The sequence below is a fragment of the Coenobita brevimanus genome, chromosome 68 (genome assembly GCF_032717465.1).
Source record: "Coenobita brevimanus isolate Jiangsu-jjx chromosome 68, ASM3271746v2, whole genome shotgun sequence".
Lineage (NCBI taxonomy): Eukaryota > Metazoa > Arthropoda > Malacostraca > Decapoda > Coenobitidae > Coenobita > Coenobita brevimanus.
The window spans coordinates 27,085,218-27,157,306 of NC_137021.1; the positions used below are offsets into that span (position 1 = coordinate 27,085,218).

A 72,089-nucleotide genomic window follows, 5' to 3' on the forward strand; every position below is an offset into this window, starting at 1 on the left:
AGCAGGAAATACAGACAGAAGGAGACAGTTCCAAAGCTGACCTGTTGCATAAATGAAAGACTGGGAGTAACGGTTAACTCTTGCATTAGAGAGTTGGACAGAAAAAGGATGAGAGTTTGCTGCCAGACGGGTGCTACGCGCCCGTCGTAGAGGTGGAGGAATGCAAGCAGACAGTTCAGAGGAGCAGTGACCATTAAAGTAGCGATAGAAAAGAGATAAAGATGCAACAGTGCGGCAAAGAGACAGAGGTTGAAGGGAGTCAGTAAGAGGAGGAGAGTTAATGAGACGAAAAGCCTTTGACTCCACCCTATTGAGAAGAGCTGTATGTGGGGAGCCTCCCCACACATGAGAGTTGTACTCCACACAGGGGCGGATAAATCCCCTGTATAGAGTCAACAATTGCACAGGGGTAAAGAAAGAGCGGAGTCGGCTTAGCACACCCAATCTCTTGGAAGCAGATTTTACAAGAGATGTGATATGATCTTTCCAAGATAAGTCCCGAGTAAATGAAGCCCCAAGCATGTTCAAGAATGATGCAGGATTAAGCTGAATATTATTAAACATTAGTGGGTATACCTGTGGAAGACTTTGTCGGGTTGATAGGTGTAAGAACTGAGTCTTAGATGCATTAAAGACAACCATATTATTTTTACCCCAGTCAGAGATACGAGCCAAATCAGACATTAGGTGTGCCACAGCCTCATCCCTTGCTTGTTGAAGTAACTGTTGAGATGGGCGTTGCGGGAACCGAATGGAAAGGTGAAGGATGGAGTCATCAGCGTATGAGTGGATAGGGTTAGATGTACAGCTTAGAAGATCATTGATGAATAAAAGGAAGAGAGTTGGTGATAGGACAGAGCCCTGAGGAACACCACTGTTGATAGATCTAGGAGAAGAACGATGGCCGTCTACAACAGCGGCTATAGAACGACCAGAAAGGAAGCTAGCGATGAAGGCACAGACAGAAGGATAGAAACCTTAGGAGGGCAGTTTGGAAATTAAAGATTTATGCCAGACTCGATCGAAAGCCTTTGAGATGTCAAGTGCAATGGCAAAGCTTTCGCCAAAGTCCCGAAAGGAGGATGACCAGGAGTCTGAAAGGTAGGTGAGAAGATCGCCAGTGGAGCGTCCCTGACGGAACCCATACTGACGATCGGAAAGAAGGTTGTGATAGGAAAGATGCCTTAAAATTTTTCTATTAAGAATTGACTCGAAAACTTTTGAAATACAGGACGTTAAAGCAATTGGACGATAGTTGGAGGGTTGGGAGTGGTCACCCTTCTTTGGGACTGGCTGAATGAGAGCAAACTTCCAGCAAGAAGGAAAGGTACAAGTTGACAAAGGTGAAAGAGTTTGCCTAGGCAGGGTGTAAGCACAGAAGCACAGTTCTTCAGAACAACAGGAGGGACCCCATCAGGCCCATATGCATTGTTAGTACTGAGGCCAGTGATGGCAGAAAATACATCAACTGAAGAAATTTTAATGTCAGCCATGAGGAAGTCAGAGGGGGGAAGTGATGGAGGAACAGCACCGGAATCGTCTAAGATAGAATTGGAGGAGAAAGTCTGTGCGAAGAGATCTGCTTTATCAGTAGAAGAAATAGCTACAGAACCATCAGGGTAGAAAAGAGGAGGGAAGGATGATGAGGTAAAGTTGTTAGAACGATTTTTGGCAAGATGCCAGAAGGAGCGGGAAGAATTCGAGTCGGAGAGTTGAGAGTATTTAGTATGGATGAAATTATTTTTAGTAGAGCGAAGAACAGACTTAGCACGATTCCGGGCAGAAACGTAAAGATGATGTGATTCAGGGGTGGGTTGGCTCCGGTACCTTTTGTAGGCCCTCTCCTTGTTACGGACAGCATTAGAACAAGCATGATTAAACCAAGGCTTTCTTGCATTACAGTATATTTAATGAGCATGAATATAAGCCTCAGTAATATGTCAAGTGTAGGGGAGTGGACCAACCAGTTTTTGTGAACCCTTCCTCTTGCAAAGGCTAGTTAATGTCAAGTGACACTACTGGGGAAACTGCAACTCCAAAAGCATGATAGTTCCACTAAAGCAGCTGAAGAAAGTGTCTCCTGAGGTTCAGGAAAAAGTGTAAGATTTTGCTGGGAGAGGGGTGTCTGACTACCGCTTATGGTGTCTGTGGGTGGCTGCTCTCTGTTGGTGTCAAAAGATCCCCAAGGCTTCATCAGAGTAACAGATTTAGCTTTGGAACCTTGCCCATGTTTCATCCAGCACCAATCCTCCAAATGCCCTGGTTTCTTGCAATATTGGCAAAATCTTACACTTTTTCCTGAACCTCAGGAGACACTTTCTTCAGCTGCTTTAGTGGAACTATCATGCTTTTGGAGTTGCAGTTTCCCCAGTAGTGTCACTTGACATTAACTAGCCTTTGCAAGAGGAAGGGTTCACAAAAACTGGTTGGTCCACTCCCCTACACTTGACATATTACTGAGGCTTATATTCATGCTCATTAAATATACTGTAATTTTCTGCTACAACAGCAGCCTCAGGTAGGGTATCTAGATCTTTCTCTCCTGAGTGAGTAGCAGCATCCTTATCTACTGTATGTTGCCAGCAGAGTTCTCCAAGATCATGAGTTCTCTCAGTTTAGAGAAATTGTTACCTTTCTTAGAATCATCCACTGATCAAATAAATCTGTAAGTACTCTAGCATACCCTGTAATATTATTGGCTTATATTTTACTTATAGTACCGGAAATACAATATTATTATTCTTAAATCTATTAATAATATATTGTTATTTATTTAAAACACTTATACTTATGTTGCCAACTGAAAGCTCCTGTAACATTATTGGAACAAAATAGACTCTCTTGGAGACTGCCAACCAGCCGGCTTTTATTGTGGCCTTTTTGTTGTTTTCGTGTTCCTGCCGTATTTACGGACAATTATTACATGGTGTCAGGTGTGGGGTTTCCTCGAATGTCTCCCGAATAAGCTAATTATGACTGTATACCCGAAAGAAGAGGGTTTTCCGTGAAACAGCTGTAACAAGATAGCCAAGGCCTTCGTTGTCGTTGTTTATTGTTAGCAAGTGAAGATGGCCGACCATAATCGCCTGCCGGGTCCTCTTTCTTTGGAAGGTAACTGTGCTGAGAACTGGAGGAGATTTATCCAGGAGTTCGAAATATACCTAATTAGCTCTGAAAAAGAAGGTAAGAAGAATGAAGTTAAGGTTGCATTACTCCTTCACTGTGGTGGTCGTGAGCTGCTGGACATCTACAACACACTTCCTGTGTCTGAAGAGGAAAAGAAAGACTACAAAAAGCTAGTGGCTAGTTTAAATTTGCACTTTGAACCAAAGAAGTATACCACATATGAGAGATATTTGTTTAATACAAGGACACAACAGCCAGGTGAGAGTATTGATAGCTTCGTCACAGACCTAAGAAAGAAGGCCAAGAACTGTAACTATGGTACCCTGCATGACGAATTATTAAGAGACAGAGTTATTTGTGGTATAATTGATGATACTTTAAGGAGCATACTTTTGAGAATTGATGATCCTAGTTTAGAAGAGGCTCTGAACCAGTGCCGAACCCATGAAGTTAGTGAGGAACACCTAAAGGAATTTAATGCAGCTTTCCAGTCCACTGTTAATGTTACAAGTAAAGCCACCAAGGCCAATGCAAGGAATACCAAGAGGAATGGAAGTGAACCCAACCCAATCGATGCACAAAGCTGCAAGTTCTGTGGATTCCAGCACGTATTCAATCGCCGATTCTGCCCTGCTGCTGATGAAGAATGTCACAAGTGCGGGCGACGGGGCCATTTCAAGATTAAATGCACCTCCCAAGGACAGCGCAAGGCCCGAAGTAAGTCCGTAAGGAACGCATTTGTGGAACAGGACTACTCTTCTGGGTCTGATGAGTATCAAGATAAGACAGTGGGTTATCTGTGTGCTGAGAGTAAATCCTCCAATATAAACTACTGTAAGTCTGGTAAGAAACATGATTTAATAGAACTTGAGTTGCCAGATCATCAATGTGAATTTAGGGCTTTGATTGACACTGGTGCTGAGGTTAGTGTGCTTCCAAAGAAGATTTTTGATATGATGAAGCCCAAACCAACACTAGGTAAAACCAAGACTGTTCTTGTGTCTTTTACAGGAGATAAAGTTACTCCAGTTGGTAAAATTTGGATTGAATGTCTACATAATAGTCAAAGGTACAAACTTGTGTTTCATATTGTTGATCTTGATTGTAAGCCTCTGCTAAGTAGGAATGCCTGTGAACTTCTTGGTGTTGTTAAATTTATGAAACAAGTAACGGCAAAGTCAACAGAATCTGCAATACCAGTGTCGATGAAGTCACTGATTTCAGAATATGCTGATGTTTTTCAAGGGTTAGGCTGCATTGATGGTAGAGTTCACCTAGAGGTGGATCCCAGTGTAAGCCCTGTAGTGCATCCTCCAAGGAAAGTACCTGTAGCACTTAGAACTAAACTGAAGGCAGAATTAGATGAAATGGAGAAAAATGGAGTAATTGTAAAACAAAGTACACCAACTGACTGGGTAAATAGTATGGTGATAGTTGAGAAAGGTGACAAACATAGAGTGTGCATAGACCCTAGAGATCTCAATAAAGCTTTAAAGAGACAACATTATCCCCTTCCTACCATTGAAGAAATCTCCACTAGATTGTCTAATGCTAAAGTATTTCAAAGGACATTGCAATTGGAACTTGGAATGTAAGGGGAGCAAATGATGAGGTGAAAGAGAGAGAGATTGTCCAGGTGCTTGAGGATGCGAAAGTGGATGTATGTGGAATAACTGAAACAAAATGGAGAGGAGAAAGTGTGAGAGAATGGGAGTATGGATGGGGTATATGTGCAGGAGTAGGTGAGAATGAGAGGGCAAAGGAAGGAGTATGTATAGTTGTGATGGAAGAGGAGCATAAGACAGTATGGATCAGCTGGATCAAGGATTGTGTGGGTAAAGTTGAAAGTTGGAATACAAATGTGGGCGATTGTGTGTGTGTATGCGCCAACGCAAGATCGTGCTAGAAGAGTGAGAGAAGAGTTCTGGACAAATGTAGAAGTGTGCATGGAAAAGTTTGGAAGGAATGAGAGAGTGTTTTTGATTGGTGATATGAATGGTAAAGTTGGGAATGTGAAGGTGGATGGAATAGTTGGTGAGTGGGGTGTGCCTGCTGAGGTAGATGAGAATGGGAGTGCGTTAGTGGACATTTGTGCTGGGAGGGGGTTGGTGATAGCCAATACCCTCTTCAGGCATAAAATGATCCACAGGTATACATGGCGAGTGATGAGAAGGGTTGGTGGTGAACTGAGTGAAAGGAAGGCAATGATTGATTATGTGTGTGTGGATGATAGGATGCGAAGATGTATATTGGATGCAAGAGTTTATAGAGGTTGGGGGAGTGGACTTTCTGACCACTACTTGGTGGTGGCCAGAATTAGGATTCAAGTAAGATGGAGGAATAGAAGAAGGGAAAGACGAGAGGAAGGAGTAGTTGCAAGGAGAGTGGAAAGGTTACAAGAGGATGAGAAAAAGGCAGAGTATAAGAGAGAAGTGGAGGAACGATTGGGCAAATATGAATTGGAGCAGATGGGGGACGTGGAAGGTGTGTGTAAAATATTTACAGAAGAAATATGTGCAGCATGTGATGTGGTGTGTGGAAGGAAGAGAAGACGGAGGGGGGTGCAAGGAACAGCGTGGTGGACTGAAGAGGTGAAACGAGCTGTGGCACAAAAGAAGAAAGCATACAATGAATGGATGAGAAATAGGGGCGTGGAAGAAGTTGAGAGGCGGAAGAGAGAGTTATATGTAGAAAGAAAGAGAGAGGTGAAAAGATTAGTAAGAAGAGAGTGGATGAGGAATTTGGAAGGAATTTGAGTGTAAAGTGGAGGGACTAAGAAAATGTTCTGGAACGAGGTGAAAAGAGTAAGACAGGGTGGAAGTGAAGTTAGCGGGGGAGTGAAAGATAAAAGTGGTAGATTACTAGTGGAGAAGGGAGAAAAAGTGAGCAGATGGAGAGAACACTTTAAGGAATTGTTGAACGTGGAGGATGGAAGTAATGCGAGTATAAGTGGCTGGGGAATGGCTGGGAGAAGGAGGGAGGTGAGAAGACAGGAAGAAATCAGTAGGATAGAAGTTGTGGAAGCAATGAAGAAAGTTAAATCAGGGAAAGCCCCAGGAATTGATGGAGTGTGTGGTGAAATGCTCAAGCATGGGGGAGAGATAGTAGTAGAATGGATGTGGAACATGTACAGATTGGCCTTGGAGGAAGGTAGAGTCCCGGAGGATTGGAAGTCAGGTATAATTATTCCCTTGTACAAAGGAAAAGGGGAAAAAGAAGTGTGTGGTAATCATAGAGGCATTTGTCTTCTTAGTATAATAGGAAAAGTGTATGGTAGGATACTTATTGTCAGAGTTAGAGAAAGAACAGAGAAATTAGTTGGAGAAGAACAGGGAGGCTTTAGGAAGGGAAGAGGTTGTGTAGATCAGATATTCATTCTCAGATCTTTAGTGGAAAAGTTTCTAGAGAAGGGAAAGAAGTTGTATGCGGCTTTCATGGATTTGGAGAAAGCATATGACAGGGTGGATAGACTAGGATTGTGGAAAGTGTTAAGAATATATGGAGTAGATGGGAAGTTGTTGAATGCTGTGAAGAGTATGTACGATGGTGCGAAGGCTGCAGTGCGTGTGGATGGTGAACTAAGTGAATTTTTCTCTTTGAAAGTTGGGTTGAAACAGGGATGTGTCATGTCTCCATGGTTGTTCAATCTGTACATGGATGGGGTAATAAAAGAGGTACAAGGTAGGGTAGTGGATGTTGGAGTGGCCCTGGTGAGAGAGGATAGTGTTTGGAAACTCCCTGTACTGTTGTTTGCGGATGATACTGTGTTGTTGAGTGAAGACGAAGGGGAGCTGTAAGGCTTGGTGGATGAGTTTGAGAGAGTGTGTAAGAAACGGAATCTAAAGGTGAATGTAGGGAAGAGTAAAGTGATGGTCTTTGAGAGAGGTGAAGTCAGTGAATGTACAGCGAGGTTGGATGGTGAGGAATTGGAAAATGTGAGTACGTTTAAGTACTTGGGTAGTGTGATGAGTAAGGACGGAGGTTTGGAGGGTGAAGTGCTTGAAAGGGTACAGCAGGGAAGAAAGGTTGCTGGTTCTTTGAAAGCAGTGATAAGAAACAGGGAAGTGAGCATGGAAGTGAAAAAGTTACTACATGACAGTATTGTGATACCAACTCTAACGTACGGAAGTGAAGCTTGGACGTTGTTGGAAGGACACAAGTCAAGAGTGAGAGCAGTGGAAATGAGTTATTTAAGAGGAGCCTGTGGAGTCACATGGAGAGACAGGCTGACGAATGAGGATATAAAGGAGCGTTGTGGTGTTGATGTGGATGTGATAGGAAGCGTTATGAGGAACACACTGAGGTGGTTTGGCCATGTGGAGAGGATGGAGGGTGAAAGACTGACGAAGAGAGTGTATGTGAGTGAGGTGGAGGGGGAAAGAGGGAGGGGGAGGCCGAGGATGAGATGGAGACATGGGGTGGAGAGGTATATGAGAGAGGGGGGTGTGAGTTGGGAGCAGGGGAGTGAAATGGCGGGGGACAGGGCGACTTGGAGGCGATTTGTTTGTGGCCACCCCAAACGGGATTGAGACGTCTGGCAATAGATAGATAGATAGATTTTCTGTCCTTGATGCCACCAAAGGATTTTGGCAGTTAGAATTAGATGAAGCGTCATCAAAACTTCTCACTTTCAACACATGCTTTGGTAGGTACAGGTATCTGCGCTTAGGTTTTGGTGTTAGTCCAGCTCCAGAAATCTATCAAAGGAGGATGCACGAGATGTTTGATGATTTAGAAGGTGTAGAGGTTATAATGGATGATATTTTAGTATATGGAAGTGACGAGAAAGAACATGATGAAAGACTGAAGACTATGCTACAGAGATGTAGAGAAAGAAATTTGAAGCTAAACTCAAATAAACTGAAATTAAAGACAGATCAGGTAGAATATAAAGGTCATGTTCTTACCCCTGATGGATTGAAGCCTGATCCTAGAAAGGTGGAGGTTATTACAAAATTTCCACCTCCTCAGGACAAAACTGAACTTCTCAGATTCATGGGTATGGTTAACTATTTAGCCAAGTTCATTCCTAGGTTGTCAGACATAAATGAACCATTAAGAAGATTATTAGAGAAGGATGCTGACTTCCATTGGGGTGATGAACAAGTACAATGTTTTGAGAAATTAAAGAAACTAGTTATTGAGGCTCCTGTTCTGAGATTTTATGATGTACGAAAACCAGTAACTCTAACTGTAGATTCGTCTGGATATGCAATAGGGGCCTGTATCTTGCAAGATGATAAACCAGTTGCTTATGCAGCTACCTCACTCACTATAACACAGCAAAATTATGCTCAAATTGAGAAAGAACTTCTGGCCATTGTATTTGGTGTAGAGAAATTTCACTCTTACATATATGGAAAATCAGATGTTATTGTCGAGTCAGACCACAGGCCATTGGAAACCATTTTTAAGAAGCCTCTCTCCTTAGCTCCTCCAAGGTTACAAAGAATGTTGCTCAGACTTCAGAAATATACTCTTGAGGTAAAGTACAAGAAAGGTAAAGAGATGTATGTAGCAGATGCTCTGAGTAGAGTCAACTGGTCTGAGGAACTTGATAAATCCTTTGATGAAGTTAATGTTAGTGTAGTTTCCATGGACTTGAATGTTGGTACTGGACTGGAAGTTGAGGTATTGAAACAGAAAACCAAGGATGACCCTACTCTGCAGATGCTAAAGGAATACACTCTTGAAGGATGGCCTGATAGTATGAATCAAACCCCAGTAGAAATACATGCTTACTGGAACTTTAGAGAAGAGATTAGTTATTCCAATGGACTGTTAAGTAAGATGGATAGAGTAATTGTACCTAAAGAGCTGAGAAATAAAGTGATGAGGAATCTGCATAAGTCACATCAAGGTATTAAGAAAACTTTAAGATTAGCTAGGGACCTTGTATATTGGCCTGGAATGAATGGAGAAATGAAAGATCTGATTAGTTCTTGTGATACTTGTAATGCCTTCAGTAACCAACAAGTGAAAGAACCATTGATGCCTCACCCAGTACCTGATTTACCTTGGCAAAAGTTAGGTGCTGACCTGTTTGAGCTAAATGGCAAATCATACCTAATCCTTGTTGATTACTACAGCAAGTTTGTGGAAGTTGATGAATTAGAAACAACCTATGCTAGTAGTGTAGTAAAATGCTGTAAGCGTCAGTTTGCGAGGCATGGTATACCTGAAACTATACACAGTGATAATGGACCTCAGTTTACTGCTAAAGAGTTTGAGCAATTCTGTAAATTTTATGGTATCCAACACACATCCTCTTCCCCTAGATATCCTCAAAGTAATGGACTAGCTGAGAGAAGTGTTCAGACTATAAAGAAACTTATGATGAAAGCATTACGGGATGGTGGTGATCTATATCAGAGTTTACTAGATTATAGAAATACTCCCATAGTTGGAGATGTCAGTCCTGCTCAGTTGTTGTTTGGCCGCAGAACCCGTACCACTCTCCCCACAGCTCCTGGATTGCTGAAACCAGAAACTCAAGACCATGTAATCATTAAGAGAATGTTAAGAGAATGCCAAGATAAACAGAAACTCTACTATGATCAGAATGCCAAACCTTTAATTGATCTGAAACAGGGGGATGTGGTTTGGATTAATGATGGCCAAAGTAAGGAATCTAAAAAGGGGATTGTGGTGGCTCCCACGTCTTACTTGGTGAAGGACAACTTTGGTCAGATATACAGAAGGAATAGAAGGCATCTGATTAGAACTAAAGAGTCCCCTCCCCTATGTAAGAGTCATGAATTAGATAATGAAGTTAGTATTAGGCCTTCTACCCCTCAGAATTATAATGTATCGTTACCCAAGTCTAGAGTCCCTACACAGTCACATACTGTACCTGTAAGAACCCCTGGTTATCCTGAAATCCATGATTTGCCAGCAGATGAAAATGTGACTATAACTAGGTCTGGAAGAGTTGTTCGTCCACCAAGTAAACTTGAGTTATAATATTAATATGTTTAGTAATTTCACAAGCATCTTTTATTTATAAGGATATCTTTCCAATTTTACCATATTGAAGTTTTCTTTTACCGGTAGTATAAAAAGGAAGATGTAATATTATTGGCTTATATTTTACTTATAGTACCGGAAATACAATATTATTATTCTTAAAGCTATTAATAATATATTGTTATTTATTTAAAACACTTATACTTATGTTGCCAACTGAAAGCTCCTGTAACATTATTGGAACAAAATAGACTCTCTTGGAGACTGCCCACCAGCCGGCTTTTATTGTGGCCTTTTTGTTGTTTTCGTGTTCCTGCCGTATTTACGGACAATTATTACATACCCCACATGAGCCTGATCTTTCTGTTTAAAAGTAGATTTAAATTTAGGCCAAGATGCCTCTGGCACGAGCTCATATGCTTTGAGAATGGTACCTTTTACACAATCATAGCCAGAACATTGATCAATTGATAAAGTAATATATGCCTCGAGCCTTTCCTTTCAAAGCACTTTGCAGCAATATTGAACAAGAGTCTTTTGGCTGAGAAAGATACCTGCCACCTCTTCAAACATTTAGAAGTACTTAGTGACATCTTGTTCATTTATGGGAGGTACTAGTTTTATATTCCTGGTAACATCAAAAGATTCCCTGGCAGAAGAATTATGAGCTCGAGATGAACTATCAACCTGCCTTAGTCTGTTGTCACGATCCCATTCATTTTGTCTCATTTGAGCTTGTATTTTTAGTTCTCTCGTCTGAGCTTGGACTTCTAGTTCTCTCAGCCTAACTTTGGCTAGCTCAAGTTTCACACTGTCGCCAGTATCATTAGCAGAATAATCACTGGGGGCATGTGCAGTGGGCATGAACAGTGCGTGAGTGGATGGACGGTCCACGACCTCGCACACTGTGATATCGCATACTGTGAACACATAATCTTATGGTAAAAATAGCATATGGGCGGGACCCTCTCAAACCTTGATATAATTTTAATCTTAGAGATATAATAAAGGAAAAATTTTAAAGACATATACTAAAGATACAGCTAAAACAACAAGAATATGGTCAGTCATCTAAAAAACAGTACATGACAAGCCTGATGGACTTAAATAGCAGGGGTTTTGAGGTGCAGCAACACACTTCAAGTGCTCCCACCTCCCCGCCTCGCGACGGGTGTTTGACGGTTGCCAGTATTGTATTATTCCAGGCTCTGATGAAGTAGTTTACGGCCTATCGAATGTTATATTTCTTCCAGAATCCAGTAACAGTAATTATGGTGGGGGTTGCAAGTATGCCGGGTGAAGCAGGTGAGTCAGGTAGGACAGTGGAGGTTGAGGTTATGGCGGCAGGCGGAGGTGGTGAGGGGAGGATACTCCATCTCCTACTCGTTACTACTCACATTTTCGGCAATTTCTTTCATCTCATCATCTTTGTCTGTTTTATTCCTCATCTTGTTATGGACACGTCTGCAGTATAACAACTTGGCATTCCCGAAATAACCGTTATTCAAGTGAATCCAAACGTTATTATACAAACTAAGTATCTGTTCTATCTATCTGTCTATTGCCAGACGCCTTAATCTCATAACGGTTGGCCACAAACAAGTCGCCTCCATGTTGTCCTGTCCCCTGCCATTTCATTGCCCTGCTCTCAACTCACACCCCTCTCTCTCACTCCACCCCTGCATCTCATCCTTGGCCTCCCCCTCCCTCTCCCCCCCTCTACCACACTCACATACACTCTTCTTGTCAGTCTCTCACTCTCCATCCTCTCCAAATGGCCAATCCACCACAGTGTGTTTCTCCTAACGCTTCCTATCACGTTCACATCCACACCGCAATGCTCCTTCACTTCCTCATTTGTCAGTCTGTCTCTCCATGTGACCCCACATGCTTCTCTTAAATAACTCATTTCCTCTGCTCTCATTCTTGACTTCTGTCCCTCCAACAAGGTCCAAGCTTCACTTCCATACGTTAGAGTTGGTATCACAATACTCTCATGTAGTAGCTTTTTCACTTCCATGCTTACTTCCCTGTTTCTAATCACTGCATTCAAGGAACCAGCAACCTTTCTTCCTTGTTGTACCCTTTCAAGCACTTCACCCTCTAAATTTCCATCCTTACTCATCACACTACCCAAGAACTTAAATGCAGTCACATATTTCATTTCTTGCTCATCCATCTTCACTGTACATTCGCTGACTTCACTTCTCTTGAAGACGATAACTTTACTCTTCCCTACATTCACCTTTAGATTCCGTTTCTTAGACAGTCTCCCACACTCATTCACCAAGCCTTGCAGCTCCCCTTCGTCTTCACTTAACGAAACAGTATCATCAGCAAACAACAGTACAGGGAGTTTCCAAACACTGCCCTCTCTCACTATGGCCACTCCAGCATCCACTGCCCTACCTTGTATCTCTTTTATAACCCCATCCATATACAGACTGAGCAACCATGGAAACATGACACGTCTTTGTTTCAATCCAACCTTTAAATAGAAAAGTTCAGAGTTCACTATCCACACACATGCAGCCTTAGTACCCTCATACATACTCTTCAAGGCCTTAAACAACTTCCCATCTACCCCATATATTCTTAATAATTTCCACAATCCTTGTCTGTCCACCCTGTCATATGCTTTCTCCAAATCCATGAAGGCCGCATACAACTTCTTTCCCTTCTCTAGAAACTTTTCCACTAAAGATCTAAGAATGAATATCTGATCTACACAACCTCTTCCCCTCCTAAAACCTCCCTGTTCTTCTCCAACTAATTCCTTTGTTATTTTCCTTCCTGTCAATAAGTATCCTGCCATACTCGTTTCCTATTACACGAGGAAGACTAATGCTCCTATGATTACTACACACTTCTTAGTTCCCTTTTCCTTTGTCCAGGGGAATAATTAAACCTGACTTCCAATCCTCTGGGACTCTACCTTCCTTCCAGGCCAATCTGCACATCTTCCACATTCATTCTACTACTATATCTTCCCCATGCTTCAGCATTTCACCACACTCTTCATCAATTCCTGGGGCTTTCCCCATTTCAACTTTCTTCATTGCTTCCACAACTTCCATCCTACTGTTATATTCCTCTCTTCTCGCATCCCTCCTTCTCCCAACCATTCCCCATCATTACTTTCATTCTCTGTGTTCAACAATTCCTTAAAGTGTTCTCTCCATCTACTCATTTTTTCTCCCATCTCCAACTAGTAATCTACCATTTTTATTTTTCACTACCCAACTAACTTCTTTGGCGCCCTGTCTAACTCTCTTTATCTCTTTCCAGAACATTTTCTTACATTCCTTCCACTTTACACTCAAGTTCCTTCCAAATTCCTAATCCACTCTCTTCTTTCTCTCTCTTACTAATCTTTTCACCTCTCTCTACCTCTCTACTTACAACTCTCTCTCTTCCATCTCTCAACTACTTCCACGCCCCTGTTTCTCATCTACTCACTATTTGCTTTCTTCTTTTGTGCCACAGCCTCTCTCACCTCTCCATTCCACCAAGCTGTTCCCTGCACCTCTTTTTGTCTTCTCTTTCACCTCACACACCACCTCACATGATGCACAGTTTTCTTCTGTAAATATCTTGCACACACCTTCCACCACCCCCATCTGCTTCACTCCATACTTACCCAGTCGCACTTCCACTTCCCTTTCATATTCTGCCTTTTTCCCCTCCTCTTGTTACGTTTCCAACCTCCTTGTATGAACCACTTCCTCCTGTCCTTCCTGTCTTGTATATCTCTATTTCGTTTGCAGTTTGATTCTAACCACCACTTGGTGGTGGTCAGAAGGTCCACTCCCCCAACCTCTATATACTCTTGCATCCATGACACATCTTCTCACCCTTTCATCCACACACACATAATCAATCATTGCCTTCCGTTCATTCAGTTCACCACCCATCCATCTCATCACTCGCCTTGTATACCTATGGATCATCTTGTGCCTGAAGAGTGTATTAGTTATCACCAACCCTCTCCCGACACAAATGTCGACTAAAGCACTGCCATTCTCATCCATCTCTGCAGGCACACCCCACTCACCAAGTACTCCATCCACCTTCACATTTCATACTTTTCCATTCATATCTCCAATTAAAAACACTCCCTCATTCCTTTCAAACTTTTCCATTCATACTTCTACTTTTGTCCAGAACTCTTCTCTCACTCTGCTTGCACAATCTTGCGTTGGCACACCCACACACACACACACACACACACACACACACACACACACACACACACAACTGCCCACATTTGTAGTCCGACTTTCAATCTTACCCACACAATCCTTGATCCAACTGATCCATACTCTCTTATATTCTCCTTCCACCTGTTACTCACAACAACACACACTCCTTCTTTTGCCCTCTCATTGTCACCTACTCAGGTTCATATATCTCATCCATACTCCCATTCTCTCACACTCTCATCTCTACATTTAGTTTCAGTTAATCCACATACATCCACTTTCGCACCCTCAAGCACCTGGACAGTCTCTTTCACTTCTTCATTTGCACCCCTTACATTCCTTGTACACATCCGTACCATGTCGTTTGTTCTGTCCTTAGTTGTAACCTTTTGATCAGTGCTGGTCCGAGGCTTCTTGTTCGTACTTTTAGTTAGTTGTTTTGCGGGGAGGGGCTCCGCCAACCCACTTGTTTTCACGTAGGGAACACGTGTTGGTTGGTTATAAGGTTATCACCCAGTGTTGTAAATGCTTTCCTGGTTTACAGGAAATGGAAATCATTTGGCTTGCCACTCATTGTAGAGCTACCCTAAAAACAGAATACCACTACACTAAATGCATGGATGATGGGCACCCCCACTCACCACAAGTATCTAATTTACCATTATTGCCAAACACTTTATTGCTGAATTCATTATTGCGAGATCTTACTGTAGACTCCCCTTAAGCACCGTCCCCACGAGCCTCGAAGTCACGATGGACGTGTCATGCTGGGAGGGGATCTGGGAAAGTAGTGGTTTAGAGCCACTCCTTGCCTCTGGCTCGCATATTGTGGGCTAAACTCACACATTCAAGGTTTAACCCTTTAACTCCTCACGTCCCGAGCTATTTCGCACCTCCTACACCCCCCAATCCCGAGGTATTTTCGGAAATTTTTTTTGGGCTAAAACCTCTGCTTTTGGTGAGAAACATCGAAATATCATAGAGAAATCGCTCACCTGAGGTTTAAAATACTCAATCCAGATAGCAGTACCTCCTTACCTGACTGGGTTTTCTAACAGGCTGGCACCAAAGAAAACAAGTTCTATGGGAGGGTATCTATTTCACACCACTCATAAACGGTATTTATTTATTTACTTGGTACGAATTTATGTGTAGTACGAGAGTATATTGGTTTTCAAACAGTAATATAGGCATTATAAGCATTGTTTCACTCACTAACTCATCACCATACCTGACCTTCTTTTGCCGCATTACCTGATCATCATTTCTGACTGTTTCTTCCTCAAATGCTATGTAAACTTTGTCCTCCTCATTGTCATCGACTGGGGAATCACTCTGGCCCTGAATGTCTTTATTGGCCAGGTCACTGGTAACAGGTGCATTGCCGAGACAATGGCGTGTGGGGGGGGGGTGGCGGTTATGTGATGAAAGGCATTGTCCCTGCTTGGTATCTTGTAGAGGAATAGAGGAAGATGTCCTGTGTATATATACGGAAAATCACGCGCAAAAATTGAAAATTGTGTAAATTAGGGACCTTGCAATTGCACGACGTACCAGTACGTCGTCGGGACTGGCAAATGCAGAATGTTGCAACGTACCCATACGTCGACAGGACAGGGCGGGTTAACTGAGGGGCATCACATTCATGACACCCGGGAACAAGGGATCATACCACGGGGCATCACTTTTGTGATTCTGTGTTATTTTGAATTCGCCCGGGCTTTCAGGTGGTGGCTTGTATCATCTATCAGTACTACTAGTGTCCAGCTATAGTCAGTTCTGCTAATGTCATCTGTACTCCCATCGACTGTTGACAATTTAGCCATTTTTTCCCCTGTCCTTGACTCCCCTCCTTACCTCCCCTCCATTACCCTCTCCTCCCGTCTGCCCAGCCGCGCTGGACGGATTTTTCCACTCATTTTATTGAAATGTGCCCTATGCCCAATTCTTATACAAAATAATATGTAAAAGAAAGAGAAAAGGTAATTGATACTGCCATACATCTGGAATGGGCTAATTATTACCTGGCAACACCCCATGTCCATTCGTTTACTATTTTTTACTGTGTCTTTCCCCTTGAAATATGCTGTATGACCTATTCTTGTAATAGAAATATATATAAGAAAGGAAGGAGTAGCCTAAGTGATATTTTGCATTCACGTGGAACTACCTAATTTATTATGTATTATCATGATTTCCTGCCAATCATTTCATAGCATAAATTAGCAGCTGTCACCACGCTGACAATGTCAACCCTTCCCTGCCCATAGGCCACATCATTCAGTTTGCTGTCGTCTTTCAAGGTGAAACCATGTCGGATTCGCGCCTGTCCAATTCTGCCGCTTCTTAGCCCACTGCAAAAGGCCCTGTGACCTCTACCCATAATAAACCATGTGTGGGAAGGGGTAAAGGGCTATGTGACTCTGCTGTGGAATGTGAACTGGCTAATTTATCAATGATAATGATGGACAATGACTACGATCTTTCTGGTGACTCTAAAACAGTGCAAGTGGAAATGTAAATAATGTGTAAATAGCAAGTGAAAGCAATGAATGTAAATATAATTGAACAGTGGAAAATAGTTTTATAAGTTACTGCAAGTGACAGTGCATAATATAGTGTAAATAAAATAGAAATGTAAATAATGTAAAAAAAAAAAAAAAAATGTAACTAGAAATGTAATGAATATGGGTATAAATACTTGGAGTAATGAAAGTGAAAGTGAAAGCTACGCTCTAGCGTGTATAAATACTTGGAGTAATGAAAGTGAAAGTGAAAGCTTCGCTCTCTATGCTAGGTTACTGAACGAGAAAGTGAATCCCTGGAGTGAAAATACACTACTAGTACTGAAAGAAACTTATGGATAAATACTTTATATATAAATAAGTGCAATAAAGTATTAGGAATATAAAGTGTGAGAGTGTTTATGAATAATAAATGACAGCTCTGCCTCAGAATACCATTGGGGAACGAGGGCGGGTGAAAACCTCGTATGCGCTTGTAATATTCAATTGCTTTTAGTGTTTTTTTTTTTTTGGAATATGGATTCCAAACTACTTGAAATTCATACAATAGTGCTTGTAGTGATAATATCAGGCAATTGTAACCATATTACGGGGTATCGGGAAGTGTAAAGTGGAGACTTTGTTACCCAACTTCAGAAGTCTCCACAAGTCCTACGGTAGTTGATGAAGGCTCAACAAACATCCCAGGAGAAAGCTGAAGGTATGTGCCATAGGCTTATTTAATTGTAATATTCTAGAATTAATAACAGATTTTTGGCAAATATTTTTAAAAAGTCAGTTGAAGCTTGATTATCCCCGCAGGACGGACACGGCTCATTCCCGACATCTCCGCAGTTAAGGGGTTAATGGGTATGATTTTTGGTCACGTGTACTAGGCGACTCATGCTCTGTGATCACTTGTACCTTGTGAGCCCACTGCATCTCTGATGCCAAAACCTCAAGGTCAACACCTTGTGCAGAATCATTGTGACCAGGTGGCTCAGGATTACTTATGGGGGATTCATTCTCAGTATTAACATGGTGCCCAAACTTGGTGTCCAATATCAGATCAAGTAAATCACTCTTGGTGAGTATCTCAACGGGATGACCAGACCAAGCAATATGAGCTCACACCATGTGACTGTTCTCACAGTGGTTGGGGGAAGGCCTAGAATCCAAAAATGTTCTGACATCAGTATCATTTGCTAGGCCCATGAGTACTGATTATGGGTTAATTTGGCAATATTAAGCACTGTGTATCGGCCAAGGTTCCCAATATTATGTCACAGAGCTATCCTGGCAAGGTCACCATTTTTCTTAAGAGCTATTATACTGTGCTGGGTAAGTCAGCTTCCATCATTCTTTTAACGTTTATCAATTACCAGAAGAGTAGGGTGAAACTCTTAAAAAAAAAAACTAACTTACTTTACACTGTAACATTTAAAAAAAAAAAAGATTCATTTACAAAAAGGGTGATTCATATAGGCTTACAACACAGATATAAAAATGAGTTATTTCTCTTTCCTAACCAAATTACGACAAGTGGAAGCTAGGCACTCACAGCTTGAGGAACTATTAGAGCTCATTGGTTATTTTATCCACATACCAGAATTATATGGAGAAGTAAACCATAAGGGGAAATGATGCTCAGAGTGTGTGTTTTTTAATCATCATCTGGACCTCCTTTCCCATCGTGGGGCAGGCTGAGGAGTAGCAACGTCCAGACAGCCTACGTTTGCCCAGTCCAATGGGCCACGCTTCCATTCACTCATCATCCAAGTCCCCAGAATCCTGGCTTTATCTGATACACCAAAAATATTTACCACATTCTGTAGCTTCACATTAACATATCTGACAGAGTAAAACCGGATGCTGTCACGTTAAAAACGTGTGCCAAACACCAGATCATGCACTTCTCACACCATTCATCCAACCAGCTCGATCTCTTACAGTCCCCAATCCTCACTGACTTCCCTACCTCTCATCCTCAGACACTCATCCACCATATCCTTTCACCTTCTCCTTGGCCTACTGTGCCTCCTTCTTCCTTCAAATTCACTCAAATATACCTTTTTCACCACTCTATTGTTATTCATTCTCTCCACATGACAATACCATCTCAGTACACTCTCTTCGATTCTGGTGTCCACAGACTTCCTTACGCCACATGTTTTACAGATCACATTATTTCGTATCCTATCCACTCTCTGTATTCTGCAGACAAGCTCAACAGTCCCATCTCCACTGCTCTTACGCTTGACTTTTCTTTTCATGCCACACCACTGTCTCGCATCCGTATGTTATAGTTGGCACTAATGCTCCTTCATGTAAGGCTGGTGCAGCTGCAACACTCAAGACTTTGTTTTTGATGAAGGCCTTCATAGCACCAGCTACTTTCCTTCCTTGTGTCGCTTTACTTTCCACTTCTTTAGCACATTTTCCTCTCTTCTATCACCCTACCCAGGCATTTGAACTCTCTCACCAATTCAAGTCTCTCTCCATTTATTGTAACATCACACTGGGATTCATCTTCTTTCTCCATAACCACTACTTTACTCTTTTCTACATTTACTCTCAAGGAACGATGCTCACAGACGTTAGCAAAACTCTGCACTAGTCTACCAAGTGCTTGTCCGGTATTTGCAAGTAGTACTACATCATCAGCATACAACAAATTTGAGACATTCCATCCATTACCATTCATTACCAACACCATCTCTCTCTCCATTACTTGTGTTTTTACTTCTCTCATCACCTCATCCATATATATATATATATATATATATATATATATATATATATATATATATTGGACAGCCATGGGGACATCACACAACCTTATTTCACGCCCACACCGATAGTGAACCATTCAATTCGATGCCCATTTACCCATACACATGCTTCACTATCATCATAAAAACTCTTGATGGGACCTAGCAGCTTACCATCTACACCGTACATACCCAAAACCTTCCACTTGGATTCTCTGTCTACTTTGTCGTATGCTTTTACCAGATCCATGAATGCCATAATCACCTTATATTCCTTCTCACTAGCCTTCTCCACTATCAGTCTTACTGCAAATATTTGATCCACACATCCTCGGCCATTCCCAAAGCCACCCTGTTCATCACTCACCAGGACTTCTGATATCTCTCTTACTTTCTGTATAAAAAGCCTTCCATATACCATCCCTACCACACTCAATAAACTTATGCCACGGTATTTTTTTACCCACTGCGTCCCGGAGACGTGAATTCACGTCCTCACATGATGTGCAGTCATATCCCGGAGACGTAAATTAATACGGCAACATTCCAAGGTCCCTAATTTGCACAATTTTCAATTTTCGCGAGTGATTTCGCGAGTGATTTTTGGCACATATACACGGGACACCTTCCTCTATTCCTCTACAAGATCCCATGCAGGGACAATGCCTTACACCACATAACCTCTCCCACCCCCCTGCACGCCATTGTCTCGGCAATTCACCTGTTACCAGTGACCTGGCCAGTAAAGACATTCAGGGCCAGAGTGATTCCCCAATCGATGACAATGTGGAGGACAAAGTTTACATAGCATTAGAGGAAGAAATAGTCAGAAATGATGATCAGGTAATGTGGGAAAAAAAGATCATGAATGGTGATGAGTTAGTGAGTGAAACAATGCTTATAATGCCTATATTACTGTTTGAAAACCAATATACTCTTGTACTACATATAAATTCGTACCAAGTAAATAAATAAATACTGTTTATGAGTGGATAAAATAGTTACCCTCCCATAGAACTCGTTTTCTTTGGTGCCAGCATATTAGAAAACCCAGTCAGGTAAGGAGGTACTCACACCTGGATCGAGTATTTTAAACCTCAGGTGAGCGATTTCTCTATGAATTTTCGATGTTTCTCACCAAAAGCGGATGTTTGAGCCAAAAAAAAAAAAGGTCCAAAAATGTCGGGACTGGGGTGTACCACTGCCCAGAAAACGTTGGGATGGGGCCGGTTAAACTCACGTCGCTCACCTTTAATTTTGTACTGGGGTACAGTCACAGTCTTTTTCCACTCTGCTGGCACATTTTCACTCATCCATGCCTTTTTACATATCTCCAATAAGCACCTCATTCTGCTATCTCCACTACACTTAATCATCTCTGCATACACCTCATCAACTCCAGCTACTTTCCCATTTCTCAGCCGTTTCACTGCGTTCTTAACCTGTGCGAGTGTCACACACACACACACACACACACACATATATATATATATATATATATATATATATATATATATATGGAGCCTCTGTGGTACAGTGGAAAAGTATGCGTTTTTGTACACTGGAGAGCGAGGGTTCGCGCCCCGCCAGGGTAAAAAACTTTGGGAGTGTTCTCCTGGCCATGTACTGCTTGGTGGACATCGGGGATGCTGTGGCTGAACCAGTGTTGCATACTATAAAGTATGCTTGCACCCAGTCGGCTTGCGCGGGCCGATTACATTTGGTTCACAGACTACACACACATCCAAAGCCACTCCAACTCTACAGTTACACTTACAAGCACTTCACACCCTACATACAGTCTCTACCAGACAGCCTAAGCCACTTGGTAGAGATACAGTACATTGGCTGTATCGTCCTCACTTCGGTTGGGATAGGCCGGTCCTGCAGTGGATACTGAAACAGCTTATGATTATATATATATATATATATATATATATATATATATATATATATATATATAATATGTGTAAGAGTATATATATATATTTTTTGTGTGTATATGTTTGTATAATGTGCGTGTTACCAGGGTGTGTGTACTTGTTCTCGCTTGTTCGTTGCTTGTATATTTAAAAAGTCTTAGTTAATTCTGTTTGCTCTCTCGATGCGGGTGTGACTAAAATTGTTTTTAATATCAATGACTTTGGTGGAGCTTGGACTGGCGCGACATAGAGATCAGTATTCACGAGCAATATTTATGATGTTTGGGGTGTGGGAGGAGAGACTGAGTTGCTTAGCTATTTTCTGTATGTTTTTCGTCTGGCCCAAGTGCGTGTAGTTGCGTGCGTGCGACTAGAACCTATATAAAGTTGAAGATTTTGGATCGTTACAGTTTTTTTGTGGGTTGCCATCGAGAGAGGGTGTGTTTAAGTGAAGAAGAAAGGGAGGAGAGGCATTGTTTTGTGAATTATATATATTTCTGAACATCTTTTTCACTTCGTATCAGCATCCTATCGCAAGTATTATTATTATTATTATTATTATTATTATTTATTGTATTATTATCATTTCTGGCAATTGAGTGCAGTTTATCTTTTTTGTATTATTTTATTTCTTCCGTTTGCAAGTTTGTTCCCAGACTTTAATGGGATTATTCAAGGTATCATCAGGTTCATTGTTTTCTTTTTTCTTTTTCCTCTTTTGTGTTTTCATTATGTCACTGTAAATATTGTAAATATTATTAGCTTGTATTATATTAGGTATATTTTTCATTGTGTTTACTTTGCCCTTGCTAATGTCAGCTAATTTTATTTACTTTCGGACCTGTGTTGCGAGATTGGTGTTAGTTTTTTTTTTTTTTTAATTGCTTTTCGTCACTTAACCATTTGTTCATTTCCCTTTTCACCTTGTTTTTCTCTCAGTTTTTACGTAGTCAGATTGTTATCTTGTATTGCGTACTCCCATCTCTAACATGTAAATTGGCTTTACCTCGCCAGGATAATACCCTGATATTTTGATTATTATTGTGTCATCGTAGTGTGTCATTGTGGAGGTTAGAACTAGTGATGTTACTGTGGCGCCCCTACACATCGTCAGCCAGCAAGATGCAGTTGACTTTTTTAACTCACGATCAACGTAGGATAAGGTTAGAAGGTTGCAGAGGCAGCAGTTAGCCTTAGTTGCCCAAGTTCTTGATATTCAGGGTGAGTCCAGTAATGCGTTCCCGTTAACTAACATAATCTGCCACCGATTGTTTGGCACAGACCCATACGAAGTCCCTGGATCCATACCCGACCTTCAATCAGTTTCTAGATCAGTTCATTCATCCCATGATAGTTTTGCTGAGGACACGGTCATCCACCAGACAGAATATGTTGATGCAGAGCAGGCTAAGCGTGATGAGTATAGGATGTTACAACTTAAAATACAGTTTCAGAGGGAGAAGAAGGAGGAGGAGAATACTAACCCTTTCAGGTCTCCTGGCCACTATAGTGGCTTTCTCGGTAGGGGTCTCCTAGCCACTCCCGTTGCAGCATATTTAGGCATGAATGAAAACTGTTGCATGAGGCTGGTGAATGATATAAGGATACGAGCCGCTCCCCAGACCCCTCTGCTTCATCCAGGCAAGCGCAGATCACAATATTTTAGTTCAAATAGTCTGGGAAGAGCTAATCATGGTGGGGGGTTTGGTTGCACATATTGGTTTTATTATACTGTTGATCTGGCTATGTTTTTTTACTATTTTGTCATCAAACAGTTCATTTAGCAAAAGAATATTGATTGCAATATATTTTTACTGCTCTGGAGGATACATAGCTCTCACCTCCCTTTCATATCCCCCTTCCTCCACCCCCCTACCTCACACCGATTCCCCACCTCTCTACCTCCCACCGATTCCCCGCCTCTCTACCTCCACCCTTCCACCCTCCACTTTCCCTCCAGTCCCCCACCTCCTACTTCCTCCACCTTCCTACCTCCCACCGATCCTCCACCCTCTCCCTCCCACCCTCCACTCTCCCTCCAATCCCCCACCCCCTGCCTCCCGCCTACGTACATAGCTGGCACGTCACAGACAAGCAAGAGATCTCCGCGTTGTATGTCTCAATATTTATTTATTTCCTGGGTGTTAGAGTGTCTAACTGAGGGAAAATAATTACAGATTGATGATTTTAGGTTTCTAAGGTTGTTTCTGTAGCCTTTTATACACGTACCATGCATTTATTTGTTACCAGGCGGACACACATGTGCAGCAAGTGTTGCCTTTTTCATTGACAAATGAATGTTAGTGTCTCAATATTTTTTTCTGATTTATATTTCATGAGATTCTCGCATTTCCTGGTTATACTTATAACACCGTCAATTTTGAGAAATAATATTTTATCACTGTCTCTATTGCTGCCTGTAAGTACACAGGATGATAGAGTTAGCATCAATAAAATAAACATACGTACATACAAAAGGCAAGCTCGTAGGCTTACCCCCAAGTCGTCACCCCCACAGCCTTTGACAGTACTAAGCAAAATAAGAGCAAAGTAAAATAATCAGTAGTAACTAGTAAGTAAATGATAGTTTTATATGGTTCTTGTAACTGTTTAGTTTGTTTTTTGTAAAGAAAACATCTCAAGAATCATTCACAAATCACATGAGATATAATTTACATATATTACTGCATTGTTTTTTATGGAAAATCATGGAAACAAACAATTCAATCATGTTGCCTACGCACCAAGAAATCACCTACCCACCGAGACGGCAGTACTCATACGCTACCACACACCACTTGCTACGCAACTTCCCATCATTTTTGCAGCACCTGCATAGTGAGTAGAGCTCTAATGTTTTATAGGCAGATGTGTATTACTTCCTTGTGCATGAATATGATATTTTTTTCTTTATTTGCAAACCTTGACTTAAAAAAAAAAAAAAATGCGTCTCAAACGTGACCTTGGGACCTATTTGAGACCTGGAGCTGGCTTGGGAAAATCTCAAGCAAGCTCAAGATAACATGAAGGTGTGGTACGATCAAAAGGCCAGGCTGAGGGAGTTTAAGGTTTGTGACGAAGTTTTGGTGTTGCTGCCACTGCAAGGTCAGCTGCTATGTTTAGTGGTTCTTACCCTGTAGTGCGGTGTATTGGAGACACCAACTACCTGGTGGAGACCCCCGACAGAAGGAAGTAGCACCAACTGTGCCATGTGAACATGCTTAAGCCATACCATCGTGCAACAGATTCTCCAGTTCCCATACACCTTGCCTCCGCCACAGCTGCTGCTGTTGAGGAGAGTGTTGATAGCGGCTTGTTTGAGATGGACTGCGAGTTTCCAGATTGTAGCTGGGTGAAGAATGATGAGGCAGAGTCCACTTTCAGCTCCAAGTTAGCACATCTACCTTGGGACCAAGCATCCCAGTTGGTTGCCCTCTTGTCAACTTACAAGGAAGTATTTAGCAGTACCCCTGGGAAGACCGATTGGAGTCAGCACGACGTGGATGTGGGTGACGCTGTTCCTTTGAAGTTGCCCCATTATCAAGTCAGTCCTCAGTGTGTTGGTGTGCTGCATCAGGAGCTTAATTATATGTTGGACGATGGGTTTATATCCCCCTGTGTTAGTCCCTGGAGTTCCCCTGTGACTTTGCAGCCTAAACCAGATGGCACCATAAGATTTTGCACAGACTACATACAGGTTTACACGCTAACCAAGGCTGATACATACCCATTACCCCAGCTTGAGGACTGCATCGATTGCATCGGCTCATCTAGTTATATCACCAAGTTAGATCTCTAGAAAGGCTTCTGATAAGTACCTTTGACTGAATGGGCTAAGGAAGTCTCGTGTTTTGTGGCAGACGGATAAACATATCAGTGTAATGTGATGCCATATGGTATGAAAACGCCCCAGCAACATTCCTGCGATTAATGAACATGGTTGTCAGTGGTATCCTTCGATGATGTAGTTTTTACCGATGATTGGGAATGCCACTTAAGAGAACTAGGTGTTTTGCTGTCCAGGCTTTCTAAGGCTTGCCTTGTAGTGAATTGAAAGATGTGCGAGTTAGTGCACAAGTTCAGTATCTTGGGTATGTGGTTGGTCATGGTTGTGTGTGCCCCCCTGACTCTAAAGTGGAGGCAATAAAGAGTTTTAAGGCACCACAAAGCAGGTGCGAGCTTCGGAGATTCCTCGGCAGTATTGGTCACTATCGTCGTTTTTTGAAGAACTTTGCAACAATAGTGGTCCCTCTCACTGAATTGCTTAAGATAGAAAATACGTCTGGACTGATGTGTGTCAGAATAGTTTTGATGCAGCCAAGGAGATCTTATGTAATTATCCAGTTATGGCTGCACCAAACTTTGATAAGACATTTAATCTTGCTGTAGATGCTAGTAATGTGGGTGCAGGAGCTGTGTTAATGCAGGACGAGGATCATGGCGTAGAGCATCCTGTTTGTTATTTCAGTAAGAAGTTTTCTGTTCCTCAACGTAATTATTCTGTTATTGAAAAGGAACTATTGGCTCTAATCCTCGCCCTGCAGCACTTTTCTGTGTATGTCCCTGCATTTGGACCTACTGTCATTGTATATAGTGATCATCACCTACTCAAATTGCTGAATAATTTGAAGATGAAAAATCAGCAATTGATGCATTGGAGTTTGTTCCTTCTGGAGTTTCATTTGGATGTTAGACATATTAAGGGTGCTGACAATGCCATCGCAGCATCGCTGATTGTCATCTTCATAAGAACGAATTTTTCTAAAGGAAAATTCTTTCTTAGATGTGGGCATGTTACGTGTGTAAGAGTATATATATGTTTTTTGTGTATATGTATGTATAACGTATGCGTATTACCACAGTGTGTGTGTACTTGTTCTCACTAGTTCGTTGTTTGTACATTTATAAAGTTTTAGTTACCTTCTGTTTGCTCTCTCGACGCGGGTGTGACCAAAATTGTTTTTAATATCAATGACTTTGGTGGAGCTTGGACAGGCGCGACAGATTAGTATTCATGAGCGATATTTATGATGTTTGGAGTGTGGGAGGAGAGACTGAGATGCTTAGCTATTTTCTGTATGTTTTTTTGTCTCGCCCCAGATGCGTGTAGTTGCGTGCATGCGACCAGAGCGTATATAAGGTTGAAGATTTTGGATGGTGAGTTTTTTTTAGGGTTGGCATCGAGAGAGGATGTGTCTGAGTGGAGAAGAGAGGGAGGGGAGGCAGTGTTTTGTGTATTGTATATACTGTATTTCTGGACTTTTTTTCACTTCGTATCAGCATCCTATAGCAAGTATTATTATTATTATTATTATTATTAGTTATATTATTATCATTTGTGGCAACTGAGTGCAGTTTAGTTATCTTTTTGTATTATTTTATTTCTTCCGTTTGCAAGTTTGTTCCCAGACTTTAATGGGATTATTCAGGGTATTTTCAGTTTTTTTTTTCTTTTTCCTCATTCTTTTGTGTTTTGTCACTGTAAATATTATAAATATTATTAGCTTGTATTATATTAGGTATATTTTTCATTGAGTTTACTTTGCCCTTGCTAACGTCAGCTAATTTTATTTACTTTCGGACCTGTGTTGCGAGATTGGTGTTAGTTTTTTTTTTTATTATTGTTTTTCGACACAACCATTTGTTCATTTCACTTTTCACTTTTTTTCTCAGTATATATATATATATATATATATATATATAGTAGCAGGGGTACCCGGCTTTGCCCGGACCAAGAAGGGGGACACCATAATCCTATTTGTTCTAGTTCAGTCTCCGTTAAGACCATGTACCTCTTATGCTCTTATGCTTTTGAGAGGAATTATAAGAGGTCCAGGAACTTGATATCTCAGCTTCCGCAAACTAATGCACAATATTTGTGGGCACTTGTTTACCACTACTGATGATCTCATGTGACCTCCGACCGGTGACCTCAAATGACTTCGAAGGTGAACCCCACATAGCCTGTGTCCGAACTGGAGATCATGTGAGTCTCTGCCAAAAACTGGGCTGCAATGGTACCGGCGTTGACCAGGCCACAAAAGTGAAAACGCCACCAGTGACCTGAAATGACTCGGATCTGAATTTTCACCCTCTGAAACCATCCTCGAGTCACCCTGATTTAGAATATAAATGGGTCTTGGGGTGATTGAAGGACAAACAAACCAACAAACAATGCGGCTCTTTTATTAATATAAATGGAGAGAGAGAGGGGGGGGGAGAGAGAGAGAGAGATCACACTGCACTTCACTATCCTCGTTTATCCTAGTGCAGCAAACTATGTCAGTGTTAAAAGCCTGCAAATGGCTTCCAAGAGAATATCAGGTCTAACATGCTAAATTAATCCATGAGGAAAATGTTCTACACAGCTTCGAGCCAGCGAGATTAAGGCTTAGTGGGTGTTGTGGTAGAGACTTTTAGTGAAACAGGCAGTATGCTTGGAAAACAAGGAGGAGGCCAGAAACCTAATTACATGCTATTTGCAAAAGGTGGATGTAACCTATGTAAGTTTGCCCAGAAATGAAATGAAATGAAATGGCGATAAGCATGGCACATTTGTTATATTTGTCTAAAATGTCCAAACATAAAAACAGTTACGACACAGGAGAGAGAGAGAGAGAGAGAGAGTGAGAGAACTGAAAAAACCTGGTCAAAAGCATCATACACTGGTGTAATTGTCATGGAAGGTGGAGTTATAATTTAACTGTCCCGAAACAGAGCACTAACAGTTATTGCTTACTTGTATCTCGTTTCAGGATTCAGAGTAAACAGTATAACCTACCAGTAGAGGCGAATCTGTTGTTTGATAACTTTGTAGTTATTTCTGTGGATGGTTGGAAAACGTATCATGAGATCTTTCAAACTAAAGTTTGAATATGAATATGTTTCTCTTTTTAATAAAGTTATCATATTCTCAGCATTATGAATGTTGTTGCTGCTGAAGATGTTGTTGCTTTACCCAGGTCTGTCTGGTTGCGCAGACCCATTTACCACATGCTAGCAATCGCATTCCTGACAGACAGCGCCTAACCAAGGTCTTAAGAGGGTTCTCTCACGTGGAGAGGTTAAGGAAAAAAGGAGGATGCATAGGCCCTCTGCAGGACAGGGGCATTCACATTCCCTGAGCCAGACACTTGCCCAAGCTGCATTCCAGTGATGCGACCGTGAGGACGATGCAAGGATATGACAGATATAATTCTTTACTACAGCAACTTGTTTCCAAGACTACTATTGTTTCTGCATGCAGTCTTACAAAAATACTCAGACTATACGAATACTTCTTTTAGAATCACATCTTTGATGGCCGCACCAACCTCAATCATATGCACTTCCCCAGCACATTCCAAAAGGAGTCGTATGTATTCGGACACAACTCAGACACACCCCAGACGCAGACCAGGCACATCACCAATACCCCACCCCCATCCCTTCAACACTCCCTCCCCACCCACCCAAAGATGTGACACTCATAAATCTTCGACTGCATCTTGTCAGATATCACCCTTCAAACAGGTACAATGACTCAGTGAATGAGCGAGTGACAGTCTGTGACAAACTCTGTATCTGGCTGCCGTTGTGGGTGTGGAAATGTAACCAAGAGATAATTTGTATTAATTTCTTTAGTAGGGGCAACAAATTCCATAATATTTTCATACAGACCAGATTATTGTCATATAGAGTAGGCGATGGAGCATATTATGACCAACACGAAAAGTGCAGAGGGTTAATCGTTATGAAACCCCTGCAGTACGATGACTAGCTTTGTATTTTACTTTTCATACTTCCAGAAGTAGTAGGTGCTGGTGACCACCGTCCACGTACTTGATGTGTTGCTGCCTACTTCATCCATTACCTTTAGCATTCTATATTAGTGCCTGTCCTCCTCTCTTCCTGTTTCTGTCTTTACTTTTCTTTCTACTTCAGAGAGCTCTACAGAGAATCATAAGTCAAATGGTATTCTTTAACCCCCCCCCAAAAAAAAAATAAATATAATGCCTGGTGGTAACCATATAATCGGATCATAAGGTGAGGTGGAGCCTCCTATGGTGCCCCTGTTAACCTGATGAAGAGACGCAAATGTGCATCTAGCCAGAAATCAACCTCCACATTTTTCCCAGCGACTTGCTGTGGTGAGGCGCTGTCAACCACAAAATAACATTATTTTACCGCATGGGGCAACCCAATAAGGGCGGTTGCTTCCCTGTGATTGATGGGTCTGCTCGGCCTAACAGACAAAGGTTGATGAACAACAATAAGTACGACCAAATAACTTTGTTCAGCTAAGGAGAGCGCCATACAGGTGAAGGAGTTATTGAATAATATATCAAACTCTTCAGTTGCGAAATATCACCTAAGCTTAATCGCATCGCCTGAGGTGACACAGATAATATGAAAATATGTTCCCAAGTTGAAGAGATTAAAGGAAAGTAGCCTTAAACTGTCAAGAGTTATGCAAGAGGAACAGAGAAAGGAGTGGGTGACTATTGGCCGTCAAATAACACATCAAAAGATAACAAGAATACCTTATTCAAATTAGGGTGAGTGACCGTACAACCAGTGTAAGTATTGTTATAGTGTGTGTGTGTGTGTGTGTGTGTGTGTGTGTGTGTGTGTGTTCTTACCTAATTGTTCTTACCAAATTGTATCTTTACAGGAATGAGTCAAGCTCGTACTGTCTCAAGTGTTAAACCATTTTTATCGGACATATCCTTAAAGTTATGAATTGTTGTGGCACACACTATTTCATTCGGTAATGCATTCCACTGATCAATTGCCCTATTTGGGAAACTAAAATTCCTTACGCCTTTATTGCCTCTCTCTCTCTCTCTCTCTCTCTCTTTTTTTTTTTTTTTTTCAGTGTCATCTTGCTGATGCATCCCCATAGGTTATGTAATCATTTACGTCTATTTTCTCCTTCCCTGATATGCATTTATATAGCATAATCATGTCTCCTCTTTTTCTTCTCTCCTGTAGTGTAGGTAGATTCAGTTTCTCTAGTATTTCTTCATAGCTTAGATCCCTTAAGCTTGGTACCCATCTTGTAGCGGCCGTTTGAACTTTCTCAATCTTATCTATGTGGTTTTTGAGATGAGGACTCCAGACTACTGACACATACTCCAGGGTTGGTCTGATGAATGATGTTATGATCTTTCTTAGCGTGTCTTCATTTATGTATGTGAATGCTATTCTCATAATTGCAAGCAGTGTACACATGTTCTCACTGATGTGGTCAGCCGGATATAGTCTTTTTATTGATAATCACACCTAGGTCCTTCTCCTTTTCTAATGTGTGCAGGGTTTTACTTCCTAACTTATAATCCCAATCAGGTCTTTTTCCACTATTACCAAACTTTATTACATGACACTTGTCCACATTGAATTCCATTTGCCATCTATTGCTCCATTCATGAAATTTATTTAATTGTTCTTGTAGCTTTTCACAAGAGTCTGTGTTAGTAGCCTAATTCTCCTCTGTATTTTTGCATCATCAGCAAACATATTTAGATAGCTTTCATTTCCAATGTTACTGTCTATATCATTTATATACACTAAAGATATTACTGGTGCCAGGACTGAGCCCTGTGGAACTCCGCTAGTCACTTCCCTCAATGATGAGTAATTTCCCCTTAGTACTGTTCTCATTTCTCTTTGTTTGAGAAAATCTTGCATCCAACAATACAGTTTGCCTCGGATTCCTCCTTGGTAGTACAGTTTCCATAAAAGTCTTTGGTGCGGTACTCTGTCAAATGCTTTCTTGAAATCTAAATAGATACTGTCCACCCATCCTTCTATGTTCTGTAATGTTTCTGTTACTCTGTCATAGTAGCTCACTAATCTATCTGTTACTCTGTCATAGTAGCTCACTAGATTAGTAACACATGATTTTCCCATTCTGAAACCAAACTGTCTTTCTGTAATCATATTGTGTTCTTCTAAATGATTCACCCAAACTTTACTTTTCAGCTTTTCTAATATCTTGCTTACAACACTGGTTAGTGATACTGGTCGGTAATTGAGTGGATTTTGTCTATTCCCGTTCTCGAATATGGGAACAATGTTTGTTTTCTTCCAAATATCAGGTGGTCTACCTTGTCCCAAGGATTCCTTGAAAATTAAAGATAATGGTTTACTTAACTCCTTTGCACATTCATGGAACACCCAACATGAAATTTCATCAGGACCATTTGCTTTTCCTTTGTCTAATTTACTTAACTCCTTCTGTATTTCTTTTTCTGATATTTGTATGACTGGTAGTATGTGTAGGCATGCATGTTCCACATAATCCCTCTCCAAATTATTTCCATCCATCCATTGCCAGACGCCATGTATCCCAAATGGGGTGGCCAAGGGCTTAGAGTTAATTGTTTTACAGGGAGGGGCACTAATCCTCCACCAACCCCACTTGACACGTAGGGATGCCAACAGCATCTGGTGTTCCCAGGCGGTCACCCATGCAAGTACTAACCAGACCCAACGTTGCTTAACTTCGCTGATCGGATGGGAAGCGGTGTACTCAACGTGGCATGGCCGTTGCTTCTGTAAAAACTGATTTGAAAGTGTTATTTAGTGCTTCAAAAATATCCTTCTCTTCTGTGTAGGTGATCCTCTCATCTATAATGGATTGTATTTTATCTTTTACTTTGGTTTTGCTTCTGATATAACTGTAAAATAGCTTCGGTTGATCACTACTTTTATTTATGATGTCCTCCTCAAACTGTTTTTGGGCTTCCTTCCTTATTCTTGTATAATCGTTTCTTGCCTCTTTATAATTGTAATATGCCCTTTCACTATTGTGTCTTCCGTATCTGTTCCACAAGAAATCCCTTTTTTCTTTTGATTTTTTACATTCTGCATTAAACCATTTTTTTATTTTCTGTTCTGCTTCATTATGCTGTGGGATGTACTTCTTGAATCCTATTTCATAAAGTTCACAGAATTTTCTATATATAACATCTAAATCTTGTCCTCTAATCTCTTTTTCCCAATCTGTTTCTAAGAAGTATTTCTTTAGGTCATGATAGTTGCCCTTTTTGCAGTAAGGGCTATTTTTGTACCTTTCATTACTATTAACTATGTCATATGCAATCCTGAAGATGTAATTTAATACTGTGTGATCGCTTTTGCCAAATGGAGGGTGATACATTATATTGTCAGTATCATTTTCTTGCCTAGTAAATAAAAGATCTAGTACTGATGGTGTGTCAAGTCCTCTTTTTCTGGTGCTTTCTTTTACATGTTGTGTTAGGAAAAACTCCTGCACAAGGTCCAGGAGCTTTTGGTCCCAGCAGCTTTCCTGGCTTGTTGTATCTATAGTATTCAAATTTATATTTGTAATGAAATCTCCAGTTAGTATAATTCTTTCAGATTTCTCCTCCATTCTATGTAGTAATGCTCTAAAACTTTGAACTGTTTTCTCTGCCAGGTCTTCATATTTGCGTTTTTCCCAAATGTTTGATCTCGGTGGAATGTATAAATTTGTCACAATTACTTTCCCTTCAGGTGTACTAATCTCTAATGCGATCAGTTCTACCTGTGAGGATACATCTAGTTCTATTTCCTTGACTTGCAGATTTTTCTTTGTTAATATAATTCCTCCTCCTTTTTTTTAGTTTCTGTCTCTTCTCCATATATTGTATTCCTCTAGGTTTTGTGTATCGTTTGATATCCTTAGTGTTATTTTTGTTCCAGTTAGGCAGACAATATGTGGTTCCTTTTCTTTAATATAATCATTCATCTCTAGTAATTTAGATACCATTTCATCTACATTAGAGTACATCAACTTAAGCATCTTGTTTACATACTTGTCAAGACTTGGGTCTGCTACCTTTCTCCTTTTTATTCCCTCCTGTTTATGGACCACTTTCGAACCTGCAATCAAATTACTTTGTAAAAAAAAAAAATGTGTTCTTCTCTTCTTCTGAACTTCCCTCATTCTTTGTTCTTGCCTCCTCCCTCCTGTCTTTTAGTAATCCAAGTTTCTCTAGAATTAGGCATCTTTTTATCCATAAATTTTTGAAGTCCTCTTTTTCCATAAGGTTATTTGCATTTTTCAGTATTTCCTCCACAGTGTTTACACTACCTTCAGGGGCCTTGAATTATTTCTGTCATATTTCCCTAGCCTTTTGTGTTCCTCTTATGTTTTTACTACATATTTCCTCTGACACTTCCTTCAATATGTTCATTACATTTGTCATCACCATTTGGTCTCTCAAAATCTTGTTTTTTTTATTTCTTCCTCCTCTATACCAGTGATTACTATAGATTTGTTGATGTCTGCTGAATCATTGACCAATTTTGGTTTGTTTTGGATTATTTTCTACACTTCCTTTTTAATGCTGTTTTCTTCCATTCTTGTTTCTAAGTTTTTCTTTACTTTCACCATTCCACCATATGTGGTTTCCACATCATTTTTTTAAGCTTTGCATCGCTTCATTTACCTGGGTTATCTTCTCACTATCACTGCTATGATTTATCAGAGTGCTTGCCTGCCTTATTGTCTCTGTATCATTTCTGAACTCTTCCTTAATACTCTCATAGTTGACAACTGTGCTTGCCATTTCACTAATGTTCCTCCTAAGTGTACCCACCTCAACTGATAATTCATCTATTGTTAGTATCTTATTAATCTCCTTTACTAAATTTTCATTTTCTTCCTTCTGCATGTGCAACTGCTTTTTAATTTCGTCTATTTCACTCTGAAAAGCCTTCTCTAGTCTGCGCACTCGTTCTACCAGTTTATTATGCGTTTCCATTTCCCTAATTCATGGTAGATATCATCCTTCTTTTTACCTTTGTCCCTTTTTTTTAACTCCTTCCAAAGTTCATTTGCTAAGATGGTGGTCATCATCTGGTACTAACAGAAAGCTTCTACTTACAGTTTTGCATTCCTCTTCGTCGCAGTCTAAACAGTCAACACTGAATCAGCTGAGCCGTGTTTTCGCGACCTTAAAAGTCAAGATATTTTGACTAATCTTGATATCGTGTATTGACTATCGTGCTGATACTTGTTTTCGCGAGCACCAAAAGTCAAGACAGTTTTGAATTTTGAGCATGACTAGTCAAGATTAGTCAATGTTCCTCCCGAGGTATTTTGACTGATACTGACTTTCCATTTTGTAAACAAACCCAGCGCTACCGAAGTCGAGCCAAACTTGTGAGAGAAGACGAAAGAGCTTGTGGCCTATTGAGATGTAAATGTGGTCTCATATAAGTTTATTTGAAATGAAGAATCCAAATTTGCTGCCAGCTGATACCTGTGGTGGCGCCATCTGGCAGCAACTTTAGTAAAAAGTTTTTCATTTAAGCCCATCGAGGCATAAACGTGGTCCCATATAAGGTTACTTGACATTGCTAGTTACAGTTACAGCAAACTGTCTGAAACAAGAGCATCGCCGCAGGTCCCAGAGCAATTTTACTCTTGTTTTTCCCTGATGCTACCACAGCATGAGGGTCTTGAGGATTTTGGCAATTTTACCTGTGTCCAGCAACAATGGAACAGCTGCCCTTTCATCTGACTCCAAAATTTCAAGCAAAAGCCCCGTCTGGTCGATCACATGATGAATAGCATCATTTAATTCCTCTACTTGCAGAAAATCTCCCAAGGCAGCATATAACGCACGAACAAATGTTTATAGATGGCTCTGCTGTAAAGGCAATACAATTTTGCCGACCCGTTTTCGCAACACGCACTTGAAACTCAGTATCAGTCAAAATGGATATCAAGATGATCTTGACTTGAAAATGTCACGAAAACGCGACTCAGATTTGCTTGTTTTGGCACTGTTGCCTACTTCGTTTGTATTATGTTAGTGGAATAACACTTATATTTAACCTTCCTCATTTATATTAGAGCACTATTTAGTTGGACCTCAGGTGCCTTGTCCTTGTAGTACCGCAACTGCTGCTCCATGCTCTTGAGGCCAAACCAGGTGAGGGAGGCAAAGTTGCCCTAAGAGAGTTGCCGAGCCGAAGCAGAGGGCGTGGGACTCGCCGGTGCTTAAGCCTCAGATGAAGGGGTAGGCACATTCTGAAGCACCACGGGAGACACAGAAGGGGTGGGAACTCCTACCTCAGGTGATGATGAGGGCTCATCGTCCCCAACTTCCATGGGCACAGCAGGGAGGGGCTGCGAGGTAGACCGGCGGGAAATAGCACGCCCTGACAGTCTGATCCTCGTTGGGGGGGTTGAGGGCTGCAGCTGCATCACCCTCGGAACCAAAGACGTGGGGGTCGCAGGGGGCCCAGAACGATGACACAGGGCCCTCCTCCCAGGCCTCCTCTGCACCATGGGTGTGGAGGAAAAAGACTCGGGGATTATGATGGCAGAGAGCCCATTGGCCTTGAAGATGGCAGGCAGGTGCTGGGCAAAAACTGCCAAATCTCCCCCCGAGAAGGCCTTGGCAACCTCCACACACATAGTAACGATGGCGGAGGCAGAGGAGGCAGGGAAGGAAGCAGAAGCCACAGCTTGAGGCTGGCACTGGCGCCGATGACAGAAAAGGGCGTGGGGAGAGCCCCGCACCACCTGGCCTGCAGGGCCAGTAACAAAGGCAGCTGCAGGACCCTTGGCGCTCTCCTCCACCACTAACTCCAGCACCACGCCAGCAGCAGCTGAAGGCATAGTATGGGCTGGGTTAGGGGCTACAATGGAGGAGCAGTGGATAAAAACGTCATCGCCTGTGTCCCGACGAGTCAGGAAGTCTTACCTCTTCCTCACGTGGTACCACCGTACTTGCCTCACCACCTTAGCCTCATGCCTCCGTGTTCCGCATCCTCAGCTAGCTTTATATTCTTCTTGGTACGAGCCGTGGTGCAACAGAAAAAACAGACTCCTTGCAAGTCGCCCTGGCTGGCGTGAACCCCCCCTCACTTGTAATAATCTCTGCCCCATCCTATATAAGCCTGCATTGCTCTCGAAACTTCGTGGTTACTCTTGACAGGCAACAGTTGCCAACTCGGAAACAGCCCAAAATATGCCAGTGTTGTCTTACATTACGTAACACTCTAAATCATTTACCATACGAACTTAAACTAAATATTCTAGCAAGCAATCATTTGAATAAAACATTATAGAGAAAAAGAGCACACAAATTAATGCAAAACTTACGAAATAACTACACTCACAAACAGCAGGCAAACTGGCAACTCTGACACGTACCGATCTTGGAACTTACGGTACGAGAAACATCTCGAAGATACGAAACAACCTAACTGGCAAAGCCCCTTTCACAACAATATGAACGATGTAAGACCATCAGATTCTTTAGTTGTTCACAGTGATGAGTATAATCACTTACCCAATTTGGAGGAGGCACAAATAATACACAAGAGTTTATATAAACGTGTAAGCAGGGCAATGGAAGCAACTCATATTTGAGCAAACAAGGGTAGCACTACTAGCCATCGTGACGGCTTTCTGTGCTGGGAGAGGTTGAGCGCGGAAATAGCAATTGGGTGGGGCGGCGAGGTCACGTCAGGTCACTGGGGGGGTGGACACCCAGCAGGACGAAGTGATCCCACGGGTACTTAAGCAGCTCACGTCAGTCCGAATGTAATATTCTCTTTGATAAAGGCCTCTGGTTGAAACGTTAGAGAATAAACTCCAGCCTCTCGCATGTGTTTTTCCTAACCTTCCTGTAGAATCCACTCGTCAGTCTGGAATATATCATCATCATCATCATCATCAACCGTTTGAGTATCCACTGCAGGACCGGCCTATCCCGACCGAAGTCGGGACGATACAGCCAATGTATCTTTACCAAGTGGCTTAGGCTGTCTGGTAGAGATTGTATGTAGGGTGAGAAGTGCTTGTAAGTGTAATTGTAGTGTTGGAGTGGCTTTGGATGTGTGTGTGTGTGTGTGTGTGTGTGTGTGTGTGTGTGTGTGTGTGTGTGTAGTAGACTGAGATGATGGTCCCTTCAGATTTCATGCAGTATATACATTATAACTAAGAAATTACAAGAAAGAATTTCAAATAGTTCAGCACAAGTTTGGAATTTTATGTACTCAGTGTCTGAATGAAACTAATTAAGAAGCATTAGGCTGAAGTGGAAGCACAGGCATTATCAGGCCTAGCCAAACAACGAAGGAGTAAAACACCTCTTTTCCAAAAATCTTTTGCGAGTACCTGACGTACAGATTCGCCCTAAGAGAGGCTATCGCATTTAAAAGTTTAAAAGCGATTATTTGGTGGATATTTAGCAACATATCGTTTTCTCCTGACGATCCTGATAACATTTTTCTTCACAGCTGGCCAAATGACAGCAATGGGGGATAACAAAAAATTAACTTGCTCGTAGTATGGCGCCACAATTTTTTTATATTTTTTAGTCTGTTTCTGTTCCTATATATTAACGTATGTATAGATATACCAATATACATGTAAAACAATTAATCTGATGTTACTTTTGTGTGGTTTCAACTTGGGAAAGGACACCAAACCCCGTTGGAATTATTGTTAGGATAAATAATGGTTATATCCCCAGTCTACCTCAGTTCGTGAGTGCAGATTCATCTTACACACACACACACACACACACACACACAGTATCTGGGCCATTGCAATATCCGGCGCTGCTTTCCAAGCTATATTAAACCAATTACGGCTATATTATGCAATTTCTGGTGTCGAAACGGGATATAACTGGCAGTTCTATGCAATATTCAGCGTCATGGCTAAGTGGCACTGTATTAGTGTATTAGTCTATTATATCATTAATTTATTGTATTTTAAGCTTAAATAACTCCTGGGAAAGTTTTTAGGATAGAGGGTCGAGACGAATAGTAACGTAATATGTGGCTTGATGCCGAATATCGAGCCAACGGGGGGCACTATGCAATATCCTGAGTTTCATATTAATTGGGGTAGGGCTTGGCTGAACTTTGCAAGAAAATTGAGATTTTATTGTATATATATATATATATATATATATATATATATATATATATATATATATATATAATGCCACGTTGAGTACACCGCTTCCCATCCGATCAGCGAACGTTGGGTCTGGTTAGTACTTGGATGGGTGACCGCCTGGGAACACCAGATGCTGTTGGCATCCCTACGTCAAGTGGGGATGGTGGAGGATTAGTGCCCCTCCCTGTAAAACAATTAACTCTAAGCCATTGGCCACCCCATTTGGGATACATGGCGTCTGGCAATGGATGGATGGTAGATGGGGGTGCCCATCATCTACCCACTTCGTGTAGTGATACTTTGTTTTTAGGTTGTCTCTACACTGAGTGGCAAGCCAAATGATTTCCTGTAAACCAGGAAAACATTTACAACGCTGGGTGGTAATCTTATAACCAACTAACACGTGTTTCCTACCTGACCCAAGTGGGTTGGCGGAGGGTTAGTGCCCCTCCCCGGAAAACAAATAAAAATATAAACAAGAAGCCTCGGACCAGGACTGACCAAAAGTTGACGACAAAGGACCGAACAAAGGACACGATACTGATGGCAACTTGGAATGTAAGGGGTGCAAATTTCAAAGTGAAAGAAAGAGAGATTGTCCAGCTGCTTGAGGGTGCGAAAGTGGATGTATGTGGGTTCACGGAAACTAAATGGAGAGGTGAGAGTGTGAGGGAATGGGAGTATGGAAGGGTATATGTGCAGGAGTAAGTGAGAATGAGACGGCAAAAGAAGGAGTGTGTATTGTTGTGAGTAACAGATGGAAGGAGAATATAAGAGAATATGGATCAGTTGGCTCGAGGATTGTGTGGGTAAGACTGAAAGTTGGACTACAAAAGTGGGCAAGTGTGTGCATGTATGCGCCAACGCAACATCGTGCAAGCAGAGTGAGAGAAGAGTTCTGGACAAATGTGGAAGCATGCATGGAAAAATTTGAATGGAATGAGAGAGTGTTCTTGATTGGAGATATGAACGGAAAGGAAGGGAATGGGAAGGTGGATGGAGTAGTTGGTGAGTGGGGTGAGCCTGCAGAGATGGATGAGAATAGCAGTGCTTTAGTGGACACTTGTGCTGGGAGGGGGTTGGTAATAGCTAATACCCTCTTCAGGCACAAAATGATCCACAGGTATACATGGCAAGTGATGAGAAGGGTGGGTGGTGAACTGAAAGAACGGAAGGCAATGATTGATTATGTGTGTGTGAATGAAAGGATGAGGTGTATAATGGATGCAAGAGTATATAGAGGTTGGGGGAATGGACTTTTGGACCACCACTTGGTGGTGGTCAGAATTAAAGTCCAAATAAAATGGAGAAATAGAAGTAGCGAAGGACATGAGGAAGAAGTACATACAAGGAGAGTGGAAAAGTTATAAAAGGATGCAAAAAAGGCAGAATATAAGACGGAAGAGGAAGAGCGATTGGGTAAACATAGATTGGAGCAGATGGTGGACGTGGAAGATGTGTGCAAGATAATCACAGAAGAAATCTGTGCAGCATGTAAGGTTGTGGAGTGAAGAGAAGACGAAAGGGGGTGCAGGGAACAGCATGGTGGACTGAAGAGGTGAGAGAGGCTGAGGCACAAACGAAGAAAGTATATAGTGAGTGGATGAGAAACAGGCGTGGAAGAAGTTGAGAGACGGAAGAGAGAGTTATATGTAGAGAGGAAGAGAGAGGTGAAAAGATTAGTAAGAGAGAGTATGAAGAGAGTGGATGAGGAATTTGGAAGGAACTTTAGTGTAAAGTGGAGGGAATGTAAGAAAATTTTCTGGAAAGAGGTAAAGAAAGTTAGACAAGGTGCCTAAAAAGTTAGCTGGGGAGTGAAAGATAAATATGGTAGATTTCTATTGGAGAAAGGAGAAAAGGTGAGCAGATGGAGGGAACACTTTGAGGAATTGTTGAACATAGAGAATGAAAGTAATGCAAAGTATAAGTGGCTGGGGAATGGCTGGGAGAAGGGGGGAGGGGAGAAGACAGGAAAAAATCAGTAGGATGGAAGTTGTGCAAGCAATGAAGGAAGTTAAAATGGGGAAAGCCCCAGGAATTGATGGAGTGTGTGGTGAAATGCTGAAGCGTGGGGGAGAGATAGTAGTAGAATGGATGTGGAAGATGTGCAGATTGGCCTGGGAAGAAGGTAGAGTCCCGGAGGATTGGAAGTCAGGGGTAATTACTCCCCTGTACAAAGGAAAAGGGGAAAAAGGAGTGTGGTAATCATAGGGGCGTTAGTCTTCTTAGTGTAATAGGAAAAGCATATGGCAAGATACTTATTGACAGAGTTAGGGAAATAACAGAGGAATTAGTTGGAGAAGAACAGGGAGGTTTTAGGAAGGGAAAAGGTTGTGTAGATCAGATATTCATTCTTTGATCTTTAGTGGAAAAGTTTCTAGAGAAGGGAAAGAAGTTGTATGCAGCCTTCTTGGATTTGGAGAAAGTATATGACAGGGTGGATAGACAAGGATTGTGGAAAGTATTAAGAATATAATATTATGGGGTAGATGGGAAGTTGTTGAAGGCCGTGAAGAGTATGTATGGGGGTGTTAAGGCTGCAATGCATGTGGATAGCGAAATGAGTGAATTTTTCTATTTGAAGGTTGGATTGAAACAGAGATGTGTCATGTATCCATGGTTGTTCAATCTGCATATGGATGGGGTTATAAAGGGGATGCAAGGTAGGGCAGTGGATGTTCGGGCGGCTCTAGTGAGAGAGGGCAGTGTTTAGAAACTACCTGTACTGTTGTTTGCAGATGACACTGTCTTGTTAAGTGAAGATGAATTGGAGCTGCAAGGCTTGGTGAATGAGTTTGGGAGTGTATGTATGAAACGGAATCTAAAGGTGAAGGTAGGGAAGAGTAAAGTTATGGTCTTCGAGAGAAACGAAGTCAGTTAATGTACAGTGAGGCTGGAGGAGGAGGAAATGGAAAATGTGAGTGCGTTTAAGTACTTGGGTAGCGTGATGAGTAAGGATGGAAGTTTAGAGGGTGAAGTGCTTGAAAGGGTGCAACAGGGAAGAAAGGTTCCTGGTTCCTTGATAACAGTGATAAGAAACAGGGAAGTGAGCATGGAAGTGAAAAAGCTACTACATGACAGTACTGTGATACCAACTCTATGGAAGTGAAGCTTGGACCTTGTTCGAGGGACAGAAGGCAAGAGTGAGAGCAGTGGAAATGAGTTATTTGAGAGGAGTATGTGGAGTCACATGGAGAGATCGAATGACAATTGAGGAAGAGAGAGAGCATTGTGGTGTGGGTGTGGATGTTATAGGAAACATTAGGAAAAACACACTGAGGTGGTTTGGACATGTGGAGAAGATGGAGAGCGAGAGACTGACGAGAAGAGTGTACGTAAATGAGGTGGAGGTGGAGAGAGGGAGGGGCAGGCCAAGGATGAGATGGAGGGATGGAGTGGAGAGGTATATGAGACAGGGGGGTATGAGCTGGGAGCAGGGCAGTGAAATGGCGGGGGACAGGGAGGCGATTTGTTTGTGGCTACCCCTTACGGGATTAAGGGGTCTGGCAGTATATATATATATATATATATATAACCAGGGACTGGTGAGTTGCTATCTACAACAAGCAATACAATTTTTTTTTCTTCAAGCTACCTGGGGTGAGGTTAGAAATACTGTTGTTACAAATGAAGGTAACACAGCAAAATTTTTGTTCTGTTGATCAGTTCCCCATAAACCTATTAGCCACTGTGTAGAGTATAACTTTCAGTACGGAGGCTACCCACACACAGCTCTTCTCAATAGGGTGAAGTCAAAGGCTTCATCTCATTAACTCTCCTCCTGTCTATGGCTCCCTTCAACTTCTGTCTCTACAAAGCACCGTTGCATCTTTATCTCTTTTCTGTCGCTACTTCAATGGTCACTGCTCCTCTGAACTGTCTGCTTGCATCGGGCAGGTAACACCCGTATAGCAACAAACTGTCATCTCTTTTCTGTCCAGCTCTCTAATGCAAGAGTTAACTGCTACCCCCAGTCCTTCATATATGCAACAGGTTAACCATGGAATTGTCTCCCTCTGTCTGTTTTCCCTACTACTTACGATCTCCAGTCTTTCAAAAGCAATGTGTCCAGCCATCTCGAAATTAACAGATCTTGAATTTGGCTCTCCATTATCTTGTTATTGTTTTTTCTTGGAGTACTCTGCAGGCCTCTGGCATTTGGTTCCATCTTCCTTGCGTTAAAAAAGAAAAATACATATATAAGCTAAAAAATGCTGCAGAGTTTATATATATATATATATATATATATATATATATATATATATATATATATTTTGTTTCATAGCCTATGATTTCATCATCCTTTGTGTAATTTTAACGCACAGTTGCTGCATGTTTGATCACGAGCGTGTTCTGCCTCAGTCCCCCCCTTCTACCGTTATAGTAGAGTAAGTCGTTCTCTCTGTTATTCAGAGCGGGATTGTCAACTCTTTGTCCCCATGGCTTCATTTGCGCGTCCTTACAAGTTGTATCAAGCTCTGCTGGCCCCTATGTAATGAGCTCAGTCTCTGCATCATTGCCACTTAGATCTGCTCCTCATTTTGTTCGCATCTCTGTCCTCCCCTGTACAGATATTATTATTGTGAGTGCTCAAGAAATCTCCAAACATCTAGCAGCTGTGTGTAATTTGAGTATAACTGTTGTATTTTTTCTTGTACTGTGTAGCATAAGGTTAATTCTTAGGCCTAGTGAGGTTTTTTTATTAATGTTGGGTTTTATGTCAGTCATTTTTGATAATAGTTTGTATCTGTAATAATTTATCTTGCATGAACTGAGCATTACCAGGTGTATTTTCATTTTATCAGGGCTGACTTAGATAAATTTACTCATGCTAATTTCGTGTTAATAGAGGCTATTGCAGTTAACCATATATTTAACCTGTTTTTTGCCATTACATTATCCTTATGAGTCCTGAATGTTTTTTTTGTTAGTTTGAGCATTAAACTTTAACTTGTAATTTTACCTAACTCTTTTGTTTTGAACCTGGAACTTTACGGGACAGTAGTGACTCTTAGTATTCTCACTTAAAGTGTACGTTATCTTTCTCTGTTCCGTAACATAAATTTGGCGACCTCATATCAGGATATTCAGGATACTATCATAAGGATATTGCTTGATATTTTGTGACTGTTACTTATTCATGATGTCTACTATTACTACACTTGATGAAGCCAAAGATTTTTTGTCAAATGTGCAAACAGTGTGTGATGTAGAAAACAGAACAAAGAATGAACTTAAGCTTGTTGCTCAACAATTGGGAATTGCTGTTCGCTCTCATCATTCTAAAGATCAAATTGTTGACATGATTAATGAACGTTTGTTTAATGTAACTCCTCAAAATGAGCAAACGCAGATTGAATTAGCTAAGTTACAGCTAGCCCTGCAGGAGGCCGTGCTAAGGAGGCTGAATTTCAGGCAAAAGCTCGTATTCAAGAGGCTGAGTTTCAGGCAAATGCTAAGGAGGCTGAGTTTCAGGCTCGTGCTAAGGAGGCTGAGTTTCAGGCACAAGTTGAACTTGCTAGGATTCAGGCAGACCATGAGTATCGCATGAAACAAGGTGGAACTGGATCATCTAGCTCTGATGATTTTGATGTGGCTAAAAATGTTAAACTTGTCCCTCCTTTTAACGAATCTGATTTAACAAAGTATTTTCAGTTGTTTGAGAGGGTAGCTACAGGTTTTAATTGGCCCAAGGAGTATTGGCCAGTACTCCTTCAAACTGTTCTCACCGGTAAAGCTCAAGTAACTTATGCATCTTTGCCTCAGGATCAATCTGATAATTATGATGTAGTTAAGAGCTTGATTCTTAAGGCCTATGTGCTTGTTCCTGAAGCCTATAGAGTAAAATTTAGGACAACTTAAAAGCAAGATAAGCAATCCCATGTTGAGTATGCAAAAATCAAAGAAGATCTGTTAGAGCAGTGGTTAAATTCTAAGAATGTGGATTCTGATTTTGACAAATTTAAGCAGATGATTTTGCTGGAGGACTTCAAAAGGTGTATTTATAAAGATGTAAGCCTATATCTTGATGAGAAAAGAATAGATAATTTGTCTGATGCTGCAGTTTTAGCTGATGAATATGTTCTCACCCACAAGAGATATTCTAAAGAAAAAGGGAAAGCTGAGAGTAAGTACGTTGCCTCTACTCAGAGTACAGGTAACAGGAAAGAGAATAAGGATGATGTTTCTCAGGAAGTAAATACCAGCTTCACCTCTAGATTTCAGAAAAGTAAATGTACTTATTGTAGTAAGCTTGGTCATACTACGGAGAGATGTTTCAGGAGATAGCGTGATGTGAACAAAAAAGAGTCTTTAAATATTCAGTCAATTGGTCTAGTGTCCACTCTTGAGAGTTCCCAGAATTCTTTAACTGAGTTAACTGAACCTGCTTTGAGGGGTAACTTAAATTCTCATGATGGAGCTCCTCTTTTGAGCAGTAGCGTGGGTGACACTCTCAAGAGTTCATGTGCTAATTTCCTGTCTGATGATTTTGTCAGTCCTCTGGGCAGTAATGACAGGAAATCATTTAAAATATATCGTGATACAGGTGCTTGCCAATCCCTTATGCTGAACAGTGTTCTAGGCTCTAATGTTAATTCCTCTGATGAAACTGTAATCTTACAAGGTGTAGGGAATAATTACTTCTCTGTCCCTCTGTGCAGAGTGAATTTAGAGTCTGGTTTTGTTAATGGTTCCGTTATGGTTGGGTTGGTTGAGACACTCCCAATGTCAGGTGTAACTTTCTTACTTGGAAATGATATTGGTGGAAGTCAAGTGTGTCCAGCTCCTCAGTTGTCTAGTGAGCCAGTGGCTGCGTCCCAGGATTGTGATGTCCCTGATGTGTTCCCTGCATGTGCTGTCACTAGGGCTAAGTCTAAAGTTACTGGTGATTTAGAGGATAATGATGATGATGATGTTATCCTAGCTGACACTTTTCTTGCTAATTTGGACCACTCACCAGATGAGGCAGTACCCCGTAGTGTTGATAATTTGTCTCGTCAAGAGTTGGTTGAGTTCAGGTTGCTGACCCTGAGTTGAAAGGTCTAGCTAACTCTGCTTACAGTGAAGAAGAGTCAGCCGGTGCTTCTACTTGTTATTATATAAAGTCAGGAGTACTTATGAGGAAGTGGAGACCCCCAACAGCATCAGCCGACTGTGAATGGGAGGTTGTACATCAAGTTGTCATCCCTCGTGTTTGTAGGCAGGATATCATTAGAGTGGCTCATGATTCCAGTTTGGCAGGACACCTTGGAGTGAGGAAGACTGTGGCACGCATTTTGAAACACTTCTACTGGCCAGGTATCTTCAGGGATGTTTCCTGGTATTGTAAGTCTTGTCACACCTGTCAAGTTGTGGGGAAGTGTAATCAGACCGAAAAGGTTGCACCTCTAGTTCCCATTCCTCCTTTTGAGGCGCCATTCACCTGTGTGTTGGTGGATATTGTGGGCCCTCTTCCTAAGACTTCTTCAGGATTTTCTTATGTGTTGACCCTGATTGATATGGCTACTCGTTATCCTGAAGCCATTCCACTTAGAAATATCTCAGCAAAGAACGTGGTTAAGGAAATGCTAGGGTTCTTCACAAAGTTTGGTCTGCCCAAGGAGGTACAGTCAGACCGGGGAAGTAATTTCATGTCGAATGTTTTCAAGCAGTCTCTGAAAGAGTTGGGCATCACCCAGATCACATCTTCAGCTTACCATCCCCAGACCCAAGGAGCGTTGGAGAGATATCATCAAACACTCAAATCGATGCTCAAGAAATACTGTTTGGAACATCAGAAAGACTGGGATAAAGGTCTTCCATTCGTTGTGTTTGCCGCAAGAGAATCTCCAAATGAACCACTGGGCTTCTCACCTTTTGAACTACTGTTTGGCCATGAAGTAAGAGGACCCCTTAAGCTACTCAAGGAATGCTGGCTGTCGGAGGAAGATGACGTCAACCTGCTGGAGTATGTGATGAAGTTCAAAGAACGGCTGTCCACTGCTTTACAACTGGCGTGAGAGAATTTAGGAGCTGCTCAGGAGAAGATGAAGACTTGGTATGATAAGAAGTCCAGGTTACGCCACTTTCAGCCAGGAGATCAGGTTTTGATTCTGCTACCGGTGCATGGGCAACCTCTTCAAGCCAAGTTTAATGGTCCTTATTTCGTGGAGAAGAAACTCAGTGATGTCAACTATGTCATCGCCACACCAGATCGTAGAAAGAACAAGCAACTATGTCACATCAACATGCTAAAGTTATATCACAGGCGGGACGAAAATAATCCAGTCTGCACTGTAGCTGTTCCACCCGAGTCTGCAAGTGAAGCTCTCCCATGCAGAATGAGCCTGAATGATAGTTTGGGGAAGAATCCTGATATCATGAATGATCTCCAGACTAAGCTTTCTCATCTACCTCCCAAGGAAAGGCAGGAGTTTTCGGCATTACTGCAGGAGTACCCGCAAGTGTTCCGTGCCACTCCAGGAAGAACCACTGTGTTGATGCATGATGTCGATGTTGGAGACGCAAAGCCAATTAAACTGCCTCCTTACCGTGTGAACCCAGTGAAAGTTCCTCTCATCCAGAAGGAGCTTGGCTACCTGTTGGACCACAAGATGATTGAGCCCTGTCAGAGCGAGTGGAGTTCTCCTGTCACTCTGGTCCCTAAGCCAGGTGGGTCACAGCGGCTTTCTATCGACTACAGACGTGTTAATCAGATAACCAAAACAGACACTTACCCTCTCCCTCGTGTGGAAGATTGCATAGACAAGATCGGAAAGGCTAGGTACATAAGTAAGTTTGATTTGTTAAAGGGATACTGGCAAGTACCTATGACTGAACGTGCTAGGGAGATCTCATGTTTTGTAACACTAGGAAAGACTTTTGCATGTTCAGTAATGCCATATGGTATGAAGAATGCACCAGCCACATTTCAGAAGCTCATGAATGTTGTAACAGAGGGTTTGGCAGGGTGTGTTGTTTATATTGATGATGTATTAATCTTCAGTGACAACTGGAAAGATCACCTATGCCATGTCAGTAAATTTCTTGAGCGTTTGGTTCATGCTAATCTTGTAGCTAATTTATCAAAGTGTGAGTTTGGTCAAGCTAAAGTTCAGTACCTTGGGTATGTAATTGGTGATGGACATGTTGCACCACCAGGAGCTAAGGTTCAGGTTATAAGTGATCTTCCCAGATCTAAAAGTAGGAAGGAGCTACAAAGATTTTTGGGAATGGTAGGTTATTACAGGAGATTTGTTCTTAACTTTTCTATTCTTGTATCACCACTTACAGACCTACTGAAAAAGGGAGTTAAATTTGTCTGGACCGATAACTGTGAATCCTCTTTCAACAAACTTAAAGCTATTCTATTAAGTTAGCCAGTGCTCGCTACTCCAAATTTTGCTAAGCCTTTTAAGATGGCTGTTGATGCAAGTGATACAGGAGCTGGGGCTGTTTTGCTGCAAGAGGATGATCAGGGTATTGAACACCCTGTATCTTATTACAGTAAGATGTTCACTCCACCTCAAAAGAACTACTCAACTATTGAGAAAGAGCTTTTGGCCTTGATTTTGGGTTTACAGCATTTTTCATTTTATTTGTGTTCTGGTTTTGACCCCATAGTCATTTATACCGATCATAACCCACTGAAATTCCTTAGTAAGTTTAAAGATAAAAATCAGAGATTGACAAGATGGAGTCTACTTCTTCAGGAGTATTCATTAGACATACAACATGTCAAGGGGAAAGAAAATGTTATTGCAGATTGCTTATCTAGACTTTAGACAGATTGTTTTAGAGTAATAAGAAATTTCCTTTGTAAATTTCTTTTTCTTTGTGGGGAGGTGTTACATAGCCTATGATTTCATCATCCTTTGTGTAATTTTAACGCACAGTTGCTGCATGTTTGATCACGAGCGTGTTCTGCCTCAGTCCCCCCCTTCTACCGTTATAGTAGAGTAAGTTCTCTCTGTTATTCAGAGCGGGATTGTCAACTCTTTGTCCCCATGGCTTCATTTGCGCGTCCTTCTTACAAGTTGTATCAAGCTCTGCTGGCCCCTATATAATGAGCTCAGTCTCTGCATCATTGCCACTTAGATCTGCTCCTCATTTTGTTCGCATCTCTGTCCTCCCCTGTACAGATATTATTATTGTGAGTGCTCAAGAAATCTCCAAACATCTAGCAGCTGTGTGTAATTTGAGTATAACTGTTGTATTTTTTCTTGTACTGTGTAGCATAAGGTTAATTCTTAGGCCTAGTGAGGTTTTTATATTAATGTTGGGTTTTATGTCAGTCATTTTTTATAATAGTTTGTATCTGTAATAATTTATCTTGCATGAACTGAGCATTACCAGGTGTATTTTCATTTTATCAGGGCTGACTTAGATAAATTTACTCATGCTAATTTCGTGTTAATAGAGGCTATTGCAGTTAACCATATATTTAACCTGTTTTTTGCCATTACATTATCCTTATGAGTCCTGAATGTTTTTTTGTTAGTTTGAGCATTAAACTTTAACTTGTAATTTTACCTAACTCTTTTGTTTTGAACCTGGAACTTTACGGGACAGTAGTGACTCTTAGTATTCTCACTTAAAGTGTACGTTATCTTTCTCTGTTCCGTAACAATATATATATATATATATATATATATATATATATATATATATATATGTATATAAGTCATCATCATCATCATGCGCCATTTGAGTGTTCACTGCAGGACCGGCCGATCCCGACCGAAGTGGGAACGATACAGCTTGTGTATCTCTACCTAGTGGCTTAGGTTTTCTGATAGAGATTGTATGTAGTGTGAGAAGTGCTTGTAAGTGTAACTTTAATGTTTAAGTGGCTTTGGATATGTATGTAGTCTATGAACCACGTATGCCGACTGGGTGCAAGCATACTTTCTGTATGCAACACTGGTTCAACCACAGCACCCCGTATGTCCGCCAAAGCAGTACATGGCCGGAAGAATGCTCCCAAAGTTTACTACCCTGGCGGGGCGTGAACCCTCGTTCTTCCATGTACGAAAATGCACACCTTACCACTGTACCACAGAGGCTTGACATACATATATATATATATATATATATATATATATATATATATATATATTCAAGCACGAAGTGCTGAGGTTTGTGAGCATCGTGCCTTGAGAGTAAATGTAGAAAAGAGTAAAGTGATGGTTATTGAGAGAGAACGTATCCAGTGCCAAGGCGCGCTTGGAGGGTGTCCCTGCAGCTGTCCTGGCAGAGTGCCCCGAGGCCACTACCACAGCCACTGGTAAGCTGGTGGGCTAGGGGTCCCAGATCCATTGCCTGAACATGGGAATGTGCGGTGAGTGGGGCCTGTGGTATCTCTATCCCCCCTTATTAATACTATGACAAAATACAAGAATAAGTTTCAAAGCAAGCCTGAGGACAGTAAATCACCCAGGGGAATGAGGGTGGGTTCATGGAATGTGGGAAGTTTGCGGGGAAGAGCAGTTGAAGTCGTTGAGGTATTCAGTAGGAGGTGGGTGGATGTGGTGTGTTTGCAGAAAGTCCGGTACAGGGGTGGATCAGCCAGAAAGAAGGACTGTTACTATAAGTTGTTTTGGCAGGGGGGAGGACAGAAGGATATGGGGGTGTTTAGTGTGATGGTTGCGGAGAAATGGGTGGAATATGTTATGAATGTTATGAGAGTAAGCAATAGGATATTGGTTGTGAAAATTCTGTTCAGTGGAAAGATAACTGCATTTTTTTTTTTTTTTTTTTTTAATAACAGAACGGAGGAAGGAAAAACAAATGGGGGAAAAAAAAATAATCCATACACCAGATTACGGGTGTCTTCTATTCATAAAATATCTGTAACAGTTAGACTTGAGCAGTTGTGGGTTGAAATTTGGAGGAAAACAACTCTGGAGAAGCGAGTTCCAGAGAGATGCAGTTCGGGGAATGAAAGAATTCTGATAGGCAGAAGTTCTGCAATATGGTTGAGTGACATTCCAGTCATGAGCGCTACCAGATGCCCGTGTAGCACGAGGGAAGGCATGGAGAGGTGGCACCATGGACGCAACTTCGTCTGAGCATTTGCCAAAAAAATATCTGTAAAATAATGCAAGGGAGGCAACATTCCTTCTTACTTGCAGGGGAGGTAGTTTATATGTAATGGCAGGGTTGTTAATGATTCTAACAGCTTTATTCTGAATTTTGTCTAGTTGTCTTAATGCAACCTCTCCACAACCATTCCACAAGGGTGAGCAATATTCAAGCTGAGAGCGCACATGACTCTTATAAATTATAGCTAACTGCTCTTCTGCGAAGAAGTTACGGACTCTGTACAATAATCCAAGTTTCTTTGAGGCGGTTTTAGCAAGTGATCTGACATGAGAGGTCCAGCTGAGGGTACCGTTAAGTGAGACACCAAGAATTTCAATACTTATGGGAATATTAGTAGCACTGAAGGTAATGTACGAATCTGGCAATATCTATCTATTAGTAAACTGTATATATTTAGTTTTACTGGCATTAAAAGAGACAAGGTTGTTTTGTCCCCATTCATTGATTGTAGTTAGATCTTGATTTATGGAGATGGCTGTACTGAGTTGAGAGGTAGAGATATTAGACTTTGTAAATGGATGTCTGAGTGTGAATGAACTATGTAGTGTTGAGTCATCTACATATGAGTGAACGGGATTGTGAGTGACAGATAAGAGATCATTAATATGAACCAGAAATAGCGTTGGCGCCAGAACTGATCCCTGCGGCACGCCGGCGTTAATTGAGTGGAAATTCGAATATACATCATCTACTTTTACTCTTATTTTCCTGTCACTAAGATAAGAAGAAATCAAAGGAACAAAAGACGTTAGTCCATAGCAAGGGAGTTTGGACAGCAGGGAACGGTGCCATACTCTGTCGAAAGCTTTAGAGATATCAAGAGCTACTGCATGAGTTTCTCCAAAAAGATCAATTGATTGATGGATGGTATGAGTTAAGAGATTGAGTATGTCAATGGTGGATCTTTCGTGGCGAAAACCGTATCGTCTATCACTAATTAAGTTGTTGGATTCAAGATGTTTAACAATATGCTTATTAATTAAAGTTTCAAATACCTTACCAAGAGAAGATGTGACAGCTATTGGTCTGTAATTGGAGGGGTCAGACGAACTTCCTTTCTTCGGAACTGGGTGGATATTGGCTTCTTTCCATGAATTTGGGAATAAAGAAGTACGTATGCATAGTCTGAATAATTTAGCTAGGACAGAGGCAAGTTCAGGGGAACACTTTTTCAAAACAATTGGCGGAATTCCATCTGGGCCTGGAGCTTTGTTGGTAGGGAAATTGTCTAGGATGGATTTTACGAATCTTGTCTGTATTTTAAGTGGGGCAATTTCGGGAGAATCAAGTTCCAGTACTGAGACATTCTGGCTGGTATCATCTATGGTAGAGTTTCTTGCAAAGGTACTAGCAAAGAAATCTGCTTTCCCACGTGGGTCATTTGTAATATTGCCATCTGAAGATTTTAGTGAGGGAATGGAAGATGACTTGTTAAAGTTATTATTGAAAGAATTAAGAGTTGACCAGAATATTCTATTGTCATTAGGGTTGCTAAGTAGTTTTGATGCTTGCTTTTGAAGAAAGTTTGGTTTAGATAGATTTCATACAGCTTTTGCATGATTTCTAGCAATTTTAAATTGGGAGAGTGATTCAGATGTTTTTGATTTTAAGTAAGAGTTATATGCTAATGACTTTTGGGCATATGCTCCACAGGCAGGATTGGATGAAGTAGAGAAAGATAGATTTTGGGATGATTTAATACATGTAGTAGGTGGTATGCCGGATGGTGAGATAGTGGTGTAGGAGGGGACTTAAGTGGTCATGTAGGTGAAGCAGCACAAGGTTATGAAGGAGTACATGGGGGATTTGCGTATGGTATAAGGAATGCGGAAGGGGAAAGGATACTCGAGTTTGGGGAGGTAACGGACATGATTGTGTGTAAAACATATTTTAGGAAAAGAGAGAGTAGGTTAATTACGTATGAGTCTGGGGGAAATAGCAGTCAGATAGATTATTTTCTGGTTAGGAGGGCTGATAGGAGGTTAGTGAGGGATGTTAAAGTTACAGGAAGTGAGGAGTGTGTGCAGCAGCACAAACTATTGATTTGTGATATGGTGCTTAAAGAACGAGTGATGAAAAAGAGGACTTGTGTACCTAAGAGGAAAATATGGAAGCTGGAAAACCAAGTAGTAAGGGATGCCTTCTATAGAGAGATGAGGAGAGTGGTAGCTGAACAGGAAGCCGTAGACAGAGGCGTTAATGAACAGTACAGAGCCCTCAAGAACAATCTCTTGTGAGTTCCTGATGTAATATGTAGTTGGCCAAGAGGACCACCAAGACATAAAGTAACTGGGTGGTGGGATGAGGGTGTAGAAGCTGCAGTTAAGGAGAAAAGAAAGCTTTTTCGGGATTGGAAGAAGGATGGTAGCAAGGAGGAATACTTGGCTGCCAAGCATAGGGCTAGAAGAGAGGTATACAGGGCAAAGTCTGAGTCACAGAGACGTTTACTTGATAACCTAAATCATGGGGAGAGGAAAAATATGATAGTTAAGGTGCCAATCAGATGAAGAGGGATAATCGGGATATTATAGGCGAGCAGTGTGTGAAGAATGATGAAGGAAGGGTAGTGGTGAACAGTGAGGATATTAAAGATGCATGGAGAAAGCATTATAGCCGGTTGTTGAATGAGGAGTTTGATTGGGACAGGGAAGGTTTGGAGCCAGCAGATCCAGTGTTTGGCCCTTGGCCTTTGTTTGATGCTGCTACTGTGAGTGAGGCAATAGGCAGGATGAAGGTGGTGAAGGTAGCCGGTGTGTCTGGGTTGACTGCCGAAATGTTGAAGGCCTCAGGAGATATAGGGGTAAGGTTAGTCACTGACCTGATAAATATGATTATTTATGAGTGTGTCGTCCCAGATGATTGGCTGAAGAGTGTAATTGTAAATGTGTATAAAGGGAAGAGTGATGGCCAGAAAAAAGGAAATTATTGAGGTATAAAGCTTTGAGATCAGATAATGAAGGTAATGGAGAGAGTTTTAGAAGGTATGATTAGAGAAAGGGTGAGTAGGCCCTATTGATGAGATTCAGTTTGGGTTTATGACAGGTAGGGGGACCACTGATGCCATATTCATTGTTTGACAGCTTCAGGAAAAATATATTGAGAAGAAAAGGGATCTGTATTTTGTTTTAGTTGATTTGGAAAAGGCCTTTGACAGAGTCTCTAGAGAGGTGATGATGCGGGCAATGAGAAAGCTCGGCTTGGAGGAGTGGCTGGTTAGGGTGGTTATGGCTATGTATGTGGGAGCTTGCACGCAGGTGAGAGTGAATTGAGATTTGAGTGATGAGTTTTCCGTGAACGTTGGTGTGCATCAGGGGTCAGTTTTGAGTCCCATGTTGTTTATCATGGTACTAGAAGCCCTCTCACGTGAGTTCAGAAACAGACTTCCGTGGGAGATGTTGTATGCTGATGATTTGGTGTTGATTGGAGAAAGGGAGGTGGAGGAAAGGTTTAGGAAGTGGAGAGATGGTATGGGGCACAAGGGCTTAAGGGTAAATGCAGATAAAACAAAAGTGATGACATCTAGGGTTGGTGGCAGTACTGTCAAAGACGAGGGAGAGTGGCCATGTGCAGTTTGCCACTAGGGTGTGGGAAGTAATTCTATCTTGTGTGGTGTTTGGAATAAATGGGTGCACAAGAGATGTAGTGGTATCGGAGGTAGACTGCGAGATAATGCTGATTTTATGCGCACAGCGTGTCGGGGAGAGCAGGTGGAGATTGTCAGGTGTGAAAGGATTGAACTTGCTGGTGAATCTCTTGAGTGTGTGGAAGAGTTTTGTTATTTGGGAGACATGTTGTGTGCTGGTGGTGAGGCTGGAGCTAGCTCTGTGGCTAGAGTGAGAAGTGGTTGGAAGAAGTTCAGGGAGCTCTTACCTCTGCTGACATTGAGAGGACTCTCCCTACTTGCTAAGAGGTCCTTGTATGCACCATGTGTTAGGAGTGTAATGCTGTATGGTAGTGAGACCTGGGCAGTAAAGGAGGATATTTGCAGGCTCAGATGTACAGAAATGACAATGATTAGGTGGATGTGTTGTGCGTCCCTGAGCGCAAGGTCTGGGGGGGCTGGGAATATGATGGAAGAATTGAGAGGTAGGATGGGACTGGAGTGTATTGGTGCTGTGATGAGATGTAGATTGTGATGGTTTGGGCATGTGGAGTGGATGGGGGATGATAATTGGGTGACGAAGGTGAGAAGTGTTAATATTGGTGGTGGGGTTATCAGGGGTAGATTGAGAAACACATGGGATGAGGTCATTAACCTGCCCCGTCCCATCGACGTATCGGTACGTTGCAACGATATGCATTTGCCAGTCCCGGCGACGTACCAGTACATCGTGCAATTGCAAGGTCCCTAATTTGCACAATTTTCAATTTTCGCGCGTGATTTTTCGTATATATACACGGGACACCTTCCTCTATTGCTCTACAAGATGCCAAGCAGGGACAATGCCTTACACCGCATAACCTCCCCCCCTTCCCCCCTCACGCCATTGTCTCGGCAATTCACCTGTTACCAGTGACCTGGCCAGTAAAGATATTCAGGGCCAGAGTGATTCCCCAATCGATGACAATGTGGAGGACAATGTTTACATAGCATTAGAAGAAGAAACAGTCAGAAATAATGATCAGGTAATGTGGCAAAAAAAAGTCAGGTATGGTGATTAGTTAGTGAGTGAAACAATGCTTATAATGCCTTTATTACTGCTTGAAAACCAATATACTCTTGTACTACATATAAATTCGTACCAAGTAAATAAATAAATACCGTTTATGAGTGGATAAAATAGTTACCCTCCCATAGAACTCATTTTCTTTGGTGCCAGCATGTTAGAAAACCCAGTCAGGTAAGGAGGAACTCCTACCCGGATTGAGTATTTTAAACCTCAGGTGAGCAATTTCTCTATGAATTTTCGATGTTTCTCACCAAAAGCGAAGGTTTTAGCCAAAAAAAAAAAAATTCGAAAATACCTCGGGATTGGGGAATGTCGGAGGTGCGGAAAACCTCGGGATGTGATGGGTTAAGTGTGACCTCAGGGACTGAACAGGGAGGCTGCAATAGATCATGCAGCATGGACAGCCGCCATTAGGTGACCAAGGCTGATGCATGCAAGCTTGTTAGAGCCTTTTAAAAACGAAACGAAACACGAAACGAAGGTGACTCCCAGTGCGATGTTACAGTGAATGGAGAGAGACTGGAATTGGTGAGAGAGCTCAAATACCTGGGTACAGTGATAGAAAAGGCAGGAAAATGTGCAACCGAAGTTGAAAGTCGAGTGACAGAAGGAAGTAAAATAGCTGGTGCAATAAAGGCCTTGATAAGAAACAGAGGCTTGAGTGCTGCAGGTGCACGAGGCTTGCATGAAGGAGTGTTTTTGCCAACTTTAACATATGGATGTGAGACTAAGGTGTGGCATGAAAATGAAAAGTCAAGAATAAGAGCAGTGGAGATGGGACTGTTGAGAAATGTATGTGGAATACAGTGGGTGGATAGGATGCAAAATAATATGATTCGTGTAAGATGTGGAGTAAGGAAGTCGGTGGACACCAGAATCGAAGAGAGTGTACTGAGATGGTATGGTCATGTGAAGAGAATGGAAAACAGTAGAGTGGTGAAGAAGGTATATCAAAGCAAATTTGAAGGAGGGAGAGGGCGAGGTAAGCCAAGGAGAGGGAGAAGAGATGTTGTGGATGAGTGTGTGAGGGAAAGTGGTTTGAAAGTCGGCGAGGCTAGGGACCTGACGAGATCGAGCTGGCTGGACGAATGTTGCGAGGATAAGTGCATGATCAGGGATTTGGCACCCCTTTTTACCGTGGCAGCGTCCGGATTGACTCAATCAGATACGTTTATTTGAAGCTATAAAACGTGGTGAATGTATTTGGCATATCCGATAGAGCCAGGATTCCGGGGGCTTGAATGATGAGTGAATGGAAGCTAGGCCCATTTGATTGGGCAAATTTGGGCTGTCTGGACACTGCTACTCCTCACCCTCCACTAGGGTGGGAAAGGAGATCCAGGTGATGATGGTGATGATAATGATATATAGATACATAGATAGAGAAATCGATAGATAGATAGATAGATAGAGATTTAGATACATGTATGTATGTATGTATATATGAATTTTTAAAACCAGAGAAGAAGACACCAAAAGCTAAAATCCCGCAAATCATTCCCATCAAGAGAAAACAAAAACAAGATAACAGAGAACCAAATCCAAGATCGGCCAACTTCGAAATGCCTGGACACACTACGTTTGAAAGACTGGAGATTATAGGCAGTAGGGAATACAGATAGAGGGAGAAAGTTCCAGAGCAGACCTGTTGCATTTATGAAGGACTTGGTGTAACAGTTAAATCTTGTGTTAGAGAGTTGGATAGAAAAGGGAAGACATTTTGTTGCTGGATGGTTGATACGCACCTGCTGTAGTGGTGGAGGGATGAAAGCAGACAGTTCAGAGGAACAGTGACCACTGAAACTGTGATAGAAAAGAGATACAGATGCAACAGCGTCGTGAAGAGGAGGAAAGTTAATGAGACTAAGAGCCTTTGATTCCACCTTGTTGACAAGAGCTGTATGTGGGGAGCCTCCAAATATGTGAGAGCTGTACTCTGCACAGGGGCGAATAAAACCCATGTATAACGTCTAGAACTGTGTTGGGGTAAAGAAGGCATGGAGTCAGCTTAGCACACCTAAAGTCTTGAAAGCAGATTTTACAGGAGAGGTAATATGTTCTTTCCAAGATTAATCCTGAGAAAATGAAACACCAATTATGTTTGAAGATTATGCCGGATTAAGCTGAATAATGTTAAATATTAGAGGCTACTCCAGTGGAAGATTTTGTCAGGATGATAGATGTAATAACCGAATTTATGATGCATTAAAATCAACACAATTACTTTTACCCCAGTCAGAGATATGAGACAAGTCAGACATTTCTTTTGCTATAGCCCCATCCCTTGACTGTTGAAGTAACTGCTGAGATGGATGCTGTGGGAAGCAAATGGAAAAGTGAAAGGGGGAATCATCAGCGTATTAGTGGATAGGGTTAGATGTACTGTTTGGAAGGGCATTGATGAATGAAAGGAAGAGAGTTGATGATAGGACCGAGCACCTGAGGAACACCAGTACTAATAGCTCTAGGAGATGAACAGTGGCCGTCTACAACAGCAGCTGTAGAATGACCAGCAAGGAAGATAGAAATGAAGCCAAAGATAGGATTGAAACAGAAAAAGGGCTCTTTCGAAATTAAAGATTTATGCCACACTCGATTGAAACCTTTTAAGATGTCAACTGCAATGGTAGAGCTTTCGCCAAGGTCCCGAAAGGAGGATGGCCAGGAGTCTGAAAAGCAGATGAGAAGATCGCTAGTGGAGCATCCCTGGCAGAACCCAAACATGCGATCTGAAAGAAGGTTGTTATAGGAAAGATGCTTTAATTTTATGTTACGATCAGACTCGAACGCTTTTGAAATGCAGGATGTTAATTCAGTTGGGCGATAGTCAGAGGGGCGGGAATGGTCGCCCTTCTTTGGAAGAGGCTGAATGAGAGCAAACATCCACCAAGAAGGAAAGGTACAAGTTGAGAGACAAGGTCGAAAGAGTTTACCTAGGCACTGTGTAAGTACGGAAGCACAGTTCTTGAGGACAACAGGAAGGACCCCTTCAGGTCCACATGCTTTGTTAGTACTAAGGCCAGTGATGGCAGAAAATACACCAGTTGAAGACATTTTAATTTCAGTCATGAGGAAGTCAGAAGGGGGAAATGATGGAGGAACAGCACCGGAATCATCTAAGGTGGAAATGAAGGAGAATATCTGAGTGAAGAGTTCTGTTTTATCAATAGAAGAAATAGCTACAGAGCCATCAGAGTGGAAAAGAGGAGGGAATGATGATGAGATAAAGTTGTTAGAAAGGTTTTTGGCATGGTGCCAGAAGGAACAGGAAGAATTCGAGTTGGACAGTTCAGAGCATTTAGTGAAGAATGCACTTAGCCATTATTCTGGTCAGAAACATAAAAGAGATGAGATTCAAGGATGGGTTGGCTCCGGTACCTTTTGTAGGCCTTCTCGTTGTTGTGGACAGCATTAGAAAAAACGTGTATAAACCAAGGTTTTTTAGCTTTAGTCAGAGGATATGAGAAAAGAATGTATGATTCCACGCCCGAGAAAGTAACCTTCATAATGAGCAAGGCACATTCGGATGGAGGCAATAACCATTCCAAGGCAGATCTAGAAATAATGCCTGAGAGTCTCCTAATCTGCAGATCCAAAGTGCCGCAACCGACGCTTCTTGGGAGGGTCCACAGGCCTAACTAGAGCGATAGGACAGGTTAAGGTGATAACGTTTTGATTGGAGTAGCCCAACAGGGAAAGATTAATAGCTTAACAAGAAGGATTAGTTGTAAAGAAGAGGTCAAGTGTATTAGAATTTTCTCTCGAAGGTGGTCATAGATTTGGACATAGTGCTGTACAAGCTGCTCTGTGTCATTAACCCCTATCTGCTGGCTGACGTGTATGCACGACAGGATTCAGGGCGTGGAGGGTTGCCAGTTGACTTGATATACCGCACTTACCTTCCCGCCACTGTTTGAGCGCAGGTCCATTTTCTGTGATACCTACAGGGTAGGTAGGACCCCCACGTACCCTGCGGTTGCGCGGTTCAGTTTGTACTCGGCAGTGGTAGCGAGAGGAGCCATGTCATCTTCCTTGACATCGTCCGATCTGTCCCACCACATGAAGGGCCGATTGTCTCATCAATGCCCGCGAAAGTTTAGCCCTTATTGCCAGGTAAAGGGCTTAGTGATAGTGCCATAGGACGTGCCCTTGACGATAGTGTCTCCTCTTGTATACCCAGCACGAGTACGTCCTCTGAGGAGAAAAAAAAGCTACCATGTGGAGAGTGACCTCTCTCGCCCTCCAACCCCTACTCGCTCTCCGACGCCAGAGAGGGCTCCCCAACTTCTCCAGGAGGAAGGGACAGTCTACGAGAGTAATGATTTCGGCGATGAGGAGGTGCAAGATGACCCAGGACATCGGGAAAGTGACTGCAGACCTGGCGGTCATCTGCGGAAAAAAACGCCGCAGAGCCGTTTCCCCCATATTCTTGCCGCCTGCTTGCGCTCCCCCACACCTCAGCATACAACTTCAAGGGCAGAATCTCCACAACCAGGCCCTTCATGAGTGGTATGAGTACTGAACAGGTGTGTGGGGAAGTGTAAATAGTGTACAGCAGTGCAGAAGTTTGTGTATTTTCATAAATTAGTGAAATGTGTGATATTATAAGTGAATTATAGAAAGTGCTAAGGTATAAGTCATTTATAAGTTCTATTAGTGCATATAAGTGATTTAAAGTAAGTGCAATACAGGAGTTGATACTGTTTATTGGATATTGGTTAGAAAATTATTGGATATACCTTGAGTTTGCCTACCTGTTACCTGAAAGAAAACCACTTGTGAGCGGGCCACAATGAACAATACCTGCTTCGGTATACCTAAATTATTTCACTAAATACTCAGGGGAATTGTGCCAAGTATAAGCATCAGTGTATCTGTGATGTGAAGTACAAATAATGTTAGTTGTGTGAAACATTTATATGATTTTCACTATAACCCTGATTAGTACAAAGCAGTCTGATTTACAGTACAAATAATTACCTCATACTCTACGATAATGCGTGAAAGAGCAACAGCATTTACTTGTCGAAGTGCAATTACCCATAATCGTGATGTAAAGTGCAGTTCTAAGTGTCTTAGTAAAGGTTAGTAAAGGAGAAATATGATTATCTACGGAAGAAGTGAGTACAGAAAAACGACAAGATATTTCTTTTCCCACACACCTACTGGGCTCAGTGGCATGGTGGTGTGGGCGGTAAATCCTTGGGTGAACCACATGAACCAGGTGATGACTTATTTTCACGGTGGTGAGTAAGGAGTAGTAGAAAAAACGAGTGGAATATTCGCATTCCAAGGACGCTCGGGCAGTGTTACAATCACCACTCCAATCAGTGCTGCCAACGCTAGCCGGCTGGGCCGGCTGGCGCACACTCAGATCCGCGCGCCAAAACGTGAAAAACTACTCGTCTTCAACTCATCCTTACTCATCGACGGGACCAACTAGAGACCTCGGGATACTTTCATTGGAAAGAGGAAGAGTTGTTGAGTCTTATGAACTTTCATTGAATTCTCTAGCTATTATAGTTTGGCAGATATAAGGGTTTGAAGTAATGGTATTTTTTCCAAAATCTCTGAAACTGCCCATAGGGAGGAGTGTGCTGCGGCCGGGAACCCCCGGGCAGCTAAGGGTTAAGGATAGAAATGATGTAGGCTTGTTCACTAGGTGGATCAGTGAAAGGAGAGGAGAGGCAAAGGTGATCATGAACACTGAAATCTCCTGGAATGGAGATTTCTAAAAAAAGGAAAAAATGATAGGATGTGTTCTATTTTAGAAGTAAGGTAGTCAAAGAATTTTTCATAGTAGAATTAGAGAATAAGTGAACAGCACAGATGTATTTAGTCAGAGAATGACAGGCAAGCTGAAGTCAGGGAGTAGAGAATTCAGAAGATTCAAGTTCAGGAAAACAAGGGCAAGATATGTTGCTGCGCACATATGCACAATAACCATGTTTAGCTTTGAAATGAGTATAGAGAAAGTAGGAGCATACAGAGAAGAGTTTGCTATCAGTCGTCTCAGACAGTTAAGTCTCAGTTAGGAAGAGAATGTTGAGGTTTAGAGGAGGAAAGTTGGTTTTCAACAGAAAGAACGCTAGAGGAAAGGCTATGAACGTTGCAGAAATAAGGAAGTGAGTCAGTGGTTCAAGTCATTTCTCTTGGTCATCAGAGGAAGAGGGACAGATGATGGGGGCTTTGATGGTCCCACCCTTCCTCCCTCGAGGGATTTAGAAGCTTGGTGATATGATGCCATTTTAAGTAAAAATTTGAATAGGAAGTGTAGTGTGTAATGCGTATGTAGTTTGGTGTTGACAGTTAGAGGAACTTGTATTGGAGAGCATGCTGGCCTACTCTCTGTGTTGCTGAAACACTGAAAGCAAAGGGAGATGGTCAGAAGCTACTCCTGAGGGCTGATGAGATGGGAGCTCCAGCTCTCCCTGTCATCAGCTTTCCACCCACCTTGGGAGTACTGCCCTGTTCGACTGGTGCTACAGTCTACAGTGGAAATATTGCTGTCAAAGATTTGAAATGTAACAGTATGTGATTTGGCACTGTGAGGTGTAGCAGTGCTGTGTTCCGGGTGTGGGACTTCTATTTATCAGTGACTTCTGCAATGTGTGCCTTTTACTGTACTAGTTATCTTTGTGCAAAATTTTACAGATGATCTAATCAAGCAAGTCACAGTTATGAATGGGACGATTCTTTAAAGACAAAGGTTATGATACCTGTAACAAGAAGGAGCACTCACATAATGCAACACCCGTGCTCACCAATTGGTATAAGGGCTAAACATCTGATTTTGTCCAGTGCCCATAACATTCCAGCAAGTGCCCTCATTCGTTCTTGTCTGATCATTATCACTTCGACCATGTATGATCCAAGTCACATCAACTGATTGAATTGCATAATCTTAAGCTGTGACCTATATTGCGACATTTAAGTCTGACTGATTGTTTTCAAAAGTGAATCCTTTTATCCTTACCTGGGTCTGAACCCTTCAACAAAGCTTGGTCAAAACAGGATAAGAACTGTCAAAGATGCCATTGGCTTTTGCTTTATTGTTCTTAAAGACAAGAGGCCACCTCCATGGCGAACCTTCAGCCCATCCATAATGTCTTGTACAGATCAGTTTAAAACTTTTTGGTCAGCTTCATACTGCCCTTATTATTAGTCGCGTTTTCTTTCTTTCTTGTGTTCTTTCTTGTCTAATTGTGGCAGGCACTTCTACCCTTCACACTTAACTGATTCTGACCAAACCTGGAAACAGTGACCAGCCTATGACCTTGTTGTGTCCAAAAGGTTTTGTTTGCTAGGTAACTACTTGTTGCTTAGCAGCGGCCGAAAAACCGCTTTATGGGGGGAGGAGGAGAGACTGTTGTCAAAGGTCGCACTGAAATCTCCAGTATTTTGTTCAGTTGTGGCCGGCACTTCTACCCTTCAGAGTTAACCAGTTCCAATCAAACCTGGACACAGTGATCAGCTTATGACTTTACATGTTTCCACAAGGTTTTGGTTTCTAGGCTAGCAGCAGCGCGCTTAGAGTTGGCCATCAAAACCTACAGTCTTGTTTTGATAATTTGTTGGTGCAATAAAAAAAAAATAAAAAAAAAAAAGGTGGCTTAGCTTTTATCTTGCCATGGTATGGTGATACCGGTGCCTGACTCCTATCTAGGAGTTGTGGGTTTGACTCCCAGCTGGAACTTAAAAAAAAAAAAATCCACATATGTCCCGTTGTACACATATACTGTATAACGTGTATTTCTCCAACATGCAGGGTGGCGTTTGTACCGACTAGAGGTATTAATACTGCTATGTCACGTGCCGAGACACGTGGAACTAAGCAAAAATCCAGGTGAATCTGAAATATGCGTCATGATATGGGTTCGGGGTGAAACATATCCTCCCTTAATGGATTTACCTGGTTCTTCACAGAATTCATGTGACATAGCTTTTATCACGGTATGATGTACTGACTCCTAATATGCTTAGATGGGATGCTTTTACTTGAACACTGTATTAACCTTATTGTTACTCATGAAAGCTCCCAGTATCTGAGTTCCTTAAAAATATATTATACTGAACACACACACACACACACACACACACACACACACACACACACACACACACATATATATATATATATATATATATATATATATATATATATATATATATACACTAAACTTAACCCTTCTAGTCAGTGTTCCATATGCTATTCATTACATGTGGCCAAGACTCCCCCCCCAAAAAAAAAAAAAAAAAAAGCTCTACACTTAGTGCTTAGATCAGTTATCTGGTATATATACGCTTGAGAGACGAAACTCAATCGGTAGAGAGGTGGCCTGCCGTTCTAACGGACCCAGGTTCAAATCCCCGCTGGGGCAGGGAACAGTTAAAGGATTTGAATTTCAGTAAATCAGGCTTTACTGATCTACCAGAAGACCCGCCGACATGTCGTAAAAATACTCCCGCTAATACCAATACACAAGTCCTGTATGAGACAGCCCTAGCATGTATTCAATATGGACGGTGGGTGTTAGCGCCGAAGTGGTGACATGTAGAGGTGTATGGTATGTAGGAGGACTGCTGGGCCTTGATAGCAGGCTGTGAAGCCTATGCCCAGAGTCGGACACATAAAATATATATATATATATATATATATATATATATATATATATATATATATATATATATATATATATATATATATATATATTATATATATATATATATATATATATATATATATATATAATATCTATCTATCTATCTATATATATACTGTATATCTATCTATCTGTCTATCTCTCTATCTATCTAGATAGATAGATATGAATATATAAATATATATATATAAATATTTATATATATAATGTATAGATCTCTCTCTCTCTCTCTCTCTCTCTCTCTCTCTCTCTCTATATATATATATATATATATATATATATATATATATATATATATATATATATATATATATATATACATACTGTATATATTCGTGAACTCCCCCATTTCCACTACTTTCACTTTTGATTTTGTGCACTCATACCATCTCATTACCTTACACCCATATAGTACGTGATGTTACTCCCTCAGGTAGCCTTTATATTTTATTGATTGCCCCGTAATATGGTTGAAACTTTTAATAATCAGATATTATATAATGTTTTTTTATGCTTCAACGTAATGAATAATCCAGTCAACTTATTTTATATTCCTGCTGACGATAAAGGTACATAACGATTCACATAGTGATAAAGTGAATACCTAAAATTATCCTAATCAGAGCTGACACGTAAGTCATGTGGACTTTTGTCGGGAATAAGTCACATCATAGTTCGATAAAGTTTATGGCCGTAGAATAAAAACATAATTATTTACCTACCACTCAGTCGTCGTTAGAAGCTTAGCTGACACATACTTCATCATTCAGTCGTCGTTAGAAGGTTCAGTATACAATTGGATTTATTTCCATTTCCCAATTTTATTCTTGCAGGCACATTCAAATGTGGTTTGCGACATTAATTTATTTATTTCTGTATTTGTAGATATTCTTGTCTTCGGTTTACAGCAGCTCACCCTTGGGTCTCAATGCCTCACAAGTTTAATATTTGACTAATTGTTACCGTTTTAATGTATTTTCTTATAGCTTATCCAGTACTGAAGTAAGTTTTATCCCTGTTTTTCACACTGTGATAGCAGGCAGAATAATAGGTTAGTGATAGTTTGTTTCCGTCATAGATCCCGACCTGGCCAACAGATATATCCCTTTCACTGACCCTCTCATACCACACAACAGTCGTTCACTCTAGCCCATAACACAAGTAACACATCGCCCATACTGACACATTCACACCACTTCACACCTTCAAACACTCGTCCATAACCCTAATAACACAACGCCCTAACTGACACACCACGCCACACTCTCCCACTCTCGCCCATAACGCTACTAACACATTACCCCAATGACACATGCAGACCACATCGCGCTCCCTCACTCTTGCACATAACAATAATAGGATATCACCATTAATGACACACCACACATCACTTCCTCACTCTCGCACATAGCAGTGAACGGTGTGAAATTGAAAACGGGTAACATTTCCTCTTGATAACTTTGATGCTATTTTCTTTGTTCTTTATTAGGAGACAAACGCAGCAATATGAGTGGGTAGATATGAGCTGGCGACATTTAATTACATTTTAGGTAGTGACATACTCGTAAAAGAAAATAATACAAAATCTGTAAAACAGGATATATGATCCAGTATTTAAAAATAATTTGTTCATTGTTTCAGCAATAATTGCCTGGTGAGTATAGATTTTTTTTTTTCCCCCGTCAGGGTAACGATGTATTTCTCTTGTTAGGGGTAACAACATCAGAAATAACAACTAAGAAAGATTTTACAGACTGTAAGGAATTAGAAGGTAAGAACAGCAGAGAGAAACTGAGAAAACGCGACAAGAAAGAGCGGGCAGAATGATGGGAAGCTGATAAAGCCATGACGTTATAGTAACTAAAAAGCACTATGAGAACCCATATCGCTGCCAACGCTAATATAACTTTTGATTTATAAACCAATCTCAGTGGAACTAATTCTGTCGTCTTAGGCTGCCCTCGTTACAGTCTTAGAGAATCCATACATCCACCAACACTAATAAAATAATTATTCTTGCATCCGGATAAGGGTCCGGATCCACAATTAAATCTAATCAGCTCCACCTTGACACAGTGCCCAAATATCGATCAAATGTTAATGAAATCCGATAACAACACGGGTGAATAAATAACCTCCGCCAACGATGTTGTCAGAGGGAAAAAATCCATCATTACAGTATCATACTTTTGTAGCCGGGTTAGGTAGGATCCAGATACAGAAAAGCATAGACGTGGGAGAACAGTCTTAAGAATGTTCTTCTGATATGGGAACAGCGTCCATGCATTCTTACTTTCAATATTCAGGCTCCAGAAATTTTAAGAAGGGGGAAGACGGACTAAAAGAGGTAAATATCACCGTTATCGCCACCACTTCTTATGCATACATAAGCAACCAATGTTTGAAAGGCCGGAAACATACGTACGTCATAATCAAAATCCATTTTTCTCGAGCCGCCTGGATACATTTCGAGAAACAAACATGGATCACAAAAATCTACACAGTTTCCCAGGTCTTGTTATTACGCCTCGCTAGTGCAAACATAAATATGGGAAGAAAAAATATATGAAATTCTTGGAACAGGTGCTTGTTATGAGAAGCTTTAAACGGAAAGAACAGAACATTTCAGAATTTATCTCTCACCCACTCACTGTGTGTGTGTGTGTGTGTGTGTGTGTGTGTGTGTGTGTGTGTGTGTGTGTGTGTGTGTGTGTGTGTGTGTGTGTCTGTCTGTCCTAATTTCTCTAAGCTGGTTCTTACTGACTGAATAAACGTTCTAGCACCATGCGACAAAGTCCGTATAACACTACGGAAGACATAGGTACCGGTAGAAAGGGAAAATGAATTGGTCTTGACGTCAAAATGGTAGCACTGTTGATGTTGAATCGTGTGGCGTCAAACGGGAGGGACGTCGAACTGGAGGGACGTTGAACAGGTGTGACGTGGAACTGGTGTGACATTGTGTTGATGTGGCGTTGAAGTGATTTGGCGTTGAAGTGGTTTTGGCGTTGAAGTGGTTTGGCGTTGAAGTGGTTTGGCGTTGAAGTGGTTTTGGTGTTGAAGTGGGCTTGACGCATAAGTGGTCGTGGTGCTGAAGTGATTTCTTAGACGAAGTAGTTTTGGCGCCGAAGAGTTCGTGACGTTGAAGTGTTCAGAATGCCAGAGAGGTAGTGGCGTTGAAGTGGCTGAGGTGTTGTGTCCATGCGCCGGAGAGGTCATGAAGTTGAAGTGGTTTTGGTGAAGAAATGATTTTGGCACCGAAGAGGTCGTGTCGTTAAGGCGCTTTTGTCACTGAAGTGGCTTGGCACTGAAGTAGCTTGATTGCTTCCTTAGCTGAAAAGGCATGATGTTCCGTAAAGGGAGTGTCGGCGTCAACTGCAGGTTCGTAAACTAACCAAACCATAATACTAACGTCCAGCCTGATAGAAGCAGAGGGAAAATAAGGGCCGGAAGATACACAGAAACATCAAGAAGATAGTGTGGACAGTGGAGGACAGAGAGAAAGACTGAAGACAAAAAGGACCCTTTTAGAGACACTGAAAAAGTATTATGAACATTGTTTTATGACTCAGTTCACACACAATAAACTAGTATATTATAAAGATGTCCACACCCTAGGACGTAAGTTTTAAACTGAAGGGTTTACTTATTTGTAACTGTGTGTTCTCTGATAGCATTTACTACTACAAAATATGAATTATTATATTTGTTTCATCAGAGACTTATTTTTTAATATTTCATCTATGCGCTGATAACTGCTTTGCCTACCATCCCGCCCCGTCTCTCTCTCTCTCTCTCTCTCTCTCTCTCTCTCTCTTCCCGTACCTCTTGAGTCATTATTCATGCTGCTGCGACACTACACTGACTGGATAAGTAGGGAAGAGAGTGGGTATGTGGATGTGTGGAAAGGGGGAACACAGGTCCACGGTGTAAACAGGTTCATGGCTGGAACGTGATCATGTGTATGAACAGATTCAGAGGGAATAAGTCCTTGGAAGAAATAGGTCCAAACGAAAACAGAAGGCCATCGGGTACAAATAGGCCCATAGAGTAAATAGGTCTATGGGAGGAAAAATGTCCATGTGGGGATTTGGTGTTTTCTCATGAGGATAAAACAGGTCAATAAAGGAAAATTGGTTCAGGGAGAGAGTAAGTTCAAAACGGAAAACACTGCACAGAAATTGGACATAAACTATATTCTCCATAGCAGTGATGATCAAGAATGTTAGATTAGATTACAGGTTAGGTTAGGTAAGGATAGGTTAGGTTAAACCTTAAATTTTTATGTTTTCAATGTTTTTCAGTGTGATTCAACTGAAACTGATATCTGTGTCATGGTGGATCGTTTTAATAGTAGTGCTGTACAGAACAGTAATCAACAGTTCAGTATAAAACTGTTATATACCAATGTGAGTCTGAGTGCTAACCATTGTTTCAATTACAATTGAAGCATAATTACTAGTACAACTATGTATAATTTTCTATTTTATTTAAACGTAATTGTTGCTCCACTGAACTCCAAACTGCCAATATATGCTCTAGTTAAAAATACATTTTTCACCGAGTACATAAATACTTAAATTATACATGAGAGGACAAATATTGTACTTCTTTCAATAGCCATTTATATTATCTTTTACCAGATATGTACTAAGACTTTTTTATGTAAACTGTAAAATAATTACAACTATCCATTGAAGTCTTTAAGTTTTATGTTGTTGTATTCATCAGCATAAAATAAATAACCTTAATTTAACTTTGTGCCAGTGTTTTGTTTCATGTGTAGTGAAAAAGTTAATACAGTAATATTTACAGCTTGGCATATACTGTCAATTATGCATTATATGTAAAACTGTTTTAAACATATATAGTGTATGTGTATGTATCTAGGCCTGTAATTACTGAAATTTCCAAAATAAGTTTTTTTGGGGTAAATTTCCAAAATTACACCCAACTCACACTGAAGCTTAAAATATTCATTTTTCAATATTTACTGTGATTAATGTGAATCTTATAACCATTTCTGTCGGAAATTACTTTTTTTTTAATAGAAAACCAAGCTAACCCAACCAACCAACCTAACCTAACCCAACCTAACCTAGGACCTAGATTAAGAAGAGAAGGTTGCTGCAGTAGGCCTATAGGCCCATGCTAGACTGCTCCCACGGGAGTGTGACTAATCTACCCTGTCTACAGTAGCCCATGCAGGCCCATGCTAGTCAGCTGTTACAAAAGTGTGACTACAAGAATGACAAATTTTAAATGCAACATATACCTGTCATATGCTTATCTAGCCTATGCTTGAAACTTTCTAAAGAGGGGGCAGCAATTACATCACTGGGTAACCTATTTCATTTATTAAGTTCTTGATTCCCAGTCAGTGTATACAGTATAGTTCCACCCCCCTTGGCCCCACGTCAAAAATTTACTGATTACCAGGACGATTTACATGTACTCTGTGTCAGTTCCAGTGACACATAGTACACATACTGGTACCTGTATTTACCTTGAGGAATGCACCGATGAACTTTGACGGGGTGTGTTCACCAAATTGTGATAGAAATCGTCGTATCTGAGATTTGGTTTCGGTCTCCAGTAATTGAAACTGGTGAATTCCACCCTCAATATGGTGTAAGTGTCCAGCCCCAAACACTTGATTTTGTTCCTGTATGGATCTTGGTGGCGTTGATCTAGATTTCTGCGTATATCAGACAGTTCAATCTCTGACAGCCCTGTCTGGACAGCCATTACTGCAAGGAGTTTGCCGTCCCATATGGAGTCGTAAATAAAACCACGTGATTTTCTGTGACATCACTGGAAAAAGTCTATATACTATTCGTCAAGGGATGAAGATTTATTGGTTTTACACATATGTATGAATATTACTTGTTTCATCCCTTAGTTCAAATACTCCCAGTGGCCTCCAGCAAAGGTATAAAAAGAAAATAATAAGATTTTCTTCAAAGAGTCTATGGTTCCCACGGACAGTGACCACAGGGTCAAAGAAACAAACTCGGCAAAGGTCTGATTAATTTCTCACCTCACACCGTATATGCAGATATATTTCACTATCTAAGAAGCAAATAATAGTTAATATAATGTCTAAAGGATAGAGGTAATAGGCTACGCGTAAAACTGCTTATATTTCGCAAATACCAACCTTGAAAGCAATTGCTAGAATCCATTATGTATAGGGTAAATAACAATCAGTAAAACTAAGGAGCTATAATAGTACTGTACTCGTCTTTATATGAACTCACACCATCGAAAAGACGTGGATATTGCTTTCAAGTCAGATTTATCTGCTGTAAAATAATACTGACTGTGGTCGTGGCTCCAGAGCTCCAGGGTGCCTTGCATACGGGCATTTGCCAACAGACTTTTTCAACATTCATTATGACACACTTTATAATTATGTGCCGTGGGTGACTGCAAATGAGACTCAAGAAAGAAGATAACACAAAATCTTACTAGCGGGAGCTGCGAGAAAACATGTGGGTGTGTTGTGTTTTGTAGAGCATGTCGTACTGCAAGCAGCAACTATCAGGTAAGATAACCTTTTTTCTTTTAATACTTGTACTGGTTACCACTAGGAGTATTTGAATAAAAGTATGTCACGAAATATTCATACATATATGTAAAACCGATAAATCTTCAACCCTTGATGTATCGAACACCACAAAACATCCAAATATCACGAAGTAATTTTGTGACATCATTATTAGACACGGGACTCACCTCAAGTGAATGAGACCGATTTATATACAGTATAATCTTATTATGAAAAAAAAAAAAAAAAAAAAAAACGTGCGTGAGCACTGTGCATTGTCAGCAAAATATAATAAAAAATTAAAAATTCTTGCCGTATGTAGTATCTGTGCAGCATTTCCTATTTTGCATTTGCTCTATAATTTTCGATTCAGCTGCATTTACAAGAAACTTATCATCCTGTCTTGATTTTTAGTAAAAGCTTTTATGCAACTATAGTGTGTCTGTTTAACTTGTTCATGGTATTTCATTAGTTTTAGTACTTTCCCCAAGTATTTGTATTCCATAACATCTTCGGGAGTTTATTTGATGACAATTATTGGTGCACTTGAATTAAGCATCATTGTAGGTTCACCCCGGATCATCTTCAGCCATACTTTGAAAGTTTCTCTGTTTGGGTCATTAAACATTTTCTGCAGTGTCTCTGCTGTTTCTGAAATTCTGACATTGTTATCTACAAATCTTAAATGACTGGAGATTTCTCTGTATCTGTCTATGCTTATTCCTTTGTTCTCCCATTCTAGCTTTCTGAAATGCTTTCAATGCAGGCGATAAATAAAGTTGGTGAAACTGAATCTCCCTGACCCATGCCACTCTCAATTTTATTTTTTTTCTGTACGTAACTCATCTTGCAGTTCCATCTTTGAATAAGTTTCCGAGCAGTAGTACAATGTTATCTTTAACCCGCGCCGTCCAGAGGACGTACTTCCACGTCCTCACGTTTTGTCACAGCCAGTCCCGAGGACGTACTTCAACGTCCTGCAATTGCAAGGTTCATAATTTCCACAATTTTCAAAATTCGCGGGAGATTTTCGTTTCGCCCGGGTACCCAAGCCTCCCCTACCTGCCGCCAGGCGGGCAGCGTCCTAGACCCCGCGTGACCCGCGCTCGCCCTTGTCTCGGTCACTCACCTGCCAGCAGTGACCCAGGTCAGACATGGCGCGGAAAGGTCTCTCAGATGAGCAAATTGCATCCGTCCTGGAAGCCTTCACTGGAGACAGTGATTCTCCACTCGATGATGATGTGGTGGATCGCGATTACGTCCAGCCAGAGGAAGAAATAAGTAGCAGTGATGAGGAGGTCCCTTCGCCCCGAAAAACGCGGTATGTGACATACCGTAAGGCAAGGGAAGGACAGCCTGCTCCCCAACCACGTGCACAGCTATCTCTCCATCACGATTCTGATCAGGACGAGGATGAGGACGATGAGGATGACGGAGGCCTAGGACGTGATATCGCCGAGTGGTTGGGAAAGGAGAAAATATCACCACGTGGATCAGAAGGTGGGGCGAGACGACACCTAAGGTATGGTTCAAGTACTTTGTCTGGGGAAGTAGCAAGTGGTGTGGTGGGATTGCTGGGAGAAAGGGAAAGTGTTGTGGCGGCAGCGCGGGGTGAAAGTGAGAGTGGTGTGGGGGTAGTGCGGGGTGAAGGGGCCAGTGGTGTGAGGGAGGCAGCACGAGCACGTGGTGCTCGTAGGCCTAGGGGAGAGGAGG

The 72,089-nt window shown here is 41.4% G+C and overlaps 1 non-coding gene across 1 annotated transcript; it reads right to left on the reverse strand.

Moving 5' to 3' along the window:
* Positions 1-31,907: 31,907 nt before the first annotated feature.
* LOC145405935 (5S ribosomal RNA) lies at positions 31,908-32,026 on the reverse strand. Its single transcript, XR_013898472.1, has one exon. It is a non-coding gene; the product is annotated as a 5S ribosomal RNA (ribosomal RNA).
* Between the last annotated feature and the right edge of the window lie 40,063 nt (positions 32,027-72,089).